The sequence below is a fragment of the Xyrauchen texanus genome, chromosome 36, assembly GCF_025860055.1.
Source record: "Xyrauchen texanus isolate HMW12.3.18 chromosome 36, RBS_HiC_50CHRs, whole genome shotgun sequence".
Lineage (NCBI taxonomy): Eukaryota > Metazoa > Chordata > Actinopteri > Cypriniformes > Catostomidae > Xyrauchen > Xyrauchen texanus.
The window spans coordinates 8,968,158-9,040,246 of NC_068311.1; the positions used below are offsets into that span (position 1 = coordinate 8,968,158).

At 38.1% G+C, this 72,089-nt stretch overlaps 2 protein-coding genes across 2 annotated transcripts in view; both read left to right on the plus strand.

Moving 5' to 3' along the window:
* The window catches only part of meox2a (mesenchyme homeobox 2a), a 16,973-nt gene extending 15,967 nt beyond the window's left edge, over positions 1–1,006 (plus strand). The window contains exon 3 of the mRNA XM_052107468.1: positions 1–1,006. This exon is cut by the window's left edge and continues 561 nt beyond it. The gene's annotated coding sequence lies outside the window, so the exon portion shown is untranslated.
* A 7,412-nt stretch (positions 1,007–8,418) lies between these two features.
* Positions 8,419–59,447, plus strand: agmo (alkylglycerol monooxygenase). The gene is given in 14 exon segments (XM_052106640.1): positions 8,419–8,644; positions 15,995–16,090; positions 16,092–16,126; positions 16,396–16,547; positions 33,044–33,147; positions 33,471–33,566; positions 36,266–36,332; positions 37,291–37,356; positions 37,687–37,766; positions 41,060–41,194; positions 45,817–45,933; positions 48,473–48,555; positions 49,732–49,837; positions 58,205–59,447. Coding segments are annotated over 14 exon segments (1,341 nt in total). The 5' UTR covers positions 8,419–8,521; the 3' UTR covers positions 58,286–59,447.
* Positions 59,448–72,089: the final 12,642 nt, after the last annotated feature.

Consider the following 72,089-nt stretch of genomic DNA (forward strand, 5'->3'; position numbering starts at 1 on the left):
ATTAATCCAGATGCATTGAAAACAGCATTTATGTTTTCAAAATGTTTTTGATTTGTTTCCGTCCACACTGCCATTTTCAAGAGTTTTCCAAAAGTCCCTGTCCACAATATAACTTGAAAATGGGGTTTTAAAATGTATCCACTTGGGCAGTGGCGCATTAATGCACAAGCTTACACTGCCTGAAGCCCAGGGGAGCCCCTTTCACCCCATTCTCCCACATCAACATTCATGAGAGGAACGCATCTAAATGTGTTCAGCGGAAGAAGCTGTTGTAAACAAGGAGACGGTGCTCAACAGTGGAAGCCATCTGTAGTCCCCCCCCCTCCTGTTGGTTCGACTGGTAGGAAGGCATGGAACGGTGAGCCCATGTGCCCCGAGGTACCTTAATTCATCCCTGCACTTGGGAGAGCATTTTCGAAAAGCTCTTTTTATCGCTGTCAGAAATGCAGTCTCAGTGTGGACGGAAGGCCAAACATAGAGAAAGGAACATGTTTTCAAATGAAAATGTATTAGTGTGGAAGTGTCCAGACCGTTTGCGAAGTATTAGTGTGGACGTGTCCTGACCACATTTCAAATGTGCTGCCTTGAAGGTGCTTTAGATGATGTTAGCCATTTGAAAATCCCACATTAAATAGTCATGTCAACAAACTCAAATGCTCAAAATGACCCTCAATGGTGTCCCGCTGTCAGGTTTAGAGGTGATTTTTTTTTTTATGCATCTTTAAAATACCCTTCCACTGCTTGTTTACTTGAAATGTGGAACCTAGCAGTATTAAAAATGACTGGTTGAATCTGGTCAAAACAACATTCCATTCCAGTGAGATAATACAGGTGTGTTTTAGTTTGCACTGTCGAATTCTGTGACTTAATTGATTTCTACTGTATGTTAATATACAACTTTGATTCAATTGAAATCAATCTCTTAAGCATGCAGGAGACTCAAAAACATTGCAGCTAATATTATGCCATGTAAATATCAATATTCATAAAAGTTATATGCACACAATACCACATGCTTCAACAATAAAACGTTCTTATGTTGCATGGATGTTTTTTTTTATCTGGGGTGAGCTAGTGCAAGACATTGTTGGAAGAATGATTTAAGAAAACTGCTACCAAATATAATGAACTGTATGGAAGCATATGGGTAGCAATATTCAATTTGACATTTAATATGCAAAATGACAATGCAATATGTAAAATGGCAATGCATTCTGTATTTAAATTTACATTTTACATTACCATTCTAGCAACGTTTGACGCAAAATAAAAATGAAATTACATAATTTACATTTGCCATTTCATACATTCGTTTTAATATGCATTATTGAAACGCTTTATAAGTTGCAAAATTAAAATGAAAATGTATTACAGAAATGATTAGATATGTGTAACATGTTCAAGCAAAAACTGTGGCAAAATGATCATTCAAATGTTATTTTTCTTAATTGCATTTACACTCACAGTCAAGACACTTGCGATTGCTTTTTCATTAAATGTCCCGCAATGAATGTAGCAAAATTCAATGTGCACATTGAAAATGCATTCCGAGCCGATCACGCCCCTGCCCCGCCCCCTCCCGCCCTGTCAATCACTGCATCAAGGCGGGGCTCGGCAACAGGTAAACATAACATGTTATGGCTATGTTACGTGTTTTGAGCTTACAGTCTATGGTTTTGAGGTGTTGGAAAAATGGCGGCGGCATTCACTAGCAGATGAAGTGGAGCGTGAACAGAGAAACGGTAGTATTTCCAAAGATTATTACGAGTATATAGGTGATAGAACCAGTACGTTGTTGGAACGTCTGGGAGAATTTTCTGCCTTATCAGGCGCCGACACCCGTTTGGCTGCTGACCTCTTAAAGGTGGTGGAAGAACAATTGTATTCGGAGAGGCCTAGGGGAGTGGGGAGACCAGCAGCCGTGGAGATCCCTGGCGAGGCCATAGAGGGGTATCTTATGTATGGGTTAAAAGTTAAAGATATCGCGGCCTTGTATGGAGTTAGTCGATGGACGGTACATCGACAAATGCAGCAGTGTGGACTGAAGTAAACAACAACTTAAATATATTTTAATGATTTTATACAAATGCCTCAAGGCCATAATCTCAACAACGTACTGGTTCTATCACCTATATACTCGCAATAATCTTCGGAAATACTACCGTTTCTCTGTTCACGCTCCACTTCATCTGCTAGTGAATTTAACGCTCGTATTAGCTCTGCCGCCGCCATTTTTCCAACACCTCAAAACCATAGACTGTAAGCTCAAAACACGTAACGTAGCCATAACATGTTATGTTTACCTGTTGCCGAGCCCCGCCTTGATGCAGTGATTGACAGGGCGGGAGGGGGTGGGGCAGGGGCGTGATCGGCTCGGAATGCATTTTCAATGTGCACATTGAATTTTGCTACATTCATTGCGGGACATTTAATGAAAAAGCAATCGCAAGTGTCTTGACTGTGAGTGTAAATGCAATTAAGAAAAATAACATTTGAATGATCATTTTGCCACAGTTTTTGCTTGAACATGTTACACATATCTAATCATTTCTGTAATACATTTTCATTTTAATTTTGCAACTTATAAAGCGTTTCAATAATGCATATTAAAACGAATGTATGAAATGGCAAATGTAAATTATGTAATTTCATTTTCATTTTGCACCAAACGTTGCTAGAATGGTAATGTAAAATGTAAATTTAAATACAGAATGCATTGCCATTTTACATATTGCATTGTCATTTTGCATATTAAATGTCAAACTGAATATTGCTACCCATATGCTTCCATAGAACTGTACTTACTGCCTGCATCTAATTATTTAAATATTTTGATCAGCTCAGTTTGCTCCAGTTTATGTATTCACATGAGAACATGCTTCTCTCATGACACTCATGAACAGGCAACGGACATCAGATTTTCACTGACAATAACTTTTGATGTAATTAAGTATGGCTTCAGAAGACTTGGAATATTATGCATTAGTAGCACAGACAATATTTTAAATGCATTTTGGTGCTTTTTAGATTTAAAGTGAAAGAGTATCAACTGCCATTGGAAAGACAGGATGTGATATTCATTAAACGTTTGCCTTTTGCATTCCGCATAGGAAAGAAAGTCATACAGGTTTGGGATGACATGAGGGTGAGTAAATTAGACAGAATTTTCATTTTTGTGTGAACTGTTCCTTTAATGCTAGTAGTATTTGGCTGGTCATGTGATGTCAGTATGGTGCCTCCATAATGCAGCCTAGCTCCATTCAAAATTAAACAGATATTATTAGGCTATTAATATGACTGGGGTCTTTTAAAAGTTTTTGGGGTTATATTTTGTAATGAGGAAAACTGCTATGATAATCATTGTTTGATGTGTGGGTGAATGCCAATGATGGTTTATGCAGACAATCTCTTTATGGGCATAGCAGTTATTTTAAAAGTGTTTGTGTATGGCAGCTGAAAGTACGTGGCTCGCACAGACCCAACACTTACAGTGTAGTATTAATTTATTACAGTATATATTAATATACTCAATACAACTAATATTTACTTTTAATATTTGTAGTATTTTAAAGATTCAAGTATTGCAAATTAATTGCAAAACTTTGCAGAATTAGCTGCAAAAATAAAGGGCATCTTGTGGATCACTTGCTTCTGTTTCACACATGACAATAAAAGAATGAGCTCAAGCTGGTCCTGAATAAATTATTTAATTCATTACATTAATAACAACAGTGGCTCGAGTGTTTTGACTACATTCACCAAAATTCGTTCAATGTCATTAATTGTCTCGTTAAGGGCTTTTACGATCAACTGTTTTTATATATATATATATATATATATATATATATAAAACTGTCATATTTTTTCAAGGTGTGCTTTTTTACAGTAGTTTTTAAATATTTATATACTTAAAGTATATAAATAAAATAATAAAATAGTGATAAACTATGATTACATTTTATAGGCTTTAAAAACGAATGAATGACATGAGTATCACAATATTTCTAAATTAAAATTTGTCACTCTTTTAAGTCAACTTTAGTTTTGGTCAATTTTAAATGTACACGTGTTTTTTAAACTCATATATTTTAAATATCTATTTTATACATATATTATTCTATTTATATTCTATTTTTATTATATTATGCAATAGTAAAATATTTCTTTCCTAATTTCTTCACCTCCACACATAATTTTAATGCTCTTGATTAAACCCATAAGCCCTTATTTGTCATGAAGTAAAACCGTTGATATTTTGTTTCATAATTGTATCACTCCACAGAAATAGAGTTAGCATGCATCTCCTCTTTGTCATTGTGTGTCATTAACACAGTGTATGCAGGGACGGATTATGACTTGCAAAGGCCCTGGTGCAAATTATCTCCAAGGGCCCACCCAAAAGTTGTTTAGCGGGCACTGGCCTGGTTGGTAATCCGGCCCTGGGTGTATGAACCAGGAACATTTGCCATTACACGATTGTTTAAAGTGAGACTGGAGCACTTTGAATTCACTATCAAAATGTATACTTGTTCATTTATATTTTTGTGGGAGTTTGCCGTAAGCCTCTGCTGACAGTGTGTGCATCAGAGCGCTTCATGCACTCTTCAGGACAGGAGCTGGTTGACCTCCATGGTGCAGCTCAGCGATGCTCGGCTGCAGAGTTAAACTGAATGACACACAAACGTGCCGTTCATGTCATTTATACAGTGTATTACCGGTAGCTTAAAATTCCCTTTTTTGGGCATTAATATGTGATTGGAATTTGAATGCCCAATAATCGATGTTGTCTCAAACAACCACGGTTAGAGGTTTTAAGCATTATAAAAACAAAGAAAATCTATAATTTCCCTACTGTGACGAGGCAGGCAAAGAATGAGGATCTAAGTGCAGCTTTAATGCAAACAAAACATGATCAAAGTAACACAGAATATAACAAAATGCAGGAAACCAGGCACAGAACATGACAAAACGTGCAAAAACTGACAAACTAACCAGGGGAAAACAAGGGCTTAAATATACAAGGGAAAAGGAGAAACACCTGGGGAAACAATCAGGGAATGAGAAACAAACAAGAGAATCAATCAAGGAATAAAACTACAAGGACTACAAAACTAACACAGGAAACCAAACAAGAGTTTCAATATAAAAGCACAAAAACAAAAGACAACAGGGAATATGTTACAGAGCCCCCCCTTTAAGGACCGGATTCCAGATGCTCCACAAAAGAAAACAAAGCAAATTGTCCATGAAGTGTAGGGCAGGCGGCCAGGAGACCAAGGAGACCATAGCAGATCAGGCAGGCAGCTAGGAGACCAGAATAGATCAGGCGGGTGGCCAGGAGACCAAGGAGACCAGAGCAAATCAGGAAGGTTGCCAGGAGACCAAGGATACCAGAGCAGATCCGGGGGACGGCCAGGAGACCAAGGGGACCAGAGCAGACCAGGGGGAAGGCCAGGAGAGCAAGGGGACCAGAGACAATCAGGGGTCGGCCAGGAGACCAAGGGGACCAGAGCAGAGCCGGTGGACGGCCAGGAGACCAAGGGGATGACCTCAAGGTGGGGACCGGGTCAGGAGACCTGGGAGGTAGCCGTAGGATTGGGAGAGCGACCTGGGAGGTGGCCGCAGGGCCGAGAGAGGGTCAGGAGGCATGGGAGGTGGCCACAGGACAGGGACTGGGTCAGAAGACCAGGGAGGCAGCCACAGGACAGGGACTGGGTCAGGAGACCAGGGAGGCAGCCACAGGACAGGGACTGGGTCAGGAGGCCTGGGAGGCGGCCACAGGACAGGGACTGGTCAGGAGGCCTGGGAGGTGGCCACAGGACAGGGACGGGTCAGGAGGCCTGGGAGGCGGCTACAGGACAGGGACTGGTTCAGGAGGCCTGGGAGCCAGCCACAGGACAGGGACTGGGTCAGGTGGTGGTGCCGCTGTAGGAGGAGTCGCTAGTAAGGCGTACGGAACTGCCGAAGGAGGAGTCTCTGGGGGATCGGGCGGAGCCGCGTGAGTAATAGTCTCTGGGGGATCAGGCGGAGCCGCGTGAGGAGCAGTCCCTGGGGGAGCGGGCAGAGCCTGGGGGAAATAGTCTCTGGGGGAGCGGGCGGAGCCGCGGGGGAAATAGTCTCTGGGGGAGCAGGCAGAGCTGTGGGAGGAACAATCAATCAAGGAATAAATCTACAAGGACTACAAAACTAACACAGGAAAAAGGAAACTAAACAAGAATTTCAATATAAAAGTACAAAAACAAAAGACAACAGGGAATATGTGACACCTACAGTTTGTGAGCTGCTGAGCATGACTTTTATCAAAAGACAACAATAATAGTCCTATAATAATTATAATGAGTTTCAATAATGTCTGTACATTTTCATATATAAAAAAGCATGTCTACATATCTATTCACTTCAAGAAGATAGCAGATCTTTTTTCTTACAAATCGTCAATTGCACACATTTGCAATTGCACACAATTGCATATAAGTAAAAAACAGGAGCTGATATTAAAAATAGCTTTACATGTTTAAAATAGATCTAGTAATCTGCCTATATTGTCAAAAACAACCGATCAAACTATTACCTTACAAACGTAATGCAAAAGCATAACTTAATGAAGACGCATGCGCTAATATAATCTCCAAGTACAATCTGTGCTTTAAAGAAGTATTGTCCTTAGTTTTTTCTGCAGTGCATTTCACGTACTGCTGCCAATCAAGAACAATATGCCGATAAATAACTCTCATTTGTATTCCTTATTTCTAGATTATTAATTTAGATCAACATCAATGCAGATAAAAAACATGGATAAATGAGCATTGTTGGAAGCAACTTTGTAAAAATGATCAGAGCCACATTGATTAGACTGTCTGACTGATGCCCTATTACGTACGGGTTGTTTTGGCTCATGAAACTCACCTGTGATTGGCTGGATGGTTGCTCAATCAGCCCAAAGTAGTAAAATGTAAAGAATACTGTATACAAATCCACCATTTGGACGCGGCATGGGTGTAGCTTGGAAAAGTGCGGATGACAAAAATCTACTTTTTAAAGAGTGTCTCCCACATCCCCAAGGCTGCTACGCCCTTGAATCTCTACTACCTCTAGTAGTCAGTAATCTTTTTTTTTTTTTTTAAATATGTACGTTTCAGTTAGAATTTTTGTCTTTACTAGGCAATCAATCATAGATTGGGCTTGAGTTGCTTTGTATCTACCCTTACACTGATGCATTGCCAATATGCTCTCAATATCCCTTACAAAGCCACCTTGATGAGCAATAAGGAAATCTGGACGAACATTTCTTAGCTTAATTGCATGCAATTGACCTTATTCGTTCATACACAACCGTTGTTGTGTATTCAGCTGTTAGTCTAATATGTCAAGAACATTTTTCTAACCCTCAGCTACTTTAAATGCCTTAAGCAGAATGGTCCTATAGTGAAATTCAGGGTGTGTGACTCATCACCATGATTATGAGACTAATATATGCCAAGACTGAGAGACAAGCTTACATGAATAAGACATTAAGGAAGGGGCGGGGTGCTGGTGAGGAGAGTATGCTAAATTCATCCTCTCCTCCAGGCAGGGTCAGGACTTGTGCCTGTCTAAGAGGTGGGTGAGCAAACAGATCATATTCTATAACAAAATCGTGTCTGAAATATTGTTATGGCCCATTCTTGCTGTCGCCACAGAGTGAGCCTGCATTCTAATTCGTAATGCAAGCCAGGAGAATAAACACACATTTGCCCACTAGGACCAATGATTTTGTAAGTCCTGCCAAAACAATCAGTTTTAGCATCAACTGGTTTTGACAGAGCAAACCACATATATGATATTTTGTCTTAATGTTTTTGTATCGCCAAGGAGATTCCTGGAACTTCATGCACAATGGAAGAGGAGATACACAAAGTCATGTAACTCTTTGTGTTTTATTGAATATTAGCATATAAGCTTTTACTGCAGTTTGACTAGTTTTTCATGCTGGACAAGAAAAGCCACCTAAAAGTCTCCAAAATTATTTTCTAAAATATTGCATTTAAATAGGCTACTCAATTAAATATTTAATTATGTAATAAATATTTATCTCCCAGTTTACTAAACACATGCACACAAAATGCTGCTTGTTTTCTCCAACATTGCGCTTATAAAACCGGGGTTAAAGTCACACTGGGATGTTGTCTCAAGGACTATACAGTATCTAAGTAAATGGTTTTGAAAAAATTCCAATATCATCATATTTTTGTAATCTATCTATTTATGGCATAATCATGTATTGTATTTCTGCAATGTATTTGTGTTTAAAAATAGTCTAAATAAATATTACTGTAAATGTCTATTTTACAACTATGCTTTGTCATGTGTCATGTGATTGCGTCACAATAATCTTCAGTGTTAATACAGTGATCAGAAGTTCAAAGGTCAAAACGCGTTTAGATCCACATAAAAGCCCCAGCCGACAGGAACATCTGTTTTCATCTGGCTGTGAGAGGAGTCAGTGATCTATAGTTTCACTTTAAACGCATTTACCAAAACAATGGCGCGAGTGGAAGTTAGCAGTGTTACTGTTTCTCAGGGTGTTCGTATGATGTTCAATCTAATCACACCTAATGAATCATCATTCGCGACTCCAGAAGAGGTTCCGAAATATGTAAATCAGGTAAGTGTGACGTCATGATGTGTTACCACATTCTTGGAAAGTAGGAAAACAACTAATATAAACGCAGCAACAGCTAGCTACAACGAGTAAATGTGTTTAAAACTGGCGAGAGAGAGAGAACAACAGCAGCAACACAGCTCGCATGTTTTCCTGTTTTTCCAACAAAAGTTGTCCTCCTTCCTCTCGTTGTTTGCGTGCTGATATCTGTTGTCATTCATATGTCATATGTTTTCCGCGTCTAGCAACTGTCTTTACGTTGTAAACAATGTTAAAAACAAAAGTATTGTTATGCAAAAGTGTCTTGCAGAATGTAAATATCCAGAAAAATAGGCGACACAGCGTTATATTTAGACCGAACTTGCGCCAAAACAGCTAAAGGTAATGCAACATAATGTAGCCTAAGATAACATAACAGGTGTCTCAGTTCTTTGGGGATGTTCATACCAAATGCGTTCTTGCATAAAAAAAATAGGCTAGAGGTATGGCAACGATGGTTCCCTGAGATGAACGGAAGGAGACAATGGTAAAGGCTTTTGGATAATTCCTCCAAGGACCTAATTGAAGCCCTTGTATGATGACGCCAATCCTATGATTGGCAATGGTGTTTGAGCCCCACCCTTTTAGGTGCAGTTGGCCTATATAAGCAGGGGTTAATCACCATTTCTTCAGGATTGAAGGACAAGAGATACCTCGAAACTCTTAAGTAATAGTGCGACCAGATTTCACAATGTCTCGTTCCGTTCATCTCGGTGAACCGAGGTTATATGTAACCGGAGATGTTCCCTTTCGATTACGGGTTCACTCGACATTGTGGTTAACACTTTATGACATCATAACCAGAGAGAGATAAACTTGTAAAATAATAAGTATATGAGGTCACAGGCCCGCCAGGCGGTGACGTATTACAACATATTTCAAGTGCGTAGAATAATGAATAACCTCACATGGTGAAAACCAGATGGGAAGTTAATCTTATGCTAAGGATATATATATATATATATATATATATATATATATATATATACACACAGTATATTTATATATATATAATAAACACAGTATAAATTGAACCTCTTCATAACCAGAGCATCGGAGGGAGGTTTATTCTTATTGGAAGTGCTTGAGACTTTAGAGATCTTCATTTGGATAACCTACACAGGCGGTTGTATGTATTAAAATTATAACAGGTAACCTACCCGTAATAAAGGAGCTTGTGCTCAGCCGTAACTTTATGATCAGATCATGTATGCCTATAGAGAAGCCAGCGTCTGTGGTGTGAAATGCTGAGATAGTCGCTACAAAGACTTTAAGCATTGACAAAGTAAGACCTGCATCCAGCCACTCTTGAAGGAATGTAAGAATTTCCGCTATGGAGCAATTCACTTGGTCCTTGCCACGTGAGGGGCACCAATTTGAAAATATGCGCCATTTTAGTGCATAGAGGCATGTTGTGGATGGTGCTCTAGACTGCAAAATGGCATTTATTACCAACTGAGCCAATTCTGTCTTTATGCTGTGCTCTGATCAGGGGCTACATGTGTAGGTTCCACATCTCCGGGTGGGGATGCCATATCGTATTGAGAGAGGAGATCCTTCCTCAGCGTTTTTTCCCATAGAGGGCAGTCTAATATCTACATCATTTCCGGAACTGGTTGGGCCATTTCTGGGCGACCAACAGAACTGTTTCCTTCTCCTCTCGTACGTTGCAGTTGACAGAGTGAAGGAGATGTACCAGGGGAAATGCATATTTGCTTTTTGCTGGCCATTTGTGAGCCAAGGTGTCGATCCCCAGTGGGGCTTGGGACATGGAATACCAATCAGCATGTCTGTTCCACAGATCAAGCGGCCCGGGACATATGTCACTTGCAGGAAAAGGAGATGGCGCTCGTTCCACATGAGAAGGTGTTGCACCAAGCTCATCATTGGTAGAGATCGATTTCCACCCTGGCGTTTATGTACAGCACTACAGACACGTTATCCGACTGGATCAGGACGCGATGATTCGCTATGTCGGAATGTCAACAGTTCCAGGTAGTTTATGTGCCACGCCTATTTCGCACCCGTCCAGGTCCAATCCTGGCTTCTGTTGCACAGCGCGCCCCAGCATGTGTTGGATGCATCCACGGTCACCACTTTTGGGGAATGGAGTCCCATCCATAGTGCTAGAGCAGCCAGACAGCGGCGAGTCAAAGTGACGCACATGCGCCCTTGGCACCAGGCATGCAGTTTTACGTGATATTTGAGCCAGCACTGGATAATTCTCATGTGTGAAAGACCTAACAGTGTGATGGCGGATGCTGCTGTCATAAAACCCTGCATTCTCTGAAATGACTTCAATGGAAATTCTTTCCCCAGATTGAACTGAAACAGACACTGATGAATGATCTGAATATGCTTGCTCGTGAGGTGTGTGTGCATGCTCACAGAGTTGAGTTGAATTCCCAAAAAGGAGATTTGTTGGCTGGGAGAAAGTATGATTTTCACCTAGTTGACTTTGAGACCTAGGCTGCTCAAATGGTGATGTATCGGAAAGAATTCGGAAAGAATCTTCTCCGGAAAACTGTAGGGGGCAGGTGAGTCTTTCACTGCAGGTGCAGAGAGTCAGGAGATTAATCGTCCTGTTGTGTCTGCAGGGAAGTCCCATCCGCTGAAGTATGTATGTCGACGGTAAAGAGGGTTTTTCAAGACGAGATGTAGTCGTAGTCAAGACAAGACAATGTCAGTCTTGAAGGAAGAAAATTATGAAGAAATGTTATTGTGCGCCCGCTTATATAGGCCAATTTTGCACCTAAAGGGGTGGGGCTCAAACATCATTGCAATCATAGAATTGGTGCTATTATACAAGGACAGTTAGGTTGTCAGAGAAGGAATTCCCCAAAATCATTTACCGCAATATCGAGTGAGCCGTAATCGAAAGGGAACACAAGTTTCTCTAAAGGCGTTATTTTTAAGTTAATGTTCTTTTTAAATGGATAGTTCACCCAAATTGAAAATTCTCTCATCATATACTGGCTCATGGCATCCCTGGTATGTAAGACTTTCTTCATCAGATAAAAATATCTTAGCTAAGTAGGACCTTAAAATTCAAGTGGACGGTGATAAAAGATCAATGTTTAAGTACTTTTAAACTATAAATCACTGCTTTTAAACTGCTAAATCATTGAATAATGTGAAAGTCAAAGTGAAGATTGATAGTAAAAAACATGGTTCCCGCAGGTCTTTAAAAAGTCTAAAATATCTGAAATGAAATACCAATGTCTTATTTATTATTTATAGAGCTCTTAAATTTGGGGATGAAAATAAAGGATTTGCAAAATGGTGTAAAGTGATTATTATTAAACTTCAGTAGGATTCAATTTAATTAAGTAAATTTGTGCACTACATCCTTCAAATTGTGAACCGCTCTGCTATCGCTGGAAACAGTATCACAAACCCCCTCAAATGCACATATTCACTAGTGAGTACTGGACATGTCAAGTGATTACTGATTATTTACTTTTGATTAATTATGACAATGTTCACATTAAAGTGGTTATATTGTAATATAGATTATATTGTAATGTAGATGATTGTAAGAGTGCATATTTTATTTCCCTTATCTTTATAAATGAGCAGCTAGAAGCAGTGATGCATGGACATTTCAAAATAAGAGTCCCCAGTCTAATTCAGGCTTGTGTTGAGTATTTTAAACTGGCAGATACCCTGTTTTGCTGATAATGAGTTTTAAGACTCCTGGCTAGGGGTGCCACGGTATCTCTGTTCAGTTCTATTGTTTAATATGGGCACCCAGTTTGGGAATCAATGGTCGAGTGTAAGTTTACATTTAACATTTAAAGCGTTCGTAGTGAACGGAAACTACAGTAGAAGTGTAATTCATAGAACGATGCTGTACTGCACAATGAAAAACTATACTGTTAAATTTTAAATCTAGTACTTTATAGTAGACTACTAAAGTAGAATATTATTTTTATTCTGTAGGCATTACTATATTATTACTGCAGTTTTTGTTACTGCTGCTACACTCTGTACAATTTACTGTACTTGTACTACAGCTTTAAAATGTGCAGTTTTTAAGGCTTCATAACTATTTCTAAACTAACCTTAAATTTGATATTATGAAATAAATGCAGGGAAGATATCTGGGGAGGTCCTTTTAATGCCTTTCATTGGCTGTAACCTGTTGGCCCAGTTACCAGTAGATTTAGCCAATGAATATCAAAAGTTTTGTTTTGGGGAATTCATTAAATAATGTTTGCCAGTGCCATTTGGTCAGTATACTGTTACATACCAAACATTTGTAACTGTAGTTGACTTTGTCCAAAACTTTTACACTACACTCTGCAATGATGCTCCTTTTGACTTTAAAGGTGACTCCACCCATGTTTCTAAACACAAATCTAATTTCATAGGTTTATACTGTAATTGCATATTGTACCTTTAATATTGTGGTTTTGTAATTTTCATCAATGTGCAAAAATAATAGACACCATGGAAAATTATTCGGCCACCTGTTCAAGTTTTATGCCCTAAGTGAGGTGCTATGTGCTACCTCCTCACGTTTTTATCGGACCCATATGTGTGTTTTTGGTTTGGCTGCACTCAAATCAACACATGTTTGTTATTTGAGGTAAAACTCTCAGTCCTCCTTAAACACATGAACAGAGAAATTGCAATAAACCACACAGCAGGAATCCTAATTGTTGTAATTCGGTCACAAACACACACTTGTTAAATTGACTCACTTACCATCCCATCACAACTTTATTTGAAGTTTCTTTCTCTTGATGTGTGTGGATGAAACAATAGAAATTCTCTGTTTTCAAAAGTTTCGCTTCTCAGTCAATACACAGATCTGGCCTTTGACATTTATATGTTTTTTCCCATCAATTCAGTTTAGTAATATAGTTACACACTTTCACCCTTTTGCCACCCTGTTTATGTGAAAGCAAGCTTTTCTGCAATTAATTTGTTATTTATTGCTATAAGAATAGGGTGGGGTTTACACTATTCTCATTTACTCATTAAAAGTATTTGTTTGTAGAGTGTAACGTGAGAGGGTTTAGTTTAAAGTACGTTCCGTAAAAGGATCTGTTTGGTGATTTGGCTACATTTGTGTTTTCGGTGTAAAAATAACTGTTACACGAACCATTCAGAATCGGACCAAAAAAGCTAAAGAATAACCTTAAATACTAACATCTGCTTCACAAATGCCATTTTCCCCCCCTGGTGTGATCTAAGTGCACAATCACAGCTTTATATAAAAATATTATGAGTCTCTTGATAGTTTGTTAAAAACCTGAAATATGTTTCAGTCTGGCTAATAGCACTTCTCATTTTGTTTCTCTTTGTTTTGTCGATGGCACACAGAGAAAATTGTGCTACAAGTTAAAACAACTCATCAACAAAACACAATTTTCAAATTTCAATTTTCTTACTCATGTGAAAATATCTCATTCCAGTTTGTATTGCCATAAAAGAGGGGTGAGAGTAAAAGCTATTTTGGTTGAATTTTATACAGGCTAAATTAAAGTCAGTTTGTAGGGCTCGCAAGAAGAATACATTTCATAGAACTTGCAGCTAGCTGTTAGTTGCAGTCGGCAACCAGATGTGGCCAGGTTTGCGTGTGCTAGGGGCTCCCAAGTGGTCTGTTCTGCTCCGGTTCATATGCACAGTACACACACACACACACACACACACACACACACACACACACACACACACACACACACACACACACACACACACACACATTTACCCTTCCACCTGTAGGTCTGCTCTATACTGTTGTGCCCTGCCCACTTACAGAACTTTAGTGTGTGTGTGTTTGCATGTGAGAAGTCTCGAGTTTCACGCTGCAAAGTGTGACCCAACACTCATTGTTGATTACTGCCAGCACCAAATCCTTGACGTTTTTAATTAGTCTTCTGTGATTTGCCCCAGGTTTAATGGGTAATCCAAGTTTAAGTACACTTGAAAAACATCCTTTACATCAAATCTTCAAAGTTATATACAGCTAGTAAATGATAAAATAAGTGTAATGTTACATGAATTACATAATTATCAGTCCGTTTAAACAATATTATTATAATTTATTTTATTTAACAATAATGCTAGAGATATAGAATTGTTCATTCTATAGATGAAGATGAATATAATATTATAGAGGTTATGGATTTCTTTCAAGCTATTGCACTGGCATGACAGCATTATATATCATTCAACCCAAGAAGGATCTTCCAATTACATTCACTGTTAGGGGCGGTTCACCCTGAGTGCATGTTTGCATCGGTCTGCAAAAAATGCAGTAGACAGATGTCTTTGCCCATTGCACCGCCATTTAGTCCAGGAGCGCTGTATTTTTAGACACCTTGTAGTTGTTGTAAAAAATATGCCTCGAGACGCCTGCGTTCTGTCATATTCGTTGTCCTGCATCTAACCTTTTTAGTGCATTTATCAGAAATGCACAGCAAAATAGGAAATGGAAGGAGATGACAGTGGTCCAGTATGTTGAACATTTAACACAGGGCTAGAATATTTGCGCTTAGATTGACATATGCATACTTTTGCCTGGTATACGCATAGATACACAACCTTTTAAATTAAAGAGATAGTTTCCCAAATATTCTGTTATCATTTACCCTCATGTCGTTTCAACCTCATATAATAGTTTTTTCTCCCCAATTTGGCATGCCCAATTCCCAATGCGCTCTAGGTCCTCGTGGTGGCGTAGTGACTCAATCCGGGTGGTGGAGGACGAATCTTAGATTGAGACAGTCAATCAGCGTATCTTATCACGTGGCTTTTTGAGCGCATTACCGCAGAGACCTAGCGTGTGTGGAGGCTCATGCTATTCTCCGCATTATCCACGCACAATTCATAACGTGCCCCAACGAGAGCGAGAACCACATTATAACGACCACAACAAGCTTAACCTAACGTGACTCTACCCACCCTTGCAACTGGGCCAATTGGTTGCTTATGAAGCCTAACTGGAGTCACTCAAATATCTCATAGAATTTTCTTGCATAGAACACCAAAGGAGAAATCGGGTAGAATTACAGCATTAGTCACCATTCACTATATGGAAAATAGATGCAATGAATGTGAATGGGGACTGAGACTATATTCTCAGTCATAATATTCAATATGCCTTAACATCTCTGTTTGTGTTCCAGAGAGGAAAAAGTCTTGGGCAAACATGATGTCGAGCAAATTATTTTTGTGTGAACTATTAAAGGCACTTAAAGTGTTAGAATGAAAAATACTGTATTTCCAATACACTGAACACCATATAGTGACTGTTATACAATTACTATTTTTTTATACGTAGTTTCTGCCTGTGCTGTTTAGGCCACACCATACTTCATTGGTTTGATGTTGTTGGAGATTGGTTTGGGATGGTTAAAAGCAGACCACCCTCACATCAAGATCAACGACTTCATAACGCTCTGTTTCAGCAGGGATGATGTCACGTCTCCCTCAGTGAGTCAATAAATACTTCTATTTAGTTTAATAGCAAAACTCTGATTTACCTTCAGTCCCTACTAGTAGTTATATTGGCTATTGTTATGTAGCACATCCTGATTCTGCTGACATACTGAATGGCAAACTGAATGACATAAGAGCAAAACTAATATTTTTTTGTATTTCCCAATTAATTATGCAGTAAATAGATTTCATGACATGTTATTATATGCAGATTATCTCACTGTATAGTTTAGTTAATCCGGCTCTTTGGTTTTCTTTCTCAGGCTCATAATTAGAAGTATGGAGCTGTCAGCTTATATCTACGTCTGGAACAACTTCTGTGTATATGAGCTTCCCTGGGATTCTGCTTGGACGTGGTGGCTTGCGTTTCTTGGTGTGGACATGGGATACTACTGGTTTCATCGATGTGCCCATGGTATGTGTTTTATGTGAGTTATTATGTCCAGCCATCTGCTTTAAAGTACTACACTGAATTTTAAAACGGCTTGTCGTAACATTCACATTTAAATGGGATGTGCGGCTTACTTATGGATTTTGAATTTAGATTTTTTATTTAAAGGTGCACACAGTATCTCCTCATTAAAAAAGTTTCACCCCTAAACAAATTATGAGTATTATAAATATATACATATATATAAAAGTTTAAAATAATGTACATTCGCATGAGATGAAGACTCCAGTCATATAAGTAGCCTAATAAAAGCTGTTTTTATTTTACATGGTGCGGGTTGTCTTATGCTCCATATACCTCCATTTTGAGGTCACATAAATGCAATAAATGTATCATGGTTTTCTGCAAATAGAGCTTTTACACAAAAGCATCGGAAACCATAAACTAATGGTAAAGCTTCTGAGTGCATCCACATCGCTGTGTGTCAGTATAAGTTAAATAATTTTTAAATAATCTTGGGAAATCCAAAATTTTTATGTAAAAAAAAGTCGAAAGGATTTAAAAGTTTGAAAAACAACACAACCATACGCATAAACGCAAACAAGACAATCACAAATGGCTCAGAATTAGCTTTACACATTTAGATGATACAGTTTAATTTGCTATAGGATACATTATTTGTTTCTAAATAAAAATATATTAATTTTAGAGTTATTTTATTGCTATGATGGTAAAGTTCTGTGATAATACTGTTTTGGCTCTCTTTTCCTTCATGCATCATCAGTCTTGCTACTTTTGCTCATAACTTGAAAAAGTAAGTAATTGATGACTGTTTTTGACTGAACTAAGCAGACTCTATTGTGAATGCCGTTAATGCTGTGCATATACAGGATTTTCCCCCTACGTTCAATAATCAAATTCATGTATTGTATGATTCTGTCAGCTATCCAAAAGGGGAATTGTGACAGTCTTAGGTGAAATGCTCTTTTAGCTGGGCATGCAACTGAAATATCAATCTGTCAAGAAGTAGGAATCACAAAAGACACACATGCTTGGGTAGCATGAGAGTTGAGGCAGAGATTTGTAAGACATTTGTCCAAACAGAAGAAAACATTGTCACAGCTATAATCTTTGAGAGCTGTGGTGTTTTTCTTCTTCCTTCAATTGCAGCCGTCGCAGAACAGCATTGCCAGTAAACATACTTTGTAACCTGTAATGAAGGCTCAGGTTGGTTTGGATCCATATGCGGCTTTATTGAGGCAGTAAACTCAGGTCGTACAGGCAATGGTCTAGGACAGGCAAACAGAGTGAGGCAGAGAGGCTGAGGCGTAAACAAGAACAGGCTAGAGATCGGGGCAGGCAGCAAACAGTCGTGGTAGGTAAACAGGCTAGAGTAACTGGGCAGGAGGCTAACAAACTGGAACGGGGAACAGCTAGGTCGGTACACAGATAAACTAGAGCGGTATCTAAAGTTGCTTGGAAATGTCGCCGGGGCTAAACAAGACTTCGCAAGGAGGGAACAAATAGACGTGGTTAAATAGAGTGAGGTAATAAGCAACAGCTGGGCGAGTAATCAGTACTCGGGTGAATGCGATCTCCGGAGGCTCGAGGAGGAGGCGCATTCACCCGTGTTCGTGACATAACCATAAGATTGTAAATCTACTTCTCAACATTTCTCTTTCTTGAGACGTTGAATCGTGAACTTGTTTGAAGCATGAATGCATAACCCTGCTCAAAGTTGATTCCTGCATTTTTATTTACCAAAATAACACGTTACAGCCCTTAAAACTGACAGGTTTTGAAGGTTCTCAATTGGGTTTTCTTCAGGATTTACCCAGATTTTACATTGGGCATCAGCTGACTGCCTGAAAGAGTACCAGATTGGACTGGGGTATTGATACGGATTTCCCAATTCGATTAGATTCTAATTCAAAAGTTCTTAATTCCATTCGATTAGATTCCAATTCATTTATGTATATTTTAATTATAATTTCCCTTTTACTTACATATGAAAGAAATTCTCTCACAGCTAATGATGTTACTTAGAGACTTTATAACATAATATATTACGAAAATATGAATATTACCAATTTTATTGTATTGTTCGTTTTTGATCACAGTTTAGCTTAATAAAAATGTTCAAATTCTATCAATAATAATTATGCCTTGAAATGGTTTATATTGTTGTTTATATATTATTTATTATACTGTATTGCATATACATATATTTTGTTTCATGTTTATTGTTTACATGCATAATTTGACTATTTACAAGTATTTACATGGATATGTAGAACAAGTGCTAAAACGTTACTGTCTCTTTAAGAATAGCAACGATTCTGCAAGCATCTCACAGAAGTGATTTGGTTGAGTGCATTTTTGTTGTTTTTGATCAACAAATTACTTTAAATTAAAAGATTGTTCTTTGAATTTTTTGAATTGATATTGGATCATTCAATATTGATATTTATACCCAGCTCTAGTACCAAAATTGTTTATTGTACAAAAGAATACAAAAATATATTTTTGAAATCAGTCAATGAAGTGTATTCGTTTTAAAATGTCAATATAGTATTAAATAAAAGAATGATTGAATAATATTAATCTCTGCAGCCTATTATTTGACACAAAATCATTTGTAGATGGCACAAACCATATTTATCTGTATTTTGTTCATAATATTTTAGGATTAGCAACCTGTCCATGTTGGCATCTAACTTATTTGGCTAGCTTCTACCAAGGGACTGATACATTTTTGCCAAAACACAGTAGAGTAAAGATATTGGAAACGCTTTGTCCACCCTTTTAAAAGTTGATAAGCCTATTTATTCTTCTATCCTAACTACAGTATGCCTTTAATTTTAGTATTGTTTTTTTCTGTGATTTTATCACAGTACATTCTCTATTACATGCATGTTGCTCAATACTTTGCCCCATGCCCTCTTCTCTTACACAAGTAAACATCCACAGTGTGTCAGAGGCCAGCGCATGGACTTCAGTTCTTACCACTGGAAAAAGTAGAAACAGGCTACTGCCCTTTGCTTCTGCAGTTCTCTTACCACATGCTACCCCAATTCCACCCATTTGAGATTTAATGTTGATACGATGGCAGGACGTTTTTAAATTACATCTCTCCAGACTTCACTTTGGACCCTAAAGTGATGAGGTGCTTGTGGCTGTCATGTTATGTTTCCATTGTCCGGAGTTCTTGCTTAGAGAGTCTCCTGTGTCCAATTTGTTCTTTTTGAAGTCAAAGGAAATTATTTGTCTAGCTTTTGGTCCCATCAATGTCCAAGATGACTTCTTCTGGAAATTGCAAGGCTGTAATTAATCTGTAATGGTAAAAAGGACACAGACATAATGGCCTTTTTTTTCCTATAAAGTCTTCAGACAGTCATTATTGCAAAATAAACCCTGACAGGACGATTAGGAAAGGTTCAGGTCTTGTATCATCCTAAAGGGGTTTATATTGTGTTGATGACTGTCTAACTATAAATTATCTTCCTTAAAGTGTTACAAAAATGTACATTTTCACATCATTTATTCTCCCTCATGCCGTCCCAGGTGTGTACGAAGACTTTTTGAAGAAAATCTCAGCTCATGAGGTCCATCCAATGCAAGTGAATGGTAGCCAGAACTTTGAAGCTCCAAAAAGGCAGCCTAAAAGTAATCCACACGACTCTAATGGTTAAATTAATGGCTGTCTCCGAAGGTACATGTCTTATTGTACACTGCCCTATCAGGCAATGACTCAACAGACAGACAGCATTTGTGTCCGAAGGTACCTCCAGAGACTTGATTTGGACAGGCTACGGAGGCAGCATAATATCACATCGTTGCTAGCATACCAGCAGCTGATTATCCCCATCTGGTGTCCACTACGTCTGCTTCATTCAGTCCAAATGAACTACAATGGTCATATAATCTAGAACAAAATCAAGAGAGTTTTGGCGATAACCAAGTGTATATTTAATAACTACAATGCTACTCTCTTGCTACAAATGGATTCAAATGTAGGGAAAAGTGAATAAAATCTTACATTTATACACAAATTGGCTCTCAACTGCCTCTTCGGCAGCCATTTTTTCTTCTTCAGCTTAACCGCTGTGGATACGCACTCACAGGATTGTGGGATTGCATAGGCAGCGAAGGATACATCTATGCTGGCTTCAAAAATTGATCAGATGAAGGTATCTCAGTAGACAGGATGTGATGAGAACATTAGATTTGGACGCGCCTTGGTCCCTTCCTACCTCCATATACAGCCTCCGGAGGCAGCATTTTCCTGATTTTGGACACAGCCAATGTCTTCTAAAGCGATATAATCACTCTGGGTTAGAAACAGATCAATATAGACATTTTTTTTTTTTACTATAAATAGCCACTTTCACATTCTAAAGTGAAAAATCTGTTATATTTTGGTCTGTTCTCATCAAAAAACCAATTGGATCACTTCAGAAGACATATATTATACCACTGGAGTCATATGGATTAATTTTATGCTACCTTTATGTGCTTTCTTTTAGTGTCAAAGTTCTGGCCACCATTCACTTGCATTATATGGACCTACAGAGCTGAGATATTCTTCTAAATATAATTTTGTGTGAACTATCCCATTACTTCACAGCGACAAACAAATACATAATTAAATTAACATGGAACATTTATTTGAGTTGAAATGATTTTAGTATGTAAGAAAAGAGAAACCGCAGAGTGCTATGAGGCTCATGAAAATAACAAAGTATAGGGGATTGTTTGCCAGGGACAACAGTCAAATATACAGTTTAGTAGCCATTATACAAAAATATTTGTCCTCAGATTTCATTGATTGACCACTGACTTGAGATGTTAACTGTAGGGATCTATAGTTCCCAGTTCCTTATTTTTAATGATCCCTTAATAGTTTTCATACTCAATTATGGTCTAAAAATCTTAAACTCTATTGGGGACTATTAAGTCCCTCTTTTGGGACTTGTAAGCTATAAATCTTTATTATAAAATGAAAAAAAAAAAAAAGAATCTTTGGGGCATAACAGCAGAAATATGACCACCATAAAACTATACTGACCCTAATTAGTGTCATTGTAAAATCTGAACAATTGTTTGATCGTTTTATGAATTTCATGTTCCCTTCCACAGGTCAAGATAAAGTGCTTTTAGGATAAAACCCTTTCTTTTGATACTATGGACATGCTACAAATCTGTTAAACAGTTTGAAATATATAAGTATGTTAAATAGTTGAAATATTGTAGTATTGGCAACCCCGTTTTTAAAAATGTATCACAACAATCTCAAATAACATTTAAAAACAAAATCAAGATTACATTTAAAACCTATTTGTAACATAGGTGTTTTTCCCTGTCTAATGTAGCCATTTAATATGGTTTGAAATTCATATACTCATAAATCTCAGTCAGTGCTTAGCTTTGGTAGCTTTTGATGTTGACCAGGCGCCTGCCTCTGAATGAGCCATTTGCATGTGTCTGTTGTACTCTTTTCTGTCATTCTCAGTCACATTTTTTCCACATGGTGCCTATTTTCCAGTTGCCTACAAACCTTTATTGCAACTCTTGTTGGTGTTTGGTCTTTCCATGTCTTTCTCCAAAGCAATGCCACGCTCCACTATAGCAGGGATGGCTTTCCGACCGCACGTCGGTTTTGGCAACATTAACCAGACTGGGTTTATGGTTTAGCCCGGACTATGCTAATTGTCTTCTGGATCATTTTACGGATCAAGATTTTTTTTTATCCATGGACAGAACAGTGTATTAAAAAGCTGCAGTTCCTATTGTGCAATATAGGGAATACAAACCGTCTGCAAGATTTGCTTTTGTATTAAAAAGAGCCATTTTGAATTGGAATTTTGAAATGGGTTATTCCTATTCTGCTGTACCTGTTGAGCTCTGTAACTTGAAACAGAGCTCAAAATCAAATTTAAGATTAAAAATGTATATGAAAGAGTATACCAAACTTTCAGATATATGCTCTGGTCAAGCTTAGACACTTATAATAACACAAGACAAGAAAATTAACAGGATGCCTAACAGGGTGGAAAATAAAATTGATCAAATCCAGTGCTAATACTTACAGTCATGAGTCTGGACATGCCTACTCATTCTTTATTTTTACAATTTTAGATTATTTTATTATAATAACTTAATAATAACTTTATTTTGTACAGCGCTTTTAAAAGTTAATTCTCAGAGCGCTTTACATAAAAAGGCATGATCACACAATACAAAATATTTCACACAAGATTACAAACCTAAAAAAATACATTTAAAAAATAAATAAATAAATAAATAAATATCAAGACAGAGTAAAACCATAAGATACATCTCATTAACAACCACTAATATCACCTTTACCCAAATGCTTCTGTAAAATAATGAGTTTTAAGGGATGTTTTAAACCTTTTCAAAGATGGTGCAAATCTTATTTCGGAAGGCAAGGAGTTCCATAACTTTGGGGCGACTGAAGAGAATGCCCTATCACCCATTGTTTTTAGATTCGTTACCGGAACAGCTAAAAGACCGGCATCAGCAGAGCGAAGATTACGTGTTGGGATGTAGGGCATTAAAAGCTCTGCGAGATATTGAGGAGCGAGTCCATTCAATGCCTTGTACGTCAACATCAGAATCTTAAAATCAACACGAAATTTAACAGGTAAAGAATGCAGGATCTCTAAAATAGGTTTTATATATTTTTTTTTTGTACCCACTGAAGTTTATTCAGAATAGATTTTGATGCTCCTGCTAACAAGGCATTACAATAATCAATTCTAGAAAAAAACTGAGTATTAATTAATTTTTCAGCTACAGGAAAGGACAGCATGGGCCGTAATCTGGATATATTTCTAAGATGAAAAAAAGAAACTCTAACAGTATTACGTACGTGAAGATCGAATGTTAAATTAGAATCGAAAATTACTCCCAAGTTTTTTAATTTTGATTGGAACTGGATTACAGAGCCATCCACTTGTAACGCTACAGGTTGCACTCTGCGTAACTGGTGGGGCGAACCAATAAGCATCACCTCGGTCTTATCACTATTTAAGCACAAAAAATTAGCAGACATCCAATTTTTAATAACTGTGATACAGTTAGAAAGATGTAATACGGCCACATTTACATCAGATTTTGAGTGAACATATATCTGGGTGTCGTCCGCATAAAAATGAAAATCAAGACCTAGAGACCTCAAGAGTTGGCCAAGAGGAAAAATATAAAGAGTGAAAAGTTATGGACCCAAAATTGAACCCTGAGGAACACCAAATTTTACCATACCTGCCTCAGATCTGCAGCCACCCAGCACAACGAATTGTTTGCGATCTGAAAAATAAGACTTAAACCAGCTCAGAGCAGAGTCAGATACACCAAAGACAGACTCTAAGCGTGAGAGTAAAGTGCTATGATCAATAGTGTCGAAAGCAGCACTGAGATCAAGCAGAATCAGTATTGATAAGCAACCAGCATCGGAAGCCATCAATAAGTTATTTGTGACTTTGACTAATGCTGTCTCAGTGCTATGCATTTTACGAAAGCCAGATTGAAGAGGCTCAAAGAGGTTATTTGCAGACAAATGAGAAAGCAGTTGTGAAGCAACAATACGTTCTAAGATTTTAGCAATAAAAGGAAGACTAGAGATGGGACGAAAATTTGCTAGATTCTCAAAGTCACGGCTATTTGTTTTTGAACAGGGGTTACAGCAGCAAATTTAAGTGCAGATGGCATGACACCAGAAAACAGTGAGTCATTTATAATACTCAATACAGCCGGACACAAAGAAGAAAAGCATGACTGAAACAACCCAGCTGGTATGGGATCAACACTTGTGGTGGCAGCCCTCATTTTTAGAACCACATTACACAGGGATTGAGAATCTAACATGGAGAATTCTGAAAAACAAACACCAGAAAATTCCATGTTACTTATTTTTGGGGTAACAGTTGTATTAGTGGTAGTAATCTGATCTCTTATCCCCTCAATCTTATTGCCAAAAAACACAAGAAACTTATTGCATAATTGAACAGAAGGAGGGACATTGGAAATGTTATTTATGTTTAAAAGATTGTTGATAGAATTAAACAATTTTCTTGGGTTATCTTGATTACTTGCAATGATCTGGGAGAAATGAGCAGACCTTCTCGATACAATTTCAGTCCTATATTCTCCCAAACTTTCTTTCCAGGCCAGATGATACACAGTTAGACCAGTAGAGCGCCATCCGTGCTCCATTTTGCGACACTGAGTTTTCATTGCGCGCAGATCATCGTTATACCACGGGGCAGATCGTTTAAAAGATACAGCACGTGACATCAGAGGAGCAAAAGTGTCCAGGCCAGATGAAAGAATTGTGTACAACCAATTTACTTTATCATCCAATGCATCAGATGGTAGAATACAGCTAATAGCAGAGTCAATAAAGTCTGAGAAGTCGGTGGGTGCAATAGATCTCCACTTACGGTAATAAATAATACGGGAAGTAGTAGTGAGTAAATCAGGTAACTCCAAGTTGAAAAGAATGGCTAAGTGATCAGATAGCCCAAAATCAGATACAGACAACCCAAACACAAATGTACCATTTGTGATTATAGTAAAATAATAAAAATATAACAAACTTTCATGCTGCTTAAAGGGATAGTTCACCCAAAAATGAAAATTCTGTAATTGTTTACTCACCCTTGTGTTTTTATAACCCCATATGTACTCCAGTTCAAACAAATAAGGCTGGGCATAGAAATGCATCACATCGTCAACTTCAAACTTTTCAGACATGTTTTGTAAGTTCTGTTCTTTGGTTTGTATGCAGCTATGTTGTGTTTTTATGTTGTTAATATTGGTTGTCTGGTTGAAGTGAAAAAAGTGGTTTCTTGCCATCACACAAGCAGGGGATGCGTGAACTGAAAAATCTACCAGCGCTGAAGAAGTAATCCAAGTATTTAGAATACGTTACTGACCTTGAGTAATCAAACAGAATACATTACAAATGATATTTTACAGCATGTATTCTGTAATCTGTAGTGGAATACATTTCAAAAGTAACCCTCCCAGCCCTGTGAGTGAATATGTATATTATTGAGATATAGGTGTTGAACCGCGGTGTGGATATCGCGGTAAAGCTTCCGGCAACACAATGCTTGGGTTTGAAATGTCACTTCCATCAGCTGTTAAACTGCGAAAGTTTCCGTGTTGTAAAAAAACGTTAAGTGTTCCATTTTAGATGATACTACACTTTGAAAATTCATTCATTACATGGCTAAGTTTATAGTGTATAGTGTGTCATTTGGGACACAGCTTAAGACTGTTGTGCAATGTGCAGCCCTATTTATATCTGATTATCAATACGTGAAATTGGCATTGATCCCAAGCCTACCAAGCACAACATTTTTTCACAAAGATAATTTGGGGTGTAGTGTATGCTGGGCTCTTTTGGGCATTTTTTCTTATACCATCCAGTTTATTCATTGATTTATTTAGAATTATAATTTTTTTATATTTTATTTTTATATTTAATAATTAAATTAAATACATTTTCTATTTACCATCGCAACTACTTACTGATGTTTTCCCACCAAAAATGATATCACTTACTGAAGGATGATGTCATTAAGGAACTAGCATTTGTTAGTTAAAGTGATAATACGAAAGTGACGTGACAAAAATGGCAACTTCAGTTGAAATGATTTAAAATTCACTCCTACGTTTTCTTAATTGTGATAATGTGCTCAAACAAAAGTAACTAATATGATTTCCTTCTTTAAAACGTTTTATTTTTATTTTATCTAATCCAATATTTAAGCCATGTACATGAAGACGTGAAAATGTACTGCATAACAGAAAAGGACAGACATAGAAGAGAAAGCCAAATTTATACTCATCACTGTACAGATATGGTCAGAGTTTAATGAGATTGTTTAGCTTATAGTGTATTTTTTCTAGTGTGCAATCATTAAACATAATCAGAGGCTTTACACTCACTAGTGTTGTTGTTTCTGAAGTCAGTAGGAGAGATACTGTAGGATGTGGCCAGCTTGCTGACAGCAGTGGTTGGTCTGTTTGCTCTCTCTCCTGCAGACTGACAAACAATGATCCTGATCCCCATATGTTTTAATTTCCAAAGAGCTCCACCAAAACCTCAGCTCAACACTCCTTCAAGAACTCTGATGCAGCCTGATGGACAGGGTCATAGTTGCAGCTACATTAGAGTTTAATCAAGGTCTTTATTCTTTCAGACAGGCAAAAATGCAACTTTTATTCTGTTGTAAATAGCTGCATTGCCAGTCAAATGTCTGGACATGCCTTCTCATTTCTTTTATTATGGCAGTTTACGATGGTAAATTAATATTTTTTTTTAAATACATTTCATGAAGTACTTACCTGGGAAGCTTTTTAGACATTATTGAAGGAGTTCCCATGTGTCACGTTGGCTGCTTTACCTTCTCTATCCAATACATTTATTTATTTATTTGAATTCATTTGTTTGTGAGTTTTGCAAAGAAAATCATATGTAAGCATTTCAACCTAAGCCTCTTGATCAAATGTTTTTTAAGGTCATTCCACATCGAAGGAAATGTTCACGTGAAAGAACCATAAACGGAACGAAAGTCTTGAAAGTGATACAGTTACGGTATTTTTGAAAAAATGGAATCGGTTCTAAACAAGAACCGTTTTTTGGTTCCCAACCCTAACTGTAGTGCTGTGGCACTATCAAAAAATAAAAACAAAAAATAACGAAGCTTTCATTTGTATCACAAGGGTGCAGTAGCATGTGTGTTTACATACAGTATGTAACCTCTCAATATCGGCTGTTCAGGATACAGTGGTGGTACATGTTTAGCATTTATCCAGACAGCAGCAGTTGTCAAGACAAACATTTAGTCTCAACAACGCTGCGGGCCGTCCCAGAGGAGGCCGATACTGGATGTTATTGTTTTCAAAAGGAATCATCATGGTGGAAGGCGGTAGGGGTTAACCCCAGGCCACGGGGGCTTCATAAATCTTCTCCTGCCTCTGGAAGTCCCCGGCTGTGCAGGTTGGAGTGCGTACAAAAGAATCAGAGCGGCCAGGATGTGGAGACCGGGCTCAAAACGAGTGCCCCCGGGACCCTGCAATAATATCAACAATGTCCAGCAAATCAGCCATTTGTGTTTGTAGGTGTGTTTATTTGAGTGTGTGTGTGAGTGTGAGTGTTGGATGAGGCCAGACCAGGCCAGGCCAGTCTGAGGGATATCTCTAGCTGTGTGAAATGTGTGAAACCATATATGTGTCCAAATCGCTGTTGCTGTGAGTTTTTGTTTTGGACAAAATTTTGCGATTTAGTTTGAACAAAACTAAACAAAACTAGTTTGAAAAGAAGCCAAAGCATCAAGGTTTGCGTGTCATCAAGCAACGCACAAACTAGCCTATAATTGTTCTGTTTGCAGTTTTTATGAGCTCATATTAATTGAGATGGGATATTTTTACTTTCAAAAATATATTTGTCACAGTGTTTTATCATTTCAAATGAACTACTGAAGGCAAAACGTTAATTGAAACATGAAATAACAAGTGCCAGCACCTAAAATAGGCACTTTGCCTTATACAGTACATTTATATAGATTTATCAACAAATCTTAGTTATTAAAAAATTATTCAAAACACACTCACAAAACAGAATGTACATGTTATGTGTCAACTATCCAAGTATATTCCTCCAATTAGTGACCACTTCACATGTTTACACTAAACTCGCTTGGGTTCTTTGCCTGATTCCTCATGTGCATTCTGTCCGACATGAAAAATATCTTGAGCTGCAGATTTAACTGTGAGCGAAGACATTGTGAAGTATTGTGGTGACAGAAGCTGGTTTGGTTGTTTCGGCTGACTGTTTGTCTTGGCATTGCTTAGACGACAGCTTGTGCGCTCTGCCCAGATGTTCATAGTTCACTGATAACCTGAGTGACATGGCATGCAGTCTCACATAACGCTGAAACTCAATGGCTCATTGAGTCCCGTGCTACCATGTGAGACAGAATCTGAGGGTGGCACTAGAGCTGAATATCCCCAGTACTTTGCCCAGAATCACAGACAGCATTCATGTGTGAGATGAAAAGTAAATATTACTCATTACTCCAATGCAGGTGATGAAAAGCAGTTGTTGACAGCCAGCTGTTCTTGGTTCCTTACTTGGTCCATTTATAATTAAGTTTCTGGAACGTGAAGATATTTATCACATAAAAAATGCATTAACATTTGCAAGTAGAGATCTTGGATTTAGACTTTATTGCAATTGGCCTGGATTTTGTAACTGGATTATATATGTAAAAAAAAACATCTAGCCTAGATGTGTTGTGCATTTAGTGTGATACAGTTATTATGCTTAACATTTCTGAAGTTTATTTTAAATGTAATTTTAGATTTTTTTATATGTGACTAATACACAATGGTAAAATATATTTTCCTGTTTGTTTAACCTTTCACCTTATGTAGCAAGACCTCTCACCCATTTCATATCTGCAGTTACAGATGTAATGTGACATAACTGTTCATGAGACTTTACCTTTGATTCTGTGCCTGTACTTTGTGTCTAGATTATAGATAAGCTTTGGTTTTAAGGACAAAAGACATCAGACCCTAAACTGAGATGGTTAATATTTTTGCATGAAATATTCCTACATGTCTTGATATTAACTTGTTGTTTAACTATCATGGTATTGTTTCAAATCATTTTAATGGCATAAAATATGTTGGAAAAAAGGCAATAGAGTGCAACAGTGCCTGCCTACTTTTTCAGCCATCTGGATTCCTGAAGTATTTTTCACTTTCATTTCTTCCAGAGACTTTTCATAAAAGAGTTGAAAAGCATAAACCAAACAGCACCGATGTGAATCGCAACATCGGTGTGTACCATTTTTCAAGAGGACACGGACTACAATCCTTTGACATAATCAAATATGAAACAATGAAAAATATAAAAATATTGAAGAATAGAAAACCAAGTAGTTTAAATTTTTCTTGAAATATTCTGTAATGTAGGTGTTCAACATTAATTGAACTATTAACCTCCTGAGACCCCCGTGTGACTTCTGTGTCAGAAAAATGCTCCACAGCACTCATCCGAGTACTTCATGTTAATCGGAGCACCAAAGCGCAAAAAAGAAACAACTTATTTAAAGCAGCATATCAAATGAAACTAGAGACACAACCAAACAGGTTTCAGTGAAAAATAGTTTTTTTTGCCAGAGGCACTTTTAATGGTTGCGCTCATAGAAGCAGTTCATGGAAATCAACGCCATTGTGTTTGGTCACATGACTCCATGTGTCAGAAGTTTAACACTCAAATGACTCCTGAGAGTGTCCTGAACAGTATGCAATGGGTTTAAATGAATGGCCGTGGGGTTACACAAGGATTTTTAAACAATGAAGTTGAAATAACACAGATGGATGGCTTCAACGGAAGCATATACCATCGATGACAACCCGCGGAGCTCATGGTTGGTCTGTCTTTAAAGGTTTATATGTTAGTGTTGAAAATAGATGGTCTATGGTAGAAATGAATGGGATTTTTACTTCCAGAACCAGATTGTTGCGCTCTGTTGCTTCTCCAACAACACTAAAATAAATCTACATTTATTTGATACAATCTTAACTTTTAGGAAAGTGTGTCTAAAAGTGATAATGTACAGTCAGCCTGTCATTATTACAAAATAATCCCAGACTTGGTGATCAGTAATAATGATCAGAAATGAAATACCAGTCTTATTACATGGCTACTTATTGTACAAAACAAATACATGGACATGAAATATTGATTTGATTTGATTTGATTTGATTTGAAGGAGACTACAGAGTGATACTAACACAGCCATTTAGGGAAGATGATGGTAGCCTGGGACACTGGTCACTTATACAGTTTAGCGATAAACATTGCTGTAGATCTTCATATAATGTCTCTCGGGAGCTCATGTTAAGACCAGAGTGCTGTTTTTTTATCTCCGTTTATAGTACACTGCTTTCTGTGCAACCAAATGCTGTTTACCCCTTTATTCTTGAGAAAAGAGCAGAGTGTCTGTGTCTGAGCAAACCGTGGTCTTCAGGCATGATGGGAAAGTCTTTTCTGTGGCATAGATTCTCATCATTATAGCTCTTCCCCTCTGAATTCTGCCTGCCAAACTATGCGGCTTCCAGTCGAGCCCAACGCACGAGGACACGGATTGCAATGAGGCCTAGCTGTACATACTTCCTACCAGTGACACCCCACATCAATCTTACACAGCTCTACCCTGGGAGGCGAAATCATGGGCTCACACACACTCAAACACTGAATGCACCTCTGTGGTTGTGTTTTAATTAGTAGGATGAGGTCTTGCAATACTTCATTTAAGGTATGGTATTTCAAATGAAAATTATGTCATCATTTATTCACTCTCATGCTGTTCCATGGAGTGGAAGGTTTGGTTTTTACATTCTCACCATGGTGTGTTTGTTCAGCTGGATCACGGCATACTACATTAAACTTCACCAGATTTTTGATTTGACAGACCTCACACCTACTCAAGGACTTAGGCTTTCTCTAAGAAAAATACTGGGGAAATCTTAGAGAAAGAGATGTGATACACTTTGCTTCCTCATTAAGAAATGCTACACTTGAGATTGCTCAAAATGCGTGAAATAAGTGAAATAAACACTAGAGGTGCTACAACAACAATTACTTTTATTTCAATTTCGCACAGATATGAGTAAAATGTACATATACACTTACTATCTTATGACATCAAAACCCTTTTACTAAAGTGCATTACTTGTAAGGTGGTACATTTTAAAGTTTGAATTACATAACCAACTACATTTGCAAGCTTGTTCAAAAGATGATCAAATTGCGCGGTAGCTCAACTGATAGAGCATTGCATTTGCAAACCAGTTAACTGGGCTACGAGTCCTGATGAGCTTAAGTCGACACATACTGTAAGTCGAAAGGGTCTTACAAGCATCACAAAATTACATGATCGCTATAGTGATTGCATTTTTCATCTCACATTCACTTTTTATTTTATAACGTGGGTTACGTTTAGGTAGGAAGTTAGGCTTTGTTGATTTAAAACTCAATTGAGCATTTTGTTCATCACGCATTTGCTTTTTTTTTACCCTGTCAGTTAGGTTTAGGTTTAAGGTTTAGGGGAGGGACTAGGGAGGTGGGTTTTGTTGATTTAAAACTTGACAGAGCACTACCCTTAAAAACCAAATCTTGTTCAGGAGCTTTTATAGCCACACAGTGGACATTTCACATGGGATTAGGAACTACCACTACACGTGTAATGAACCACGTACTGTAATATCATTTTGAATTTAGAATTTTTTTATTTCATTTAGATCAGGCTGTTTTTATTTGATTCAGTTTGAGTTCTATTGAGAGTTTGTGAACATTAGGTCTTTTACTTTTTCAAGTGTGGCACCATTTTGCAGTCATTGTGTCTGGTTATTACTTGGGGTACACATTCAGGAAGGCTTTGAGGGTCCTTTGAAATTCTTCAAGTATAAATCTTTGGGCCCAAACACGAGAGTCTGTAGACTATAGTGATTAATGTAACAGAAATCACAACAATGTGTAAGTAAATGGATGGCCTGCCATAGCAGTGACAAATCTGGACCACTCACCCAAACGTTGTATGTTTGAACCCTGAAAAGAGCAGTCCATTAACATTGAAGTAAGTTTGGAGCAGAAGAAATAGAAATAAACCTTGTGTAAATTGTCAGCTTTACGATAAACTAAAAGGCAATTTCTAGCCATTTTACATGCACATGTGACCAGACACGATCATATTTTTTTATTAAGAAAATTCACGTTAGATCACAATTTCTTTTTTTCTAGTAAGACCTTTGATATTAGGGCAAAAATCATATTCTTGATAATAATTTTGTTTAATACTACAGTTGTTTTCCTGTAAAAAAAAATATTTATCTTTTTTTAGAAACACCTCTGCATAAGATATTTAGGTTTTTCAGAGAATGTATTTTTAACATGTGTATTTTGTCTTACTGTACTGGCAGAGTTTTTATAGTCAAAACAAGTGAAAAAACCTACCATTGCTAAAGAAGTAATCCAAAGTATTTAGAATATGTTACTGACCTTGAGTAATATAACAAAGTACGTTAAAAAAACGAAATTTTACAGCATGTATTCTATAATCTGTAGTGGAATACATTTCAAAAGTAATCCTCCCAACCCTGACTATCATTTTGTGCCCTTGAACAAGGCACTTAACCTCACTTTATCTCTGTAATAAGTGCGCTGTCAGCCACTATGTATAGAGCATCTGCTAAATGATTACTTGCTCTTATGTTATTGAGTGACTGCCATGATTGACAGCATTTATTTTGAACCAACAAAACCATCTCAATGGTTCAAGAATAGCAGATGTCATATAGTCTTAGCTCTGGTAAAATGTAGGGTGTTTGCTAATTTGTTTGCCATGTCTATACTTTTGCTTATATCAGTAATGTAGAATTACAATTGCCTTTTCTCTCTGTTTGTGTTTCAGAGTTAAACATTCTGTGGGCAGCTCATCAGGTTCATCACAGCTCTGAACACTACAATTTGTCAACAGCACTACGCCAGTCTACCACCCAGCAGTTTTCCTCATGGGTATGAGCTGCCATCTACCTCACCTGAGCCACTTTAGTCTCACTGAATGAATAGATGTCTGATTCATAAATGTTATAACCCTAAATATAATAAACACTCTTGCTTTTGATACCAAACGCTTAAGTGCCATACAGAGAATTGTTTAGATGATAGATGTGATTAAAAAATACATATTGTGTGAACTTATAAATGAAATGATCATCCTTAACACAAATGATCACAATTCATGTTTAAACTGCAATCATTTGGACAAGAGAGGTGATAGATCCTGTTTCCATCTATCAATTAATGAGCTCTAGCTTATTCTTAATCATTTTTTTCAGGTGTTTTACCTTCCATTGGCGCTGGTGGTTCCTCCGTCAGTGTTTGCAGTGCACATACAGTTTAACCTGCTCTATCAGTTCTGGATTCATACTGAGGTTTGATATCATATCTGTTTAATTTCACTGTTTCAAAGTGTTGAAAAGTGTTGTGAGAGTACAATATATATTGAAGTAATTTCTTTAGCACCGTTCTTGAAGTCTGTAAGATGATATGATGATAACCTTGTGTGACCCTGCGTACACATGTGTGTAGGTAGTATTTTTGCTTTGCTATACAAAATTCATAATTTAAATTAATTGAACCGAATGATCTCAGTTCAGGAGACTCTGTGCTGTCAATAAATGGTTAAACTTTTAATGCATGGAGTCATGTGACAAAACAGCATAGCGCCGACCACAGTGGAGTTTGTCTTTGGGAGAAACAGCAACAAAAGTTTTTAGATTGAAACCTGTTTGAGTCAAAAGATTAGAGTCTCTAGTTTCATCCGATATGCCATTTTAAAAATGTTAGCAATTTACTGCCAAACACCATGCTGCTGCTAAACACAATGTGCACTAATGTGTACTTTAGCGCAGTGGTTCCCAAACTGAGAGCCGCCAGTACTGCCTGGAGGTGCTGCGAAATCTCTGCTCAGTTTAATATTTGAATAGCCACCAGTTGAAAGGACTGGCAGTACGGATATCTGACTCAATTCCATACCCCCAGGCTGTTGTGTATGTGCGCATGCTCTTTATAGAGCATTCGTTTCTTGTTCGTTTCTCGTTCATTTGACACATGTAATATGTGTATTAACTTTTATTATATATATTTTTTTCATTATTAACTGTTCAATGTACAATCAACATCACAACAATCCAAACTATTTTTATAGTTAAATTCTTACAATTAAATCAATTGGGGGGAAAAATTTAAATAAATCATACACACACAGAACACAGTCAGAGCAGAAAGAGCCCCCTTAAAGAGAAAACCTAGTTAATAAACAAACAAACAATCAAATAAATTAAATTAGTCCCCTCCCTAATGATGTGTCACATGACTAATAAAGCTAACACAAACCCGCCTGTACTTTTCGTTAGTGTTACTCACATTAGTAATGATATTTTGATATTTTATGTTATATTCTGAACAGAAGCACAAATGTACCTTATATTAAGCATCTTAAGACATGGTCGAGCCATTTTAAAAAAATCTAATCTTTTATAGGCTTGTAGTTTTGCCTGATCTGTGGCTCTGAATGCAGCCCTTAATTTTTATATTTCATGATATATTCTAAACAGAAGCACAACTTTGCTTTTACCATCTACGTGGGCTGTAGGATCAGCTTTACATTCGAGGAAATGGATTTGGAATCACTTCCATCTTGTTGAGCTCTATTAGTGAAAACAGTCTTTACGTCTCCATTTTTCTGAAGGGTATAATTTATGCTCACTTTATAGGCTTTTTTGATGTCATGTAATTTATTGCCATCAAATTCCCAGTCCAGATCCAACACTCGTACATGAGTTAAGTCGCGAGGGAGCTCTTTTCATTTAAGATAAAATTCAGCTGTTGCCAGACCTCTTATAACATGAAAATAATGGCCCACTGAAGTATGGTGTTCACTTATGCTGAGCTGTTTCCATTTTGCAGACGTCAAAAATCAAACACTCAAGTTAAAAACCCGATGGTCAGCCCTAACACCTGGCCGATATATGGCTTGCATGAAGCTCAAATGGATGTTTATATCCTGGGAAAATAGGGGTTGGTGTGGATTAGGGGTGGAAATCAGCTGGGACTTGGCAATGCAATATTATATTGATATCTGGGTTGTGATACCATAATATCGCTGTACTGTATTAAGTGTGTTGCGATTCAAAACTGGGATAAATTGTGATCTTTTACTCATATTTATTTGATTTTGATGCTTTGCACAACAAGTACTGAACTTTGTGCTTGACTTGAAAACACTTGCAGTCTAGCTGTACAGTGGGTCTGTATGGACATTCAACAAATTATGGACTTACACTCTGAGTTTATATTTTGACTGAATATAAAAAATTGAGTGCTGCTCTACCGAATGCCATAGTACATTTCATCTTCTCATGGACTTGTTTGAGTGGTGATCAAACACCTTTTTACTAAAAATATCTAGCTAAAATGTATTTTCTTGGCATCAAAATATCGCTAAATTATTGTGAGGTAAAATATTGCAATATTGAAATATACATTTTCCAATGGAACACGTGTTTGTGGGTGTGTATTATCAGACATATTGTCTTGACTGCTTGACTCCAACTTAATGTGTTACTTTCAATCTATAAATATTGTTCTTTCCATCTGGAAATTTGGCTACCTCTCTATTTCCGCAGTTAGCAGAGTTTCAACCAAGCTCATCAGATAAGAAAACAATATGTATTAATGATGTTTCCCAATACATTTGCGAACATCTGAACCTTTCAAGGTTCCTCTGTCCCTAAAGAGGGCATTTCTTCAGAGTCTTAAGCCAAGATAAATACAAGGCACTCAATGGGGAAAATTAATCACATACTGTATGCAAGACTAATATTAATATTCAGTCTGCCTGTCGACATGAAAAAAGTTAAAGAGCAGACAACGGGCTAACCCATGATCATTTGCCTTTTTTGTGTTTTGTCTGTGTTTTACATTTAAAAGAATGACCCTTTGTGGTTGCCCTTTTGTGCATTAAAGGAAATAGTTATTATTAATGTTAATATAATGATATGGTCTTTATATTAAGTCTTTTAAGATGATTATCACTCACCCTGAAACATTTTTTTTTTTTCATTATTAGCTGGTGAAAGATCTTGGACCACTGGAGTGGATTCTGAATACTCCCAGCCACCATAGAGTTCACCATGGTAAGTGATATTAGTCTTGAAAGGCACAGTGGGCCTCATTCACTAGCCATGCATCTGCATTTATTTGTGCATTAAACATGTTTTCACTCAGGAATCATGATTCATCAATAAGTTTGTACTCAAAATTCTAAATGTAATAATGAATTATCTTCTAATTTAAGGATTAAACCAAATCAAACCATGAATGTGCAAAATACAGACTGATTGCACTGAATTCCATGACAGCATGTCGAAAGTTTTACTGCTGAATTCAGACTGTGTTTACCGAAATTGGAACCACTGCCCCTAGTGGCCAAAGCTGGAAATTAAATGACCACAGCGTGGTGCCAAAATCAAGTTTTAGTTGTACATGATGTAATACAGAATACATCTTTTACTAACTGTACCCTTTAATATATATATAAATCTGTTTTTTGTGATTCAATTGGTAACACGTTACTTGTGATCAAGTATTACCGAATGAGCGGTTGCCATGATGCATTTGTGTTGCTCAGTTGTTTATTACTGTGCGTTAAGAGCGAAGCATTTATTTTCATCCGCACTGTCATTGAGATAATTTTCTACTTCTTATCAAGTGTATTATAATGTGACATAACACTGTTAATACTGACTGTACCCGGCATCTAAGGTAAAGCATTTCACACCTGTTAACATCAATGCAGTAAAATGATAGCAGATAACAGATAACAGTTGTTTGCTTGCTGACAGAATTCCTGTAAATTCAGGGAAAAGGGCATAGTGCTTTATGAACATGCATGCATCTAAATCAATGTATTCATTAAAACAGTGACTGTGCAAAGCACTATGTAGTAATAGAATATGCCTTGAAGTCTATATTTTTCATTGAATTTATACCTTAGTTTTAGCTTGTTATGAAATTGCTGTATGCTCTGATTTGCTGACTAATGGTTATGTGTTGCATGTAATAAACCATTAACAAATGAATATGCATCCACAGGCCGAAACCCATATTGCATTGATAAGAATTATGCCGGTATCTTGATCATTTGGGACAGGATGTTTGGTAAGTTACCAATAGATGGTTTTTTGTCTGTTTTTACTTATTCAAATTATGGTGAACATGCTTCAAACATTTTTAGCTGTGGGAGATGCAGGTTTGAATCTGACATTTTATGTCCAGTGTCTAGTCAGCTCTTTTTCTCCACAGAATGATCTGCACTCCTTCTACTGTCTATGTTAATAAAACAAGAAAAAATGTCAAAATTAAAAAAAATTATAATAGACATTTTTAATCTAACATACAAATAATATAATGTAACATTACACTTGCATTTCTGTTTTTATTTGCATTTGTAAATGATTGTGAATCTGTCTACTCTTTTTACCGTCACAGGTACGTTCGCTTGGGAAAGTGATAAAGTTATCTATGGGCTCACACATCCAATCAACACATTTGAAAACTGGACTATCCAGGTTGGTACTAATTTCTAAATCTCTATTAATATTATATAATTAATTAATAAGGCTAGATGCTATTTACACTTAGTGCACTTTAACGATTAGTTCAAATAAGTGCAAATAATGTTAGATGCTATTTACACCCCTAATTAAATAACATACAGTATAGGGGCATCACTGCAGAATGTTTATTGTGTTTATTTAGTACCACAGACAACCTACACCAACCCCTACCCCTAAACCTAACTCTATACGTCTACAAAAATTAACCATGTTTTTACTACAGTGACCATAGTATCACAATGGTATTTTGTGGTAAAATCACGAACAGTAATTTGGTATTTGTATAGTAACTATGTTTATTTTGTGGTAAAATGATAGTAACCACAAAATAAAAATAGTTACTATACAAACACCAAATTACTGTTGTAATACTGTGGTAATTGCATTAAAACTATGGCTTACACAATATTAATATTAATAAAATAATAAAACATGGTAACAATATTACTATAGTAAAACCGTGGTCAATTTTACCTGGAATCAAACCATTCTTTCAGCGCCCTGACCTACCCAGTGACTAAATCACTGTGAGAAAATCCCATTTTATTATTATTATAAATGCTAATATTATAAGGGTTGTCCGCATGAAATAAATTACATCCACACCATCATTATACCCCACTCTATTGCAGAGACACAGTGGGCGCAGTTTGTCTTCAATTTCTATGTTTTTACTAGACTATTGGAGTGCGAACAGACATTCTATGTGGCAGGTGCAATTTAACCTAGTACAAATAGTCACTCTGTAATAATAAGCTTATTTGTTTTATTATTTATTCATCTCGTTTGGAATTTCTTAAAGAAAGGTAGTACTTTATTGGGATAATTTACCTCAAAATAAAAACGCTGTCATAATTTGCTCACCTTGTGTCACAAAAGGAGATGTTAAGCAGAATGTCTCTGTGACCATTCACTTACTTTGTATGAAAAAAAAGATGCAATGAAAATTGAATAGAAGCGAATGATGGTGAATTGAGACTAACATTTTGCCTTACATCTCATTTTGTGTTCCATGGAAGAAAGAGAATCAAATGGGTTTAGCAACAACATGAGGGTGAATAAATGAGGACAGAATTTTTGTTTTTAGATTAACTATCCCTGTAAGTACTGTTTTAGAGTTAGTCTTTTTATTGGGGGCTGTTTTGGGGTTACCCTTTTAACTATTGTTGGATACTAGTGTTATTGTAACAAACATGGGCTCCTCGGTGATCACTCCACACATTATATAAGCAAATTCTACACTGTACATAAACAGATTGTTTAGATTAATTTGCCCTCTCATTCTATCAAGGCCTTTGACTGGTGAAAATATCAACACAGCGAATGAATTGGGTTCATGTAATGGGTTTCTAGAGTATCGGGCCGGTTTAATTATAGAGATGTAAATATCTGGCCAGAGTCAATGGGAGCTGGGCCTCTCCTCACATTACTGCGCTCGTGGAAAAACCATGCTGTAACCATAACATTATTACTTCACTTTAAACAAATGGCTGAGGAGAGCTGAAAGATTTCAGCAAAACCAAATGGAAGTTGTGTTTGATTATTTTCTCTGCTCTCTCCTGTGGCGTCCCAGAATAAGAGCGTTCTAATGTGTGTGACAAAATCATTTAGACGCATATGACAAAATGAGTGAGAATAACCACTTATCTTACTGTCAATTATTAAGCATGATTTTTCTATGTAAAGCTGTGAAATGATTTTTAGTGTGAGATGTCTGAAAAATGTATAAAATACTAGTCAAACGGTCAAGGATAATATTTAAAGATCCTATGAAATCAAAATTAGAGTTTTGTGGCTCTTAGCTCATTATAACTTTTGGCACTTTTCCACTGCACGTTACGGTTCGACTCGCCTCAACTGTACTCACTTTACTAGTCTGAGCTTGCATTTCCACTGCAGTTTAGTGCCATTTCAACGTGGGTGGGATTATAGGCTGATCGTCATAGTTGCGCTGCCTCTACTGCCATGTCATCATCTTAAACACGACACAAATGGACCAAAACAATAACACGACCACTAGCTGTTAGCTACTAGCTCATTGTGCTGCATAAAGCAGTTGTTGTCTGGTGATTTTACACAAGTGTAACAGTTAAATTGGTCTGGTTGTTTTAGAAGCAAGCTCCTAGTCCAGATGAATCATGAGTCCAGGGCACTCACCCTCCCATTGCTCGCAAGTTTAGATAGCGTTCATTTGGTCGAACCACTTCCACATTTCCTTGATGGTTCTGTATTCACTTTTAGTTTTTTTTACTTTTCCATACACTGTTGGTGGTTGCCGTGTGCAGCCAACAGCTGATACACTTCCTGAGAGACTTTTTCGTTTCGCTCATCGCTAACGAGTGGACCGTCTGCACCTCGTTTATTGACCACGGCGTGGTTTTGCGGACAGCCATTTCTTTTTTCACAATCGAAAGTCGCTTGAACAAATGATACTTTCTGTTGCTAACTTTAAAACTAGCGGGTTGGTGTCGCGTGTCGGAAATCCAGTGACGCTGTTAGTGACGATTCTCCCTGAACAATCTGTGATCTGCTGGATTTTGACATCACATTTAAGCCTGCTCAGCTCGCTTGGAACCTCGACCAAGGTGGTACTAAAAAGTATTGGTACCAGGTTCTATTCACAGTGGAAAACCCCAAAAAAGCGAGCAGAGTTGAGTTGAGTCGAGTTGTACCATGCAGTGGAAAAGCCCATTTGAGGCCACCTATATGCTAATGTTCTCGTACAAAATTAAATGAAAGTCAGTAAGCAAATCTTTGTTCATGATGGTGAAGTAATTAAAGCCTATTGGCTATTTAAAATAGTAACAAGACCTTTAATGTATCATTATTGGAAATACGTCAACAAAGGAAAAGAAAAACAATGCTTGTCACATGATTTCATGAGGTCATTAAAGGGATAGTTCACCCAAAATGGAAAATTCTGTCATTATTTACTCAACATCATTTTTATGGGCAGGAGATGATAGGCAGAATTACATGCTCAGTAACCATTCACTTTCATTGCATAGAAAAAAATATGCAATGTAAGTGAATGGGGACTTAGATTAACATACTTGTTAACTTTTGTTTTCCACTGAAGAAAGAAAGCCATAGGTGTTTGGAATAACATGAGGGAGAGTAAAGGATGACAGAATTTTAATTTATAAGTGATCTGTCCCTTTATGTGCAGCCATTAAGTGGCTTGCTTTAATGGGAACATGGAGTGTTTCATTCATAAACTCATTCCTCTTTTCTTTCCTCTGAAGTTCCTTAATTACCCCTACCTGTGGCAGAGGTTCTGGGAATCTGAAGGAATTTCAAATAAGCTGTCCGTCATTTTTAAAGGGCCAGGCTGGACTCCAGGAAAACCAAGACTGGGGGACATTGCTGATATTCCTGAGGTGGGAAACATATCTTTCACACAACCGTATCAATATCTTATTCTGACAGTAGGGTTGTGTGCAATTCAGAATTTAAAGGAATAATTTACCCAAAAATAAAAATTATATCATTATTAACTCACTCTTATGTTGTTCCAACCCCTTCTGACTTACTATCTTCATTTGGAACACAAAAGGTGACTTTTTAAAGAATATCCTGGCCATTTTTTCCATATAAGGAAAACGAATGAAGACTGTAAAGCTCCAAAATGACAAAAAAAAATCACAATGGAAGTATTATAAAAGTGTTCCATATGACTCATTATATTCCAGGACTTCTGAAGCTAAACAATATCTTTGTATAAGAAAAAGGCTGAAATTTAAGGTGTTATGAAGGTCTGTTGTTACCATTTCTTGAAGAGACTTGAACACATTTTGTTCTAAAACATAAATTACATACAGTTATACCTCAAATGTGGATTTGCTAACAAGTTGTTACTTAAAGGTGCTTTAAGTGATTTTTTCATGGAAAGGTACGCAGTCAATTGAAATAGTCCCTGAAAGATATTAATGAAATAAGTGTCCTGAGCTTTGTCGGGAGTAACGGGATAAAAGTAGCACACGTTATGTAATCAGATTACTATTTGAGTAACGAGTGAAGTAACACAGTATTTGTTTTAGACCTTAATATTGGAGTTATTTTTAAATAAAGTAATACGTTTCTTTTGTAGACCTCTATTGCCCCTGTATTGCGAGAAGTCAGGCGTAAAATTGTGCAAACTTTGGGGAAGAGACATATTGCATGATGGCCACTGTATTTCTATAGAGTGTGAGGCCAGAGACTATTTTGCAGAGACAAGTCACTTCTATTTAAATGAATGGGAAAAATGGAACGCCCAACCAAGAAGCTCTGGCACCCAACAGTCAATGGATTTAGAAAGGAAGTCCCGCCACATGGCCCGGTCTTCATTATATACTCCCAGTGCCTGATTCAGGCCGGGGAATCAACCGGCTTGACCTACTACCCCCATTCCTGGAGGCCATTCTGCCACCGGCTGGTCTTCCCTGCCTCCTGGAATCCAGAGTAGGAGGAGGGGAGGGAGAGGGGAGAGAGAAAGAGAGTGGGAGAGCCCAAGAGAGAGAGGGGGGAGAGAGAGAGAGAGACAGAGAGAGAGAGAGAGAGAGAGAGAGAGAGAGAGAAAGAGAGAGAGTGGATAAAAAGATAAGAAAAACTCTCCGGTTCTTTGGCTCGAACACGCTGTCACATGATCCTCAGCCAGCTGCACTGCCTCCAGTCGTATGGCAGTGCGCTCCTACACATCCAGGTGAATGACAGCGGCGAGGATTCCATGGTAGCCCATCCTTCCTCCTTCCCAGGTTTCGGCACCAATGTGGCAGATCGGTACTTAATTTGGAAAGGAGGAAGCGGGAGATGGCGAAATCCAACCAAAATAATTTTAATAAAAAAAAAAAACACAACATAATATGCTTTTCAGCATAACCAAAACATAAACGCACGCACACAAACACTGCTGCATGCCTCTCTCTACTTCTCTCTGGTGTTCCTGGCTGCTCCTTATCTCTCTCCTGCTGATTGGGGCAACTCAGCGCCAGGCGTGCTCCCTCATGGCGTGGCCACACCCTCCTCCTCTTCACAGATTCCACTGAAGTTGTATCAACATGCAACTTTGAAGATGTGTTGTCTGTATGCATTGTGGATCCACTTAAAACAAGCGTGCATTTAGATGACTAAAGTGGAAAATATTAATTTATTCCTTGAACGTGTTAGGCTGGCATTCCCCACTGATTTTTATCCTGAATTTTGAAAAACATCAGACATTGTTGATGGGCACAGCACATGATGACATATGATGCAGGTTCAAGTTTTGGACTTTGATGGTTCAAGGGAAAGGAGGAGGCAAGAACCGGCTTGACAATATCAAATGGAGGTAAACAAAAAAATAGTGTGGCACCTACATGCCGTAAAGGCGATCGTGCCAAATTAACAAAACATTTTAAAAAGAGAGGGAAAGGCCAACACAGAGCAGCAGTGGGAGAGATAGAGAAAAACACTAACTCCTCCACTCTCTAATGGACAACAGCCACGCCTCCCCAGATGGATCGGAGGCAGTCTTCTCAGGAAATAGAAGGGGTCTCCCCTGCCCCTGGCAGTGGTTCTCCCACTCCAGGTGGTCGGCCAGGAGCCCCTCCCCGCTCACGGTCGGTGGTCATCACGACCCTGCCACGTTTAGCGGCTGATAGGGGTCTCCCCCCACCCCTGGCAGCGGCCCTGGTCGGCTAGGAGCCCCTTCTCCCTTCGTGTTAGGCGACCGTTCGTTCACTCTCAGGTGGTCGGGCTCCTCTGTCCCCCGGCTGATAGCCGTGGCTGCTCCGTTGGGGTGGATGGTAGTGGCGAGGACTCTACTACTGCGTATCCCTCCTCCTTTCCCAGGTTTCGGCACCAGTGTAAAAGGGGCTCAAGGGAGAGGAGGAGGCAAGAACCGGCTTGACAATATAAATAGTAGTTTCATATAAAACTCAACCAAAAAGACAAACACACACAGGTGTTGGACAGCTGTCAGAACATCTTTCTCTCTGTTGCACTGCCATCTTCGGTCAGCCTTTAATCCCTCTTGATGGCTAATTAGCCTGATTAGGGGCCGGGTGTGCGGAATCACGACCCGGCCCCGGCCCCGGCCCCGCCCTCCACCCTGCCACATTCCTCCCTCGTTCTCTCACAAGTACCTAGCATGACCTGTAACGTCTCTTGTATGCAATGCATGGCTTATTTGTATGGAATGCATCGCATAGCAGAAGAGAAAGTGGCTGGGAGAAAAAAGTAAAGCAAAAATAATGATTCCTGTTCGGATCCCGCTCGGAGTGGGTTGAGCAGGACCAGTTACATCTGTGACAGCTCTAGACTCAGTAAACATAAAACAAAAATTTGTACGTGGGCTGTGAACAATGATACTTTCTGCCTGTCAATGATTTTGCATGTTCTCATAGTATTGTAGTTTCAGCTAATTATTGAGGCATAATGCCATTTTTATGTCATGTTGCTCATAATAGTTGTTAGTTGAGGGCGCTATTTTGCTGCTGTTGTTTATGACAACCATTTCTGCTTGTCTCGGTCTCAATAAAGCTCATTTGGTATCTTTGGGGTGTGGCGTTTTGGGGAAAGGTGGTGTGGCTAATTCAACGGCTCAACTTGTGGAAATTCCACAATGGCTAAAATAACTTACAGCACCTTTAAGAACTACAACAGTTGCTTGATTCGTGAAAAACATAAACTTACATCTTTGTGATAGTTGTAGTCCTTATTTAGCAACTTCTCAGCAACAGTGTTTTTTTTACAGCAGTTTAAAATTTCATGTTTGAGGTATGACTGGCTCGAATTCCCGGTTTTAGGACTACAGCCTAAACAGCTCTATTCTTGAATACAAGAATTGCCCAAACCTGGGAGACAGTATTATAGTATTGAGTAGTGAAACTGTGAATGAGATAATTGTCCCTCCATTGTCCTTAATGAACTTGATTATAGCAAGAGTTTTAGTGTAATTCATCACTGAATGTTTGGGGGCTAAAGCTCTCTGCTTAAGAATTTCCCTCACCCTTTTTACCATTTACTACCTGCAGTTTTTGTAGCAGGAAAAATGGCTCCCAAATGACTCATTGACTACTCATATAAAAACGGACTCACATTTCTGACGGGTTTTACAAGTGTGCGCCAATGCCAAATTAGTCTAAACTGCCTTTGTGGACTGAAGCACAATAGGCTCATTTTCACTCGTCTTTAAAAAGGCCATTTTTTTTGGGCCCGATCAAACAGCAGGCCTGCAACAAGGTTTTGAAGTCTTCTCATCAGGAGAGTGGCGGTTTGCTTTGAAATATGTCTGACTACACCACATACTCACACACTTTCTCTCTTTGTTGCTCCATGTCACAATTTATGCCACCTCAAAGTGAGCCCTGGTGATCCTACACATGTGAAGTGTGCTGGAATTTGACAGAAATATCTTGAAAGGCCCTCTGTGATGAAGACTAGGGTGTGTCTGTTGTTTCTCCTGTGGAGTAGTGGAGAGAGGGAAGGGGGAAGGCGGGTCGGATGTGTTGATTTCTGAAAGAAAACAGAACACCATGGCGGCGTAGCCACTTGGGTTCTGGCGTGAGGAAAACCCACACGTGGCTGCCGCTGAGACAGACTCAAGTATGCTTAGGAAATCAACAATGATCAAATTCTCAATGATTCATGTTCCAAAAAAGCTGTGATGTATGAAGCAGAGTTGTGTTAGGTTAGGATCCAAAGAGTGACGCAGTTGTCTTATGTACCGGTACTGTGATTTTATGGGAAGGTTTGGATAGTTTTAGATCTTAGTGTAGAGCCTTAACAGATCCAAACGATAGTATTTCAACAGCACTAATATGTTACAAAGAGTAGGTGCAAAATCAAATGTTTTATTTTGTCACAGTTTCAGTGGTATAGATATAAAGTGTATCACACACATTGTACATTTGGGGTATACATTTCATCTGTCCATGTGTTCCTTGAGAAAAGAACTCAAAAGAATGTAGCGCCATGCTTCACCATCTTTACTTTACAAAACTTCATTTTACATAATACATCATATTATTTCTCCAATCAGATTACTGGAGAGGAAAAGCCACATGATCCAGCATGGTCCCCAGCTCTGCAAGCCTACGTGTTTATACAGTTCATACTTCTGCTGGATGTGTACAACAACTTGTTAATGGATCAAATGGTTTGTACCTTTTTCTGTTACTTTTCGTTCTGCAATTGATATCCGCATTAGATGCAGGAATTAACTGAAAAATGGAGGGGAAACATTACAAATCTTATCAGCTTGGCTCATGAATATTAATTAGGTGATGTAATGTGATGATAACACATCTATCCAGCTGTTTCCCGAACATGGAAGTGTTCCACAATTCAAAACAGAAGCTATCATTTTCCGGTCTTCAGTGTTTTCACGTTCATCTGCAGACAGTATGTTGTAGTGGATAATGTGATGTTTAGAATTTTCAATTTGTAAAAATTGGCAAATAATATGTGGCTCCATAGTGCCGATACTTTACAGAGTCGTAATGACTTTTGTCTTTTGACAGTGCCTCACACATCAAAGTTTAGTGAGTGGGTAAATGACATGAAGTTTTGTTGATATTATTTACTACATTGTGTTGTAATAACAGTGAACACCTGCATAAGGTGAATCTGAACTCCTGTTCACTCCTTACACACTAGTACTGGTGGTTCTCCATCTGGATCACTTGTTTCTGTTGATTTACATTGCTTCTTGTGGAGATTAGAACCATAAACATACCAGCGGCAATCAGAATCATGGCGCCACCCAGTAGTTGGTCAGGAAAACCACAAGATCGCCACTGTCTTGTGTCTTATAGCTCATCTTGTGTCATATGTCTGCTTGGATATATGATGAATGAGATGCTGTAATTTCCTGAAGTTGGCACTGGACAAGGTAGATTTCTACTTATTTGTTCGTTTCAATCACCACTAAAGCGACCGGTTGACAGAGGCTTTTGCTGGGTCTTAAAGCAGTTGTTTTATGTGTCTACAATTTCTTTACAATCTTTAAATATGTTGTCAATTTTCCCCAAAAAGTGGGAGGATGAACAAAGTGAGGGGGAGATTTTCCCACCAGTTATAATTGTTGCTACGCCCCCACCCACTGAAATCCCAAGGCTGTATGCCATCTTTCAGTTTCATCCACAGTATCTTTAAAACATTTTAATTTGCTGTATGGTTAATGCTACCTTGCAAAGTCTATTATCAATCTTGGTCTCTCTCTTATTATCCTAAATGTTCCTCTAATAATATGACCTTTAATAGTAGAGTACAGGCAAGCTACTTTGAAGAAATCTTTGTCTATTATTGTTTAACCCCCCCCTTCAAAAACAGAAAGATGTTCAGTTACCCTTGTCCGTTATCCTTGGAAGTCTATGTTCCCCAGGCATAGTTTTGGTTAGCCATAATGTGTGGCCTCACCCTGCCTCCCCACTGAAATAAAACGGCCCGTTTTCCTGTGATTCCTTACCTCTGCGGTGCTCCCTCAGGTGTGGCTCTCGGAGAAGTGTCCACTGGATCCCTCTTTATAGCTCCGCAAGCCAATAAATATTTGTCATTGGTCCAACAACCAATACATACATGCAAAGAGCCAAGCTGACCAATTTTTCCAGCCCCTGGAAACCTTCCTTTTGCATCAATCACCTTCCAAGGAAAACAACAAACTGAGGCCTACAGGCTTCGCAATAAATAATGCAAATGTGTATTTTTACCCTGGTGTACAGGTTCTTCCATTCATTTGACAAGTGATGCTATAGCATAGCTTACTGGTACTTCAAAAAGAAGGAAAACATTTATTTTTTGTGTAGAACACTTTACCATTCAGGACTATCAATCTTTGTTGTTTGATTAATTGTTAATTATGGAAGGTCTGAGCTCAAACCTCTACGGAAATGCTAGTTTTGGAAGACAATTTTCTGTTTTTTCCCCCTTGCTCTCCTGCTTTGTTATTGTTGAAACTGGATATGGAAAGGCTTTAAATATTAATAAATCCAAACACCCCCCCCAAACACCCCTTTTTTTTTTTATGAGCCGGCCCCTAAGGGGCAAAATTCTGGGTTCTATCTGTTGTAAGACTGGGAAAATTTGGTAATTGTTTGCTGTCATATCAAAGACATTATAAGGTCACTTACCTCACATGAGACACCTGACCATTGCTCTGTAATTTGGGTTAGCAAGGCCAGATAAACTTATATAACACTGTTCCGTGTGTTTACTTCAAATTATAACCAGATTTTGATCAGTGTAAATCCATTTACATTTACATTTATCCATTTGGCAGACACTTTTATCCAAAGCGATTTACAGAGGGACAATCCCCCCGGAGCAACCTGGAGTTAAGTGCCTTGCTCAAGGACACAACGGGGGGCCTGTGCGGATCGAACCAACAACCTTCTGCTTAACAGTTTAGTGCTTTAGCCCACTACGCCACCACCACTCCTGCTTGGAAACATGATTCTTGCTTAATGGATGACCTTACATTTTTGGAGCCTGTGGATTTTATTACCAGTACTCAACTGTTTTACTTAAAGATTAGCTCTGATCCATGCAGAAGTCTAGATTTTATATAGTCTTCTCTTTCAAGAATTGTATATTAGAGCAGTTTTATACACTGTAGGTTTTATCAAATTTGCATAAGTGGGCAAAACAAGGTTGCTTTGGTGACAAACCTAAATACTAACATCATCTTTCTCCTATAGATACTTTCTGAGATGACTGTACTTCTCATGACGGCCTATGTGTTATTGTCTCTTACCTGCTTGGGCTTCATTATAGATCAGAGGTATGGTTCCTCTATCCACTAAATGTCAAACATTCATGACATTATTTTATATCACCATCATCATTTATTTTATACATTAGTTTGTTTATTTGTCTAGTTATTTACACGTACTGAGCACTTTATTAGGAACACTATGGTTCTGATAAACTGCCCAATGTGATCTGCTGTTGTAGCCCATCCCCCTCAAGGTTCGACATGTTGTGCATTCTGAGATGCTATTCTGGTCACTACAATTGTACAGAGTGGTTATCTGAGTTACCGTAGCATTTCTGTCAGCTCGAACCAGTCGGATCATTCTTCCTTGACCTCTCTCATCAACAAGGTGTTTCTGTCCACAGAAATGCACCATTGTGATTCAACTCTAGAGACTGTTTTGTGTGAAAATCCCAGGACATCAGCAGTAACAGAAATACTCTAACCAGCCTGTCTGACACCAACAATCATGCCATGGTCAAAATACAATTTCAAAGATCAAAGATCAAATATTTCCCCATTCTGATGGATGATGTGAACATTAACTGAACCTCCTGACCCATATCTGCATGATTTTATGCATTGCACTGATGCCTCACTATTGGCTGAATAGATAATTGCATGAATAAGTAGGTGTACAGGTGTTCCTAATAAAGTTTTAAGCAAGTGTATTTGGTGACATGAATGGCTGAAATTAGAAAAAAAAATATTTGTTTCTTTTTAAAATTTTGAAAAAAAGTTTTTGCTTTTCCTGCGACAAAAATGTTCTGTTTCAGTTGCAAAAAACATCCTCAAGGAATATTCCGTGTTCAATACAAGTTAAGCTCAGTCGATATCATTTGTGGATTTTAATCTTGTTCAGTACCACAAAAAATAATTTAGGCTTGTCTGTTTTGTTACAGTGAGGAACTTACAATGGAAGTGAATGGGTGAAGGATGCCGAAATGTGAAGCTTATAATTTTATAAAAGCACATACAATAATGTTTCTGTTAAAATCATGTAATATTTGAGCTGTAGACTTCTTTTAATCATAATTTTAACAGTCGTTTTAGGGTTTGCGGCATCATGTCATCATAGCAACTTAGTTATAAAATCAGATATATCAGGATATATATTGTAATTGTAAAGATATTGTTGTCACTAAGGGTTTTCTTTGCTACTTTATGGATAAAATGAAGATGTATATTGTGTCTTTATTGCAGGGCTAATGCAGCAGAATGGGAGATGATAAGATGCCTTGTGATAATGGCTCTTCTTCGTTTTGGTTACATTACACCTCCAGTGCCTCTGTTGGCTTTTCCCACTGAGGTAGGTTTAACTGACAAATGCATGGCACTAATTCACATGGCCCATTTTGCAATGAGCATTGTTCCCTCTCGTCCTATACAATAGGCATATTTTAATGGATAACTGGTTTCTTGAATTGAACCTTTAAAAGGAATGGTACGCAAAGCTATCTATTCACCTACCAACTCTACCTACCTATATTTAGAAGTGGTAAACATAAGAATGTATATACTGTGTACAGTATATGTGTGTGTTTAAGTGTGTGTGTTTGATATGTACAGTAGTGTGTGTTTATGATATGTACAGAAGTATAGGGAAAGTGCATAGTTATTGTACTTGTAAGTGTGTATGTTTTTTTTTTTTTTCTTCCTATATAAGCGGAGGTGATCAGACTGTGTGCATCTGTGTGTGTGTGTGTTAGTGTTAATTTGATCCTGAACATACAGTATGTGTGTTCAAGTGTATGTGTTTGTCAGATCTGGCACCGGCATGCCTCAGTGATGTATGTCTCCAGATGCATGGCCCAATTGACCATAAAATTGCTGTGGGTGTGTTTCTGGCACTTGTAGTGCAGGCTGTGCATCTCGGCTGACCTTTCATTAGTGCGTCACCTCTCAATCCCTCCATCCATCCATACCTCTCTCCATCTCCCTCTCCTCATCCTCCCTGCTTTACGTGAAAGTAACATTTCTGGAATCAATTAACCACGTCTGCGGCTCACCATGGAAGGGCTGATTAGATTTACACATGAGTGCTGAATTGCTCCTTTTACTGTGTAAGCATGCATCTGTAAGTTCAGGTGCTATAAATGCCCGCAGAACAGTTTTAATTGAATTATAATTTAGAGCTACACAAAAGGATTAAATAAAAATTTGGGAAATGTTCCCACAGCATGTTAAATATATGTATCCATGTGAAGTGTAACCATAAACTGCATATGATTGAAAAGGCACATTTTTGTTCTATGAATGTTTAATTAGTTAATGACAATTAAATGTGTATGTTTGTGTAACGGACCAGACGAGGAGTGAGGATCTACATGCAGGTTTTAATGGAAAAACAAAAGATGAACAGGGTAACTGAAAACACAGGGAACAAATTAAACATCCACGAGGGGAAAACCAAAATATAAACAAGAGAAACATCCACGAAGGGCACGGGCAGGAACACAGTCAAAAACATACATTACATTTAACAACTGACACCGAATGATAAAACAATGGGGTTTAAATACACAAGGATAATGACACACAGGTGAAATGAAGCTGGCAGTGATGAGGGCAGGGAATTATGGGAAGTGTAGTCCGGGACAGATGACAAGTGAGAAACACAGGGCAGATAACAGGGAATCGTGACAGTTTGCTAGTGTGTTATTCACTTTCGGAAAAAGGAAATTCATAAGGTTTGGAATAACATAAATGTTGACAGTATTTAATTTTTTCGGTTAACTATCCCTTTAATGGTCATTTAACCCTTAACATTCATTTAAAATGGTTTATTTGCAGTAATACCACTTAGTAATGCCTTTAGAAACACTACAAGTAGCTACAAATTCTCTTTATTTCAGTTAGATGATGACATTCCACCATTCCTGCTCTTTCCATTCTCTGTTTTTTCACCCACCAAAGCTAATATTTGTTCATCTAATTTCTCAAGGGCAAAACAAAATTTATACTGCTACAAAGACCTGCCCCACTTTTTTTAAGGATTGGTTAAGATAATATTATCACACAAAAGCCATAGTCAGCATGACCTCTGGTTATCTTTCCTCAGCACCCGGCAACTGCCAGCACGCAACAGGAGACAAACTCTGGAGTTTGAATTAGACAGATAAGGAGATTATTGGCGAGTATTTCAGGTAATTGGAAATATTTATTTCCACTGCTAGTCCTCAGGTGTTACCAGGGAATTTGAAGTCGTGAAGGGGAATGTTTTGGATGGTATCGAAAACTTTTGAGTTAAAAATGCCATTAAAGCATTTTGTTTAGGGAAAAGGGGATTATAAGTGGTTAAAAGTCCTATTCGGATAGTTTTAAATGGGGAAATATGTATTTAACAGATGATTTCGTCTTTGATCTGAATGCATTTCTGGATGCTGTAGCAGAAAGGGAGAACACAAAAAGAAGTGTTCTGAAGCTCTCTGCTTGCATAGTCGACCCAATAGGCTTTCTTACCCCTTTCACCATGCGAGTGAAATGCTTTTTTCAAGAGATATGGATACGAGGCCTCAGCTGAGATGAGGAGCTGCCTATAACAAAGATGCTGTTTAGAACAATTACCAGAGCTTTGTGATTTTAATCCCTTCTAAATCGGTCATATAATAAATTTTTCCAGACTTTTTCCAGACTATGCTAGTTCCCGTGCCAGTAAAGATCACTGCATCTTTTACCAACTACAAAACACCCAGTAAAACTAATGCCTTCACATGCTATTCACGTAGCCCAATCGTGTTTCTCCCCGAAAAGAGTGAACATTTTCCGACCGACTGGGACCACCATTTGATGTGATCCGTCCAGGAGCCGGCGGCTGCGTGCCTATTGCATATAGCGCCCCAGCCTGTTTTGTAGACTTTGGTTGTGACCACGACGCGCCTGGAGATCTGTTCTATCTACCAGCTCCGGAACAGCAGGTCTCCTTGTACCTGGGTCGCCCGTCTCAGGGGCACTTCGAGGTCTTATTCTTAATGGCTGGCTGTGAGACCGTGGGGTTCGAATGGAACGGAATATAATTACATCCAATAGAATTAAGTGGAATTTAATAGAATTAAATTCAATATAAATAAATAGTATTTAAATAATTAGTTTAATCAGATTATGGACACTTTTGACACGTTCGTGTGCAGAATTTTGGGTAAACTATGGCGGCGATCGGGAAAAAATAAACAGTGCCACTGCAGTGTAGCTATTTCCACAAATTCTAAAAGAAAATGTCCGGATTTGTGTTTCCATGAATGGGTCTCTCTACTCCTTCACATCTTGCGTCACCTTCCATCAAGTATTAGTTTCACCAAGTACAAATTTCTGATTTGTTAACTGTGCACTCTTTTTTGCATTTTATGGCGACAGATTTGTAGATCGTTCCTTTAATACCACCATCAGGCCGGACAGTCCTCGTTGCAGAACACTGGAAACATTGGAGTGAGTTTGCTTTTGATTAGGTTAGGTTACTTTATTGGTACCCGTAGGTAAACTAGTTTTACAGTCTGAGAGGCAGGACATCCAACTTTGTTGACCACAACATAACATGCAACATACAAAACATTAAAACATATAAAAACAGGTTAAAATAAATAAATAAATTGCTTATGCGTTTTGTGCAAATAATTTTACCGTTTGTTTAACAGAGTGATTGCCGCTGGTACAAAACTGTTTTTTATCAGTTTATCACATATTCCAGTTTTGGGAACCTGAATTAGACTGATAAGGAGATTATTAACGAGTATTTCAGGTGATTTTTTTTAGAAAACTTTTGACAAGAGGCGAATCGTGAGTCGCTGCATTCTAAAGCCATTTCATCAGCACAGTTGAGAAGGTTAGCTAACCGTGCTGAGAAATCTGTGCTGAGAACAGTTTGTTATCATACTGTGCCAAACCACAATAAGGAGAAAATGCTATTGGAACTGTTCCACACTTTGCTCAGAACCCTTTGTCCCGATGGTGGAAAACACTAAATGTGAAATAGTAACAAAACAGGGGAAGATGGCAACTTGCAGTAGAAATAGATTCCTGCCTATGAATGTGTTCTTGAGATTTCACTGGCTTTGGATTAATAAGCAGGCTGCCAAGGTGCACTGAATGTTCCTTACAAAGTCCAAGGAGCCCCATTCATCTTCACCCTGATCTCTGGAATACCATTGAACTGATTTTCAGAAAGTCCAGTGAGAGTCATTTGCAGCCCCCACAACGCCCTTCAGTCCTGCATCAAAGTGCTCAGAACTGGACTGAGCCAGGCTTGGATCTCTCAGTTTAATTTCAAAGAACCAATGCTTATTTGGATGCCAAAAGCAGAAGGGGGTTTCAGTAATGGGTAGGGCTGGGAATCGTTAAAAAAAAATTGATATCGATACCGATATCGGTTCCTAAACTGTACTTTTTCGATTTGAATTTTCTGACAAGTTTTAACAAGATTACAAACATTACACGTTACCTAAAAAAAACGTTGGTTTTTATTTTTCAGTTTGTTGACTTTTTTTTACAGACTCAAAGACTCATGTCCTGAGCCTTCTGGTCTCCTCATGCCAGGGTCGGCAGGGGCAGAGGCTATAACCACCATGTGGTGGTGGTGTAGTGGGCTAAAGCACATAACTGTTAATCAGAAGGTCACTGGTTCAATCCCCATGGCCACCACCATTGTGTCCTTGAGCAAGGAACTTAACTCCAGGTTGCTCCGGGGGGATTGTCCCTGTAATAAGTGTACTGTAAGTTGCTTTGGATAAAAGTGTCTGCCAAATGCATAAATGTAAATGAATAACATTAATGTGAAGAGGAAAAAAAACAAAACAAGAAAGCTAAACTGTTAATTCAGTCAACCCTAAGGATAAGTAGGATTAACAAGATAACTAGTTTAATGTGCGTTAAACTTGATCAGTTACTGTCAACCTTAAAGCATTTTTAGCATCGATTTAGCTAGCTATCTATAGCCATATATCCACACAATATCTAACGTTATGTAGGTCCCAGTTTATAGGACTATGTCACCGTGCACAGAAACATTAATTTAACAAGTACACAAGCTACACTACAAGTTAGCCGATTTTGTTTGTTGGTTTGTTTGCTAAACGTTAACCTTACCTGTTGGTGTCCTAGTCATTGCGCCTCTGCATTCATCAAAAGTTTTGAAGGAAGCTCTGTGGCAGGAGGATGCTGAGAGGATGACTGCACTGGCTCGGTCTTCTTGCAGTCAAAGACGGAGCAACTTTCTGCTCTTAAGTTTATTCCATGCACTGTCAAGTGCTTCATCAGATTGGCGTGTTGCCGGTCTTGGCAGCAGTTATCTTGTCGCAAATATTGCATTGTCTATTGCATAAGCTGTTGGCATCAAGCCTGGAAAAATTTAGCCACACTTTTGATCTTTTCCACATCTTTTACATAAAAGGGGGTTGGGACACATACACACTACAGCCTCACGTGTGAGCCGCGTCTCTGGGCATAACTGGTGTAAACTAGTTTTTTCCTTGATGCCTAAACACAGCCAATCACTGACACTTTTAGATTTGGGCACATCTAGCATGCTACATGCTTATCACTGACGTTGATGAGATTAACCCCTTAGTTATCGAAATTTGGTACTGTTAGGAATATTTCGGATCTGGTCGCGATCTCCAATTCCCCCGGTCCCGTCTGTCTATGTTCGTGCCCAGTGAGGTGCAGTCGTGAGTCTCTGTAGACTTCGCGAAGGAAATAGAAAGAATGACACACACACACACACTCGGCCTGTATTCAATCTTTTCAATGATTATTAGAGCAAACATGTCATTTATATGTTCATGAGACAATAAGCAGCCAATGGGAGAGCGGTAACTCTCACGGTTGACGTAGGTGGACGGGTGTGACCTTAATCAGATCACAGAAATAAGTATGCGGAACATGATAAAGGGAAAGAGAAAACTGTCAGCAGTTGCTAAATATATTGACTCAGTATCGTGCGCACGGCAGCCTGCATCTGGGGTCAACCGATCATACATGGGAGGCCAAAAGACTCGTACACAGAGCAGAACAGCATGTACAATTTCAGATTTCTCACAGGTACTGAACAACAAGACATTTTTTGATACTCGATTGTTTAGAGGCAATTAAGTCGGTGCCTAAAATGTATCGAACTCGATACCCAGCCCTAGTAATGGGTCACTATTACCACTTCAGCTCACAGAGTCACACACAAGTTATCTAACTGCTTAACATGTTTTTTACCAAACAAAATGTACACATCTTTGTGTGTATGTGGTAAGCCTGTGTTTCTTAAAAGTATAGTGGTACTTGTATGGTGGAAGGGTGGGAACCAAATCTTGAATTTCACATTGGTACACTTTTTCTTCAGGGTTCCCATGCTCATGGAAAACTGGTATCAGGGAATTTTAAAACTGTAATTTTCAGGCCTTAAAAAGTCAGGGACATTTCTGTAGTGAATATATATTTGTCTTGTTATGCTTCTCTCTACAATATTTCATTGCTAGAAATGGTTGATTATGAGTGCAATCTGTATAAAATGATTTTTACAAATCCTTGTCCAGTAATCCATTGGATTAAGAAATGAATTGCTCTTAAGGTGTCGGAACCCTGATATTATTAATACTTTTAAGGTGCAGGATGGCTTATGGTGTGTTGTATGTGTCATGGCATTGGGGTTGTTGAATCTTATCAGTTAAAGTTCTAGATTGGTAACTGTGAGGTAGTAGGTTCTAACCCTAAAAAGATACGATCATCATTTTGCTCTTGAGTACATCTACAATGTGAACCGCCCTTGTAGTATAAATGCTTGGATAAAAGTATCAACAAAATTACAAATTTTTAATAGTGTGATTCAGATGCCTGTGTAGTGCTGTGTGGCTCTCATAGTCATAGTCTCATAGAAGTGCATGGTTTGACCCAAAAGTGAGAGCCGAATTGTGACATAATGGGTTACGTAGCTATGTGGTAGTTTCCTGTGACTACCTCAAACATAAACAAACATGGCACTTCACAGTGTGTGTGTGGCTGACAGATTTAACTACTGTTTTTTCTTTTTAATTTCTTTTTTTGAGGACATATTTAAACATACAGAGAAATGCGATCTAACATTTGGATAAAAGCAAGTGATAAATGTAAATATAAAACTGGTTTCATTGATAATTCAAAAAGAACCTACATGAATGTCTTCACTGTAAATCATAGATATCCATTTATAATAACTTTTAATAGCATAAACATTACTAGGTTATATAGTGCTTAACATATTATTACAACCGCAGCACTGCCAATATCCACCACTTAAAGCTGCTGCTCAAAAGAACCTGGAAGCGCGGTTTCCTGCAGTGTGATGTCTTTGTCATATCATCTAAAGGAAGAATGTAGAGTTTTAAAATTCACATGGACATTGGTTGATTGACAAATGACTGACTTTTGGGTGCAGACTTTGGTATCTTGACCAATCTGAGTACAGTTTGTGACATTGTTGAGACTCTGAAACTTTAGAGGAGACGCAAGTGAAATTAAAGGAGAAATATCTGAGAAGGAGGAAACTTAAGCAAAAGGGTAAACTTGCTCTCCATTTAATTTTATTGTTATCTTGGACAAAATTGAGAGCTCATTGATTATTTTCTCTTCTATGGGTCCTGTAATTTCATAGCATTTGAGAGTTTGAACAAAATGCATTGGCAAAAAACATTACATTTGATAGATCAAATGTTTTTTTTTCCTATAGCCAAGGTTTGATGGGTGGATTCAGGTACCACAGGGTCAGGAATCACCGGGACATTTCTTTCCCTTCATCTCTTTCTCTCTCTCTCTCTCTCCATCTCTGTCTGTTTTTAAGGACCTCTCTCTCTCTATTCTCAGAGGAAACCAGCTGTGCTGCTCCTGAGAAAATTGTAATTCTTTCCCATCAGAGAGTTAGTTCTGATAGAAAGAATATGATGTTGGACTCTGCTTAGAGCTCGGATGCAGTTTATGGTCTAGAACACAAGGATGAAGGGCAGTTACGATTTCAGTGTTTTGGCAGAATTTCACTATTGGCTTGGTTCCTCAGTGGGTTCTGTGAACCCCACAATATGATTCAAATGCATCATGGGAAATTCTTGGGTCACATGATTGATTTTTCTTACTTAATTTTTATTTTATTTGGTGTATTCTCCTGGTATGTGACATTTAGGTCTCACACAAATCTATGAAATTCATGAAAGGCACAGGTGTTTTTGTGCACATAACTTAAAATATTGGAGTGTAGGAGTGGTGGTGGCGTAGTGGACTAAAGCACATAACTGGTAATCAGAAGGTCGCTGGTTCGATCCCCACAGCCACCACCATTGTGTCCTTGAGCAAGACACTTAATCCAAGTTGCTCCGGGATGATTGTCCTTGTAATACGTGCACTGTAAGTCGCTTTGGATAAAAGCGTCTGCCAAATGTAAATGTAAATATTGGATATTGTTTTACCTGTTTATATTTTTGAATATGTTTATATCTCTCTTTTTACGCAAATCACCTTTATTCCACTCATTCATAGATTTCTTAATACACATATTTGTCAAGCATTAGCAGCAAAGCTATTACTGAGGCATTTAGAGTAGTTGTTAAATGTAAAAAAAAAAAACTTGTCTATGTATCTTGATAAAATGTTAAACAATGTTGTGAACCATGTTTCTTAAAAAAATGTAATATACATTTAAACCTAAACATCTTTTTGTTTTACACAGGCATTTGTTTTCATCTCTGCAGTCTACTGGATTCTGCAATGTGTGAACCAGCTGACTAACAAGATGAAGAAACAAAACTAAAACATCGGCTGGTGTCTCATAAACAACAAACAACCTCACATTACAGGGAATTTTGTCCCCCTCATATTACTAGAGAAATCTCATAAACTATTTTTCTTAAAGATTCTGACAAACTGAAACAAATGTAATTTGATAAAACATTTTGGGAAAACATTTTTGTTTTAGTCTAACAATCAAAAGGCACTAAAATGGTAAGAATGAATGTTAAGACACTAACGACATAAAAAGATATGTCTCCTGGTGTTCAGAATGGTACTACCAGCTGAAAGCTCAAGTTTTCAGCCGTACAGTAAGCACTTGTAATGCATGATGTAGATTAAAAACTGAAGGCAATTGTAATAATTAATTACAATTCTATGAATTTTATTATATTGCATTTATTTCTGTTTTATTATATTTAATTTCATTCTATGCAATTCTATTTGATTACGTGTTTAATTATATCTAATTCTATCTAGCTCTGTTCAGTTCTATTACATTCATTGTGACTACTCTATGTAGTTCTATTTGATTTCAGTAAATCTATTTCTATTTGAACTTTTCTGTTAATTATATTAAATTATATTCTATAAATTTAGATTCTCTATTCTTTAATTCTATTTTTAAGAAAGCTGTCATTAAAGATTAGTTCAGAGTGTATTAAAAATAAAAACAACAGTACTGAATAAGAAAGCTTAATGGCGTATTAAGGAGAGGAGTTGGAAGAATATAAAATTGCTAAATGCTATTTTAACCCACAGATGTGTTCATACTGTATGTGTATAATTGAGTATCATAAAATGATATACTGTTTAATGTCTTACAATGTAATATTAGCAAGACAAATAATGCAAACAAGCTCTCATGAGAGGATAGAAGTATTCATGCTACAATAATTAAAAAATTCTAAGCATTTTCATAATCAAACAATCAGCTTGTCTTTCAGCAGCTGTATAACATGGTCTTGTTTGTAATTTTTTCATAATTTCATAAAACACTGATTTCACTGTTTCATAACAGCTGCTTTCCCACCTGGGATTAAATGAGGTGGTGTGCTTAAGTGGTGTTAATAATTATTGTCAAATTTGTTGGCTGTCTCACTAAAAGATCCCTGGCGGTGTGCAGAACGTACTATGTTACATTACTAAATGTTACTGCTCATTAAAGACACAGCAGCAGAATTTACCAGTAATGTGTAAAATATTGTTTACAAACATGGTGATACCTTCTAAACATACATCAATGAGTCATAATTGCTTTGCTTAATGTATTGTGTAACACTTTGAAACATAATATTTACAAATATTCAGTATTGGACAATATTACAAATATTCAAGAAAAGGTCTGCTCCCAAAAAATTAAATGCAATGCATTAGAGAAAATATTTTAAAAAAACTTGATTTTGTAAAAAGTATAAAATGATGAAAATAACAGGCTTGTCCTCCATGCAGCATTCATCGAAATGGGAAATGGGTCCTGTTAGGCTCACAAATGTGGTATTCTGTTACCAGATGAGACCTCAGTGACTTCTGTTCAGACTTATAGCATTGGGCTGCTTGCACCAAACCCCCCCACCCCTTTTTATTTTTAATTCCAATCTGTTCCTCACACAAAGCTATCACATGACTTCAGAAAACATGCAGTATAGTGCATTGCCCTGTGGACTGTGGATAAAACGTTTATGGTACCTTGGCATCCTTTTGAAGAGTGAAAGCTCCAGTCTCCATTCATTGTACTAAGTAGTTGCCAGTGAATTCTTAAAAAAAAATAATAATAATAATGAAAAATATTATTTATTTTATTTTGGGTTTAAATTAGACCTACCAACTCAATTTTGTGAGATTCATCCATAGCCAAAAAGAAAGAAATATATATAAAATTTAAATCCATGAAGTCCTACAGCATAGACTTTTCAGTTCTTTGTGTGTGGATGGTTGCAAGCATCCTAAAGTCAAGATGAGTGTAACAAAAATTGTACTTTTATTTACAGCATTAATGCATGTGGCAGGGAAGAGGGCGGAACTGGGCCGTGATGCTGCACAGCCGGCCTCTAATCAGGCTGATCAAGCCCGAGAGGGATAAAGGTGACTGGAGGCAGCAGCTCGAGAGAGGGAGAATTACAGACAGCTGCCCTGTATGTGTTATGTTTGTGTGTTTGTTATCATTAAACTTTATTTATGGTGTCAAGCCGGTTCTCGCATCCTCCTAAAAAAGGAGGTGCCGGATTCTGGGAAGGAGATCCCAAAGGGATGCGCTGTAGTAGAGTCCTCGCCACTACCGTCCACTGAAATCAGAGCAGCTGTCTGAGACCGGAGGAACAGCCGTGAACCACGAGGGGAGGAGGGGCTCCTAGCCGACTGACTGGAGCAGTCAGTGTCGCTGCCAGGGGCGGAGGAGACCCCTACCAGCCATCAAAACATGGCAGGGTTTTTTTCTCTCTCTCCTTTCTCTCTCATGCTGTCACTCCGTGTTGGCCTTTCCTGATCTTTTTAAATAGTATTGTTATTGTTTTGTTTCCCTCAACTTATCCCCTCCCAGATTTAGAAAGGCAGGGATGACCTGCCAGCAGATGGGGCCGGAGAAGTGGGTGGTGGATTTACGTCATGCCGGGGGCTCACCGGCTTGAAAGAACAAGGGAGGAATGTGGCCGGGCGAAGGGTAGGGCCGGGCTGTGATGCTCCAAGAGAATAAATTAATAAGAATTATCGCTGCATGGAATGTTCAAACTCTTCTGGACACAGCAGAAACATCTGAGAGGCCCAACAGAACAGTTTTTGTGGCCCTCGAATTGAGGAAATACAATATTGAAATTGCTGCCCTCAGTGAAACCAGGTTACATGGAGACAACTCCCTGACCGCAGTTGGTGTGGGATACACCCTCTTCTGGAAAGAGGTGCCTGAAGGAGCATGTCACATTCACAGAGTGAGATTTGCCATAAAAACGCACTTACTGAAGAACATCCCTGAATCTCCCATTGGCATCAATGAGAGATTAATGACATTAACTAAGGGCCACTTTGCTACCATCATCAGTGCCAATACACCAACTCTAGATGCAGAACAGTCTGTTAAAGAGACCTTTTACAGGTCTCTTGACTGCATTATACAGAAAACTCCAGCTGCAGACAATCTCATCATCCTGGGAGATTTCAGTGCCAGAGTAGGAACTGACTACCAAATCTGGAACAAAGACCTGGGCCAGCGTGGAGTGGAGAAAATTAATAGCAATAGCATCCAACTCCTCTCCTTATGTTCAGAGCACCAACTGGCAATCACTAAAACCTTCTTCCAGATCCACTTGGAAACACCCGTCAAAAAATTACTACATCATTATTCGTCAAAAAGACCGATGTGATGCACTTATCACCCAAGGCATACGTGGAGCTGAGTGCTGGAATGATCGCCTGAAAAAGCTCCAAACAAAGAGTTCAATTGCCCTTATAAACCTCTCCATTAGGGATAACTTCGGGCATCTTCTCGCCAACAGGCTGGATGAAGTTACGGAGGATTGTACAAACTGGCCAGCCCTGAGCTCTGCCATTCACAGTATCACCTCAGAAGTGCTCGGCTTCTCAAAGAAGCATAATCAGGATTGGTTTGATAACAACTGTCCCACTATTCATCCACTTTTACAAATAAAACACCTGGCCCATAACAATCTCCTGTCACCCACAATCACCCATACTAAAATCTCCTTTTGCTGAGGCAAGAGCTGTGAACCAGAGGGCTCTCAGAGAGATGAAAGACAACTGGTGGATGAACAAAGCAAGAGAAATACAAGGACTAGCAGACTGCAACAACGTGCAGGGCTTCTATGATGCCATACAAATCTTATATGGTTCTAGAAAACAAGCTGTTGCTCCAGTTCGCACAGCAGATGGGCAAACCATTTTGAAAGACCTGCTCCATATATAGGCAGATAGGTAGAACACTTCAAGAATCTTCTAAACCACTCAAACCCGGTTGACTTCCAGTCTCTATAAAAACTCCCAGATCTACCACAAATGTATCATCTTGGTACTCCGCCACAGTTCTCTGAAGTCCTTCAAGTCATCAGAACTATGAAAAACAACAAAAGATCTGAACCTGATGGGATTCCTGCAGAGATTCTAAAGAGTGGAGGCTACCTCCTCACACAATCGCCTTCTCTTACTGATCACAAGTATCTGGCAGTCAGAGACTGTCCCTCAAGAGTGTAAATACTCCAACATCATGACCATTTACAAGCAGACGGGGGACAGAGCAGTATGTGGGAACAGTCAGGGAATATCCCTGCTTTCTGCTGCAGGAAAGGTGCTGGCAAATGTCATGCTCAACAGACTAGTGATCCACCTTTCGGAACACACTCTCCCAGAGTCTTGGTGTGGATTTAGGAAAGGCAGAAGCACCACTGACATGATCTTCCTTATAAGGCAGCTACAGGAGATAAGTAGAGAACTTCACCGAAACATTTACATGGCCTTTATTGATCTCTGGAAATATCTTTTGTAACTTGGAGTGCCACCCAAATTTCTCTCCATCCTTTGCCAATTTCATGATGGAGTCATTGCTGGAGGCCTCCAATAAGAGCCTTTCACATTCAACCTCCTACTGTCAGCCATCACACACCTATTCCATCTCGCCCTTGGAAACACGGAGGGTGTCCATATCCGATACCGCCTAGATGGAAATCTCTTCAATGTCCAACTGCTCCAGACTCATAATAAAACCCTGACAAGCCAGATATGTGAACTGCAATATGCAGATGACTGTTCTGCCATGGCTCATACGCCACAATCGATGCAGCGCGCTCTCAACATAGTGTGATGATTATTATAATTATATCCCTGTCCATAAGAAACCAAAAATCACAGGACTTAATGACTACAGACCTTTCGCCTTGACATTTGTTGTCATGAAGTCATTTTAGAGACTGTGTTGGCCCACCTGAAGGACATCACTGGACCCTTTCTAGATCCCCTTCAATTTGCTTATCAAGCAAACAGGTCCGTGGATGATGCAGTAAACATGGGATTGCATCATGTCCTGCAACATCTGGACATATATCTAGACATACGCAAGGATCCTTTTTGTGGACTTCAGCTCGGCTTTCAACACAATCATCCCAGCTATTCTCCGGACTAAGTTAAACCAACTCCCTGTTCCCATGTCTATCTGTCAGTGGATTACCAGCTTTCTGACGGACAGGCAGCAGCTTGTGAGGCAGGGAAAATTCACTTCCACCACCTGTACCATCAGCACTGGTGCCCCCCCAGGGATGTGTGCTCTCCCCACTACTCTTCTCCCTCTACACCAATGACTGCACCGCCAAGGATACCTCTGTAAAGCTCCTGATGTTTTCAGACGACACCACTGTCATGGCCTCATCCGAGATGACGATGAGTCTGCATATAGAAAGGAGGTTGAACGGCTGGCTGTCTGGTGCAGTCAAAACAACCTGGAGCTGAACACGCTCAAAACGGTGGAGATGATTGTGGACTTCAGGAGGAACACCCCAACATTGTCCCCCCTCACCATTCTAAACAGCACTGTGGCAGCTGTGGAGTCATTCAGGTTCCTGGGCACTACCATCTCACAGGACCTGAAGTGGGAGACACACATTGACTCCATTGTGAAAAAGGCCCAGCAGAGGTTGTACTTCCTTTGCCAGCTGAGGAAGTTCAACCTGCCACAGGCGCTGCTGATACAGTTCTACACAGCAGTCATTGAGTCTGTTCTCTGCACTTTAATAACTGTCTGGTTTGGTGCAGCTACGAAATCAGACATCAGAAGACTACAGAGGATAGTTCGGACTGCTGAGAGGATAATTGGTTGCCCCCCCCCTCAGGCTATCCATCTCATGAACAGTTAAATTGCCCCATTGAGCAATAATTATGTGCAATACACACTTCCAAGCGTCATCTTCATTGGATTGGGATGTCATCCGCATGCCATAGCATCGCTTACCACAGCAAGTCCTCTATGGTCAAACCCCTGCAGCAAAGTGCGCTGCTGGTGGGCAGAAGAGGTGATTTAAGGACTGTACCAAAATCATTCTAAAACGCTGTGGTATTTAACTCACTCATATTGAGACCCTAGTTTGAGACAGGCCAGCCTGAAACATGCCTCCTGTGCCAAAGGTATTGAGGAACTGCATCACAACATTCAGCAGTTGCAGGACAAAAAACATAATCAGAGTTACCGGAGGACAGGAGGCATTGCTTCAGCATCAGGGCTCTCCTGACCCATTTGCAATAGAGTGTGTGGCTCTAGGATCAGCCTCCACAGCCATATGAAATGGTACCAGTGACAGCTTTACCCAAATCCCTTGCTACTTCTTTGAAATAAGCTTCATCATCGGACACAAACGAGAAGCAAGAGTGTGTGTGTGTGTTTGTGTGACTTTATTTGCATTGCTTTATTCCAGTGATGATGCTTGTCATGTTTCGCAAACAATATTGCAGATTAATTCATTGATGGTGACAGGCTTGAACAAACACTGAATTATATCATAATTTACTCAACCTCAAGTTGTTCCAAATCCATATGTCATTCTTCCTTTTATGAAACACTAAGGCAATTAGCCTCAGGCCACATCCACATTAATCCCTTTTCGCATGAAAACTAAATTTTCAGTGTCATTGTTTTTCAAGGTATGTGGTAATGGAAAGAGTTTTCAGAAATATCAATTTTCAGTGGAGAAAAACAGCATTCTAGTGTGGATGAGAGGCTTAAACTTCAATGCGTTTTTTGGCTAAATCAATGCGTTTTCAAATGAAAACATATTGGCATGGACATGAACTCACCATTCAATTGCACCTTAATCCCGCCATGGAAAAATTTAAAAAAGGTAATTCTTTCACACAATAGTAATTTTTCGTTGACTTTTTTCTCACAATAACGACTCTACTGTATTTTTGTAATTGTGACTTTATATCTTCAAAACAATTTGAAATAGGCTAAATACAATTTGCGAAATATAAAGTCAGAATTACACATTTTATTTTTTTGAGTAACATACAGTACTGTCATGTTCTGTTTTGTAAGACTTTGTGATCCATGGCAAGAACTGTATGGTGATGTGCACAGATTTTAAAGCAGGTGGACAAACAGGATAATTGACAGTTCTTTCATTCTCTCCACAGAAGCTGAGTTGGTGGATCTTATATTGGTTTGTAAATAATGGCAAAGAGAAAGACTGGAGAGTATGTCCAGTCCAGAACTACACACAATTCTTTCTTTTTTGTCTGTGATAGAAGAATCAAATGACAACAAATGATGGACTAAAAAGAAGCTAAATAAAAGTAAAAGATAATTGTAATGAAAATAAAATGTTCATAGCTCCTCTCTGATCCCGAGAGTCCATCAAATCCATTATTCACTCAAGCTTTCAATTTATCATTCACATGTTATACTTTAGTATCACCTCCCACTAAATATCCTCATGGAGACATGTTGACACTGACAGGCTGCCAGTTCATTGAATGAAAATCGAACCATTTAACACCATTGTGCATGTGTCATGGAGAAATATATCACTTAAGGAAATGTCATTTCCTGTCTGAAGCTTAAGGTTAAGACTTCAGTATAATTCAATCATTACCAGACCACGAGGAGAGAAAAAATACTGACTGACAGTTATTAATTCCACTAAATCCATGATGAATGTTGATTCATTTGCTCCCCAGGCTGTGGAAGTCAGTCTGACTGAGGAGTCACCTGTAAACTATTTTGGTAGGAAACTGTTAGAAAAGCCCTGTATTTTCTGTCAAACCATGCAACAGTATATATTATATACTAACCAACATGATATATTATATTTGACATTTAAAATACATTTGAGCAATTTAGCAGCTATAATCTATTCACAAACTAATCCAAAATTCTAGATAAAATCTCTTATGATTTAGCTGAATCACCACATTCTTGCTGTATAAACCTGCCATAAAAATGAGAAAAAACAAACACTTTTTAAGCACCCATCCAGCATAGCCTAAAATGATTACAAATCAACTACTAGGATATTTCTTTAAATATGCTGATAAAATTGTGCTTGCCATGCCAAGTGATAGAAACAATGTTCCAAATGAAAAATAATACTAATAATACTATTGAAAGAAATACCCTACAGTAACAATATTGAGGCCATGAAACAAATCACGAAAATGCCTCTTTAAACAAAATATCACCAAACAAGCCAAAGATCAATGGGGAACCAATTTTTCTGCAGCCAAAAAAAGCTGTTACATCACTGTTTAGAAACATTAAAAAATGTATTATAAAAATTCCAAATTATATATAGGCTACAACTCTACTTATTCCTCGAAGATTCAGATTTATGTTATCAAGGTTATTGTGTGGCAATTAATAATTTCCAAATCGTTGTGTAACTGTAGCTGCTCTTGACTGTGTTACACGACTGTGACCAGCAGATGTCCACAGCGTGCAGTGCGACTCGAAAGTTAAACAGTGAATCATTTTGCGAAGCAGTTTCGCTACAAAAAGTATCCAAGAAAGGCAAGTATACAATAACAACAATCAGTGATGAAATGTAATACCAAAAACAAACCTCCAACTAATACCCATAATATTTACATATACAAATGTAATAATAACAAAACTGATATGTAACTAAATCCTTAAAATTACTACAAAGAGTGGTGAACACATGTATTGCTTTTGTGTGTGTGTAAGCAAGGATTCAAGGCAAAATGCTTTGCCAATATACAGTATTAATAAGCTAACATATTGAATTGAGGCTGCTCTAACATTCGCAACCCAGTAGAACCGGGCTTGCATCTAGCTAGCAGCTGCACTAACATGATGGAAAAACAACAAGACACATTACCTATCTATTCATTTATTATCGAATAGTAGTGTAGCCTACTAGCTTACTTTTTGCTGCACTACTGGCAGTGTGACGGGTACGATTCCAAAAGGAATATTTGCTAATTATCACAGTCTCTCGACACTCAATTTCGATTTCTTCGTTCTTAGCTCTTTGATTAATACTTTGCAGGTTATAAGGTTTGCAACTTCACTAAAACAATGTTAGAGCTCAATAACCACAGGCATATTGCTTATTTAGCTGAATATCACGAACCGTATTCTGGGTTGAGCCAGCGGCACTGAGCGAGCGGAGCGGAATCTTCACAAAGGCGCTCTCCGCTCAACGTTCCGCTCTCACATGCTCTGAACGAGACATGGCTGTATTAGCCTGATTGCGCTTGTGAATGCTTGCTGAGGTCTTTTTCATCATTTCTGAGCAGAACTGGACTTGGCTAAAATGGATAACCAGGTAGTAGCTAATTGTTCATCCTTCATATACTAAAGTAGTAAATAAATACATTTTTAAAGTTATCATGTTCTGTGTGCTTATTTGAACCTGTTTAAATGTTTACATGAATTATAATTCAATGGAAATCAAACACATTTGGTTAAACCAGGCGTGACCTTAATTATTGTGGTGGTTAAGCTACGTTGTTGACAAATAACCTTATCAAGTTGCATGTTAGATCTGTTATTGACGTCCAGATATCATCTTGGAAATAATTTTTTAAATGCCGTTTTTGTGTAAAAATAAAATAAAAAATATATATTCAATAATAAAGTCAAGAAAGAGATGTTAAAACTATGGTTTTATTTTCACACTGGAAATGGAAGGTCAAGTCAAGCACATTGCATAGTGGGATCCACTATTCGTGATGTATACTGTACATTCTGGCAAATGTAGTACAGAAGGTTATATGTGTAATATATACACAGAAATGTGCACAGTATACACACTATATGCAGTACTGTATGCTATTCTGAACATAGCCATTCTTCAATTTTTGTTTAGCTAAATTGTTTCATTCTAAGCTGTCTTCACAATTGTTTTCCTCTTGTTTTACACTTCTGTTGTAGACACAATTAAGAAACTTCAAGATGCTCCTCAAGACTTTCATGGAGATGGGATTCTTTTGACCCTGAAGAAGTGCTGCAGCTCTTTATATGCTGTATCTGATCATATATCACATAAATGGTTCCGCTAAAGATCTTGTAAAGCACACTGTTACTTTGAGCATGCTGAGCTCAGAATGCTGTACTTGACTGAATTTTCATGATGAGATAAAATCAACTGAAATGAGGGTCATATTATTTGATTGTTGTTAGGATGATGAAATTATTTCCATTTCCATGACTATTTGGTGTCCATTTACTGTCATAAGGTGTCTCCTGCTTCCATTTTATGTTGCATAGAAGCTGGAAATCCTCTACCAGGTAATTTGCCATTTTTCAGTTTTAAAGCCTTATTACTTACTTATGCTGTTACCAGGATTATTAACTGAGTAACAGTGGGAATTGCCTTAAGCAGGAAATTGACTTCAAGACAAAAATGAGCTTGCTGAGGAGTTATATCAGCATCTCTTCTTGAGTTTCTGCAACAAAGACCCAAAGGCAAACCCCTCCATGACAGACAAGCAGAGAATCACAGGTAATTTCGCTTACAACTCTAACACAGTTTAAAACCATGTATTAGACCCTATTGAAGTATATATATTTATTGAAAATGCTAATTTAATGCAATATCTAGTTAAGAAACCACACCTGAATTATCTGGAAGAATTGAACATATGGTAGAGTCTTTATACTGTAAATAAATGAGTTTGAACACATACTAGATATATATTGTGTATTCCATTCACTGTAATTCTACAGCACTGTTACAAATAGAGTTTACATGGACATGCAACCTTATTCTCCTAAACAACGCTAAGGGTAGGTAATGTAAATATGGAGAGACTAAGTATCACAATTTTCAGTTTCAATCATGACCAAAGCATTGTTAATACAAAAAGTGATGGGTTAAATATACTTTACTGGTCTTTTACTAGGTCTAAAGCTAATATAGCTGTCCAAACCGCTCAGTACAATCCAGCTGAGGCCAGTTGATTTTTAGGATTGCATGATTATGACACTATTTACAATTTTGAATTAAGTTTAGCTGACACTTTTATCAAAAGTAACTTACAATATGCTAATTACAGTGAGAGTCTCCATAGACCAGTGTTTTTTTTTTTATGAACATTACTTCATTATTGATTCAAATGAGTCATCTCTTGGAAGACAAACAAAATCAGTTTATTGTCTACACTCAAACTAATATATTTGTGCCTTTTTTGTTTTTAGGATTTACACATTTCTATTTCATCTAAAAGAAATAGTGTATTTTGTATTTGACCTTATGAAAATTGTAATTTATTTATGTTTATAGTTTTAATAGTGGTATTTGTAGCAAGATCATAAGCACATGAAAGCATGGATCTTCTTCACTACCATGGTAAGATGTAACATGATTTCTATCAAACAAATTATGGCATTTTTGTAATTACCATCAGTAAGCCAACTCTAAACACATGCAAAAACAATAAATACAAAATGTTAACATTTCAAAGCTAAATAAATGTATTATATTCCCTCACTCCTGTAATGTAGCCTATGACAAATTTAATAGAGTTGAAGTAGTGATATGATAATATGTATTATGGATCTATTTCTGCCTAAAGTACAGTTTGTGTTACTATAGTAATTCAAGGGTTGTCATGTAGAATTCTGTGTCAAATTCAGTTGGTTTTTGTGCTTCTCACTGGTTCTCACGGCACTGCAAAGATCAGAGGTGCACGTTTAAGAGCTTGAGACCAGTCTGTGAGTAAAAATGCACATGCTTTGCGCTTGCACTGCTCTTTCCATTAAGCCGTATCCACCTACAGAACCAGGGGCGGACCTGGACTAAAAATTGGCCCTGGACTTCCTGGCCCTGTGTGGCCCATCAAACCCGGCCCAGCAACACATCACACCATAACGCACCAGCTTATTGGTTTCATTTTCTTGCTCAATTTCAAACTTTTGTGTTAAAAAAAAAAAAAATCTATTTCCTGCTTGTCATGACAACGGGCCCCACCAGAGCAAAATTGTCATGACTTTAAAACATATCAAACTTTTTTAGAGAAAGCACTAAAAATAAGCACTTTATAGCTCAGACAAATAACATGTCTGAAACTTTTTTTTTCCCAACGTACAGATGTTAGGTTAAAATATACATGAATTTAGCACATAAAATAAAACATTTTCCCTTGAAAATTCAAGTCAAAATTTCTTCTAAGTTTTTAAAGATCTTAATCACCTTTAAAATTTTTGGCAAATATTGCAAATACTATTGGCTTAGTTAATATGAGGTTGTGGAAACAACAAGTATAATAATAATATATTATAAATGTACAGTTGAAGTCAGAAGTTTACATACACTTAGGTTGAAATCATAAAAAAAAAAACATTTAACACCTCAACAGGTTTAATATTAACAAACTATAGTTTTGGCAAGTCGTTAAGGACATCTACTTTGTGCATGACACGAGTAATTTTTCCAACAATTGTTTACAGACAGATTGTTTCACTTTTAATTGACTATATCACAATTCCAGTAGGTCAGAAGTTTACATACACTAAGTTAACTGTGCCTTTAAGCAGCTTGGAAAATTCCAGAAAATGATGTCAAGCCTTTAGACAATTAGCCAATTAGCTTCTGATAGGAGGTGTACTGAAATGGAGCTGTACCTCTGGATGTATTTTAAGGCCTACCTTTAAACTTAGAGACTATTTGCTTGACATCTTGGGAAAATCTAAATAAATCAGCCAAGATCTCAGAAAAAAGTCTGGTTCACTCTTGGGAACAATTTCCAAACACCTGAAGTCACCACGGTTATCTGTGCACTATTGTTTGTACATGTATAAACACAAACGCAGCCATCATATCGCTCAGGAAGGAGACGCATTCTGTCTCCTAGCGATGAACGTAGTTTGGTGCGAAAAGTGCGAATCAATCCCAGAACAACAGCAAAAGACCTTGTGAAAATGCTGGAGGAAACAATATTGACATACTGTAGCCTTAAAAGCTGCTCAGCAAGGAAGAAGCCACTGCTCCAAAACTGGCAAAAAAAGCTGGACTACAGTTTGCGAGTGCACATGGGGACAAAGATCTTACTTTTTGGAGAAATGTGCTCTGGTCTAATGAAACAAAAATGGAACTGTTTGACCATAATGACCAGTGTTATGTTTGGAGGAAAATGAGTAAGGCTTGCAAGCAGAAGAACACCATCCTAATTGTGAAGTATGGGGATGGCAGCATCATGTTGTGGAGATGCTTTGCTGCAGGAGGGACTGGTGCACTTTACAAAATAGATGGCATCATTAGGAAGGAAAATTATGTGTCTATATACAGGTGAAACTCGAAAAATTAGAATATCGTGCAAAAGATTCATTAATTTCAGTAATTCAACTTAAAAGGTGAAACTAATATATTATATAGACTCATTACAAGCAAAGTAAGATATTTCAAGCCTTTATTTGATATAATTTTGATGATTATGGCTTACAGCTTATGAAAACCCCAAATTCAGAATCTCAAATTAGAATATTACATTAAATCAATAAAAAACAAAAAGGATTTTAAATACAGAAATGTCGGCCCTCTGAAAAGTATAATCATGCATATGTACTCAGTACTTGGTTTGGGCCCCTTTTGCATTAATTACTGCCTCAATGCGGCGTGGCATGGATGCTATCAGCCTGTGGCACTGCTGAGGTGTTATGGAAGACCAAGATGCTTCAATAGCGGCCTTCAGCTCTTCTGCATTGTTTGGTCTCATGTCTCTCATATTTCTCTTGGCAATGCCCCATAGATTCTCTATGGGGTTCAGGTCAGGCGAGTTTGCTGGCCAATCAAGCACAGTAATACCATGGTCATTGAACCAGGTTTTGGTACTTTTGGCAGTGTGGGCAGGTGCCAAGTCCTGCTGGAAAATGA